Source organism: Anomaloglossus baeobatrachus, chromosome 2 (genome assembly GCF_048569485.1).
Source record: "Anomaloglossus baeobatrachus isolate aAnoBae1 chromosome 2, aAnoBae1.hap1, whole genome shotgun sequence".
Classification (NCBI taxonomy): domain Eukaryota; kingdom Metazoa; phylum Chordata; class Amphibia; order Anura; family Aromobatidae; genus Anomaloglossus; species Anomaloglossus baeobatrachus.
In genome coordinates this window covers 180615210-180687298 of record NC_134354.1, presented here as the reverse complement: position 1 = coordinate 180687298, position 72089 = coordinate 180615210, and the positions used below count along the sequence as shown (strand labels likewise).

The following is a 72089-nucleotide window of genomic DNA, read 5'->3' as shown; positions in this document are numbered from 1 at the left end:
CGTTCCACTGGGGCTGATGTGATGGTAGCCTGGATGGTGGGCCCTCCGTACGTAGGGCCAGGGCCCCAGGGGGTTAGGTGGAGTTAGTCACGGAAAGAAGGGTAGGCCACACGAGAGGTTACGGTTTAACTGGTTCTCTTTACTCACAGTAGATGGTAACTGGTACCCGGAGGAAGGCTGGTATTCACCTCTTGTTCCCTTAGTCCCAGTTGGTGACCTGGTGGCTTCTTTCCCCTGCACCTTTCTCAAGTTGGTGGGCCCCCGTGGCTTGGAGCATCTTGGGGTCCTCTCCTGTTTGTCTCTCAGTCTCTGGTCTGTACAGCGGCAGTGTGAACTCTGTAGGGTCGGTGTTCCGTTCTGATCCCCGGTTCTCCCGTTACTGCTGGTGCCCCCGGACCTCTAAGGTCAGTGAGGTCCTGGATGGTCCCCTCACTATGCAGATTTTTATCAGGTCTGTCTGGAGCGTTTGCCTGACCTAAGGCTCTGTGCCCCGTCGGAACTATGGTTCCGGGAGTACTTCGCCGTACTCCACCGGCAACTACACTCCTGGGCCCTCAGGTCACCGTCACACTCCAGCGTCAGAGCAGTTACGTCCGTCTCCTCTCACTTCCACTCCCTAACTCTAATTACTGTCTAACTGTTGTCCCATCCCACCTGGTCGTTGTCTAGTGGACTAGTTCAGCTCCACCCCTGGGTGGCCATTCTTTGGGTCCGTTTCTAGTCTGTGGGGATGGAGAAAACTGGGATTACAATGGGTTTTGCTGTTACCGGCACTGGTCTTCCAGGTCCCTGGGGGTAGGCCCTGCATCTTTGGATGGATGCAGAACCTTGTAGTGCCCTGATGGGTTCAGGGTCGTTACATAATCAATAAAAAAAAAACAATGTTTCCTATTTCACAGAAAAAATGTTACTATCTGTATCTTGATGTATTCAAAGACAAGATTTTCAAGAAAAGACCGAGGTGATAGAAATGAATCATATTCACTAAGAGGCATTCCTGTAGTTGAAAGTAGGTCAATAAAATCAAAGCACAGTGGCAGGAAACGTACAGCCCAGTTACTACCATAACGAAACGAAAAACACGCTCCTAAATGACGATAGTAAGTGTATACAGTTTACTCCATACAACTTGTTTTAGTGGGACATTAGAAATAATACAACAGACTTTTCTACAACTAACAAGCAAAAGTCTTCATTAAAAATATTCAAGCATTATGTATGTGCTGCTCCAGTGCAGACCTATGTATACTAAGTTGATTTTGCTGTTTCCAGCAGTCATGCATTACTTCAATCCCTTTGCTACTGTTGCTTGACCTACATGGTCTTTAACCTTGTTGGTGTGACTTCAAGGCCAAGGACGTACCTATTCATCTTTGGCCGTGTCTGTCTGCATTATTCCCTGCACATGTCTGCTGATCTAATCAGAAGACATATTCAGCTAATAGGCGCGGGTGGATCGGAGAGCCACCAGCTCCTATTAACTCCTTAGATTGCGCTGTTAAACTCTGACAGCGCGATCTAAGACGCGCCGGCAAAGATCGTACTGTTTCCCGTTTAAAGAAGTTGTCCAGTTACCAAAACTGATGTATTTTTTTCTCATAAATCTTGCTAATATGTGCCTCGCCACACATCTATTATGATATTTTAGCAATATTACCTTTTATTGTGCTCTAGCAGCACATCCTCATTGCTGGCTCCAGCTGTGATGGCATTAATCTTTCTCCAGACTTCCTGAGTTCAGTTCCTCCAACTTCTATAATCCTTTGCAGTAACCAGCAGTCTCTTACACCCATTCAGATCTCCATCAAAACTGCTCCCTCCCCTCCTTCCTGTGTGCACTGCCCAATCATGGTAATAGAGCTTGTTGTGCAGGTGACAGAGTGGAGAAAGTTGGTAACATGCTCTGCTCTGACATATGCTGTGCTGCATGTCACCAACTTGTCAGTCTCTAGCTGCATCTGGTCACCTGTACTGCTCGTGGGAGTACAGGATCACACTGCCCGGCACCGCACGCTCTCCTGACAGCTGAGCAGAGCGGGCGGCTGTACTGGATAGTGCGATCACATACTTGTACGACAGGGGGGGTTTAAGCTGAAGAAACCCTCCCTGTACTCCACACTGGCGCTCCGTACCTCACAAATCTGCCAGATGCTAAGCGCTACTGTCCACACCAGCGCCCCGTTCCTCAGAAATCTGCTGTCGAGAAGTAAGCCCTCTTCACCTCTCCACACTGGCGCCCCATACCATCCTCTGGATCCTCCCCTCGATGCTGGGCTGTGACGTGTGGTAATCACCGCCCACAGCCCAGTCAATCAATGTGAGTGGCGCTGGCATCCCCTGATGTAACGTCAACTTTCAATGCCCGGAAGTTGACGTGACATCAGCGGACACCAGTGGCCACAGCACCCAGGGGTCATGTGACTGGCACTGAGCGAGAAGGATAACGCCACTCAGTGCCAGAACTGGAAATAGAAGCCAATTAAGAAAACAACTGAAATGGTAAGTTACAATGATAGTGAAAAATAAAAAAAATTGGTGAACCACCCCTTTAATTGAAAACAACAGCTCAAGACACAAAAAATAAGCCATCACTGAGCCCCAGATCTCGAAAAATGAAAACGCTACGGATCTAGAAAAATGGCAGAAAAAAGCGCAATTCTTGTTTTTAGAAACATCTAAATTTTTTTCACCACTTAGATAAAACGAAAACTATACATGTTTGATATCTATAAACTCGTACTGACCTACAGAATCATATTTCCAGGTCAGTTTTACCAAATAGTGAACATGGTAAATTAAAAATGAATGGTGGCAGAATGATTGGCATCATTCAAAAGTACAACTTGTCTCACAGAAAACAAGCCCTCCTATGGCTATATTGCCGGAAAAATAAAAAAAAGTTATGGCTCTTGGAAGAAGGGGAGGAAAAAGCAAAAAACAGAAAATCGCCTGTGGGTAAAGGGGGTTCAACCAAATATTTAGACTAAAGCTAAAAAGCATCTTGGGCCACATGTTGTATGGCCAAAGTTCACCAGTTGTTGATAAATCCAGCGTAATACAAGTAACTTGGGTCCCATTGCAACCCCGAGGGTACAGACATTGCAAGAAGCAAAAATCAATAACAAGTTCCATAAGGATTACATATAGTGTGCCCTTAACAAAAAAGGAACAGAAAGCATACTCAAAATTAATAAAGAACTGGAGAAACAAGAGTATAATGTTTGAGGGAATAACTTTATTAGAGGATACTGTGGCAATTAAAAAACCCCTAGAGGTTGAAAAAATAGGGGGAAATACGACGAGATAGTAGTGAAAAGAGGACCCAAAAACAATGGTTATGAGCTGATAAAAAATGTATGAACACGTCCGATCAATACAGGGACAGAAAAATTACAATAAATTGCAGTAAATTGCACAAACCCCAAAGAATGATGGAAAGAGCGGACAAGAAATGAATAAATTACATATATAAAGTGCCTGTGTGCTACACAATATGTAAACAAGAACTGGATGTGCAAGCCAGAGCTAAAGTGCTCATAGTGCAAAGGTGCGCCTTAGAATAAAGGTGCACACACCAGCAATTAAACACAGTATCAAGACACAAAGACAGGCATCAAGAGTCAGCAAACCATGGATCCTGGGACCAGAGAAAGATACCCATTGCAAGAAGCAAGTTGCAAATCATCCAACTAAGTCTGAATTTTTGCAGCTTGCCTGTTGCGGTTGTATTGCCTTTGGGGTGCAATATGACCCTATTCATTTGAATTGTGCTGTGATGTAGCAGCGACACCTAACAAATTTTGGCCACTCAACATGAATTGTGGGCAAAGTCACAGTTTAGACCCAACTGAGCTTACAATTCTCCAAAATGTTTTGTATGCTGAAGCATTGAGAAACTTATGAAACTAAGAGGACTAGGCCAACCCCTGAAATACAGCCTCATTGTATTAAATCTCTTTCTTCAACCTTTATAGTAGGCACAATGCAGTCAGGTAGGTAACGTTCTCTTGGTATTTGCCAAACCCAGACTAGTCTATCAGGCTGCGAAATAGAAAAGCATGATTCAACGCGTATTATCGATCTGTTGTGCTTGGTGATGCACGCTTCTATTCAGCCATTGAAACCCATTCCAAAAAACAGACATAATGTAATAATAATACTCTCCAACTGTATGATGGATTTCCTGAATTTCCTATATAAATCCAATTTATTTTTTTAATATCTCCCAACAATATGTTGGAACTTGCACTTCAAACGAGCATGGTATAGGTGCAGGTAGATGGCGTTTCTACGAGACTGAGAACAATCTTGTTGACACTGGAAAATGATCTACTTTGTACATGACCTATATTTATTGATACTAAGGCATCAATTCAATAAGGGGATATACTGGAGTCAGGGGCATCTGATTCAGTAAGAGGTGCATGCCTCTTAATGAATCAGATATGTCTTAAAACTGGCATGCACCTCAAGACAAATCATATTTGAGTTACAAAATCTAGTCAGAAGATCCGGGTGAGTACCATAGCCGGACACAAGACTAGTCCAACTCCGCCCCAGGTCTTTTCAATAGCAAAAGGCCTGTAAATCACCTAGAAAACTGCTGGGAAGAATCGGCTGTGTGGGGAGATGGACTAGTCTTGTCTCTGGCTATCTCTGTGACCAGACCTTTTAACTATATTTTCTCTAAAATGATGGAGTGCTGAAGAGAAAAACATAGCTGATGGCAATCTTTTCGCCAGGCTCTGATTCATATTGCCCACAGTTTGGATGGTATAAATCAGATGATTGGTTCCCTAGAATCCACTAGACTGAATGGGGTTGTCCAGGAATGTATTTTTTTTTTTTTTTTACTTACAGCGATACAGAAAACAACAAATACTCGATCAAATCCCCTCCATATCCACTGCTGCCCTTACAACGACAAAGCTGAAGAGCACAGTAACAACTGGCTGAAGTAGACACATGAACTGATGAGCTGCAGTGGTCACGTGATGACTACGCTTAAATAAATACCGGGAGGACCGATGAAGTGTTAGTGCTGAATCACTGGAAGAAGTAACCTTGTATCATTTGCGCTTTACACTTCACAAATACTTGCTATTTAGTGTTGGTATATCACATATAAACCCTAAAAAAAAAAAAGTATATATATTATATATATTCATATATACAGTGCCTTGAGAAAGTATTCAGCCTCCTTGAATTTTTCAACCTTCTCCAACATTTCAGGCTTCAAACATAAAGATAGAAATTTTAATTTTATGGTGAAGAATCAACAACAAGTGGGACACAATTGTGAAGTTGAACAAAATGTATTGCTTATTATAAACTTTTTAACAAATAAATAACTGAAAAGTGGGGCATGCAATATTATTTGTCCCCTTTAAGTTAATACTTTGTAGCGCCACCTTTTCCTGCAATTACAGCTGCAAGTCGCTTGGGGTATGTCTCTACCAGTTTTGCACATCGAGAGACTGAAATTCTTGCCCATTCTTCCTTTGTAAACAGCTCGAGCTGAGTGAGGTTGGATGGAGAGCATTGGTGAATAGCAGTTTTCAGCTCTTTCCACAGATTCTCGATTGTATTCAGGTCTAGACTTTAACTTGGCCATTCTAACACCTGGATACGTTTATTTGTGAACCATTCCATTGTAGATTTTGCTTTATGTTTGGGATCATTGTCTTGTTGGAAGACAAATCTCCGTCCCAGTCTCAGGTCTTTGGCAGACTCCAACAGGTTTTCTTCAAGAATGGTCCTGTATTTGGCTCCACCCATCTTCCCATCAATTTTAACCATCTTCCCTGTCCCTGCTGAAGAAAAGCAGGCCCAAACCATGATGCTACCACCACCATGTTTGACAGTGGGGATGGTGTGTTCAGGGTGATGAGCTATGTTGCTTTTACGCCAAACATATCGTTTGGCATTGTGCCCAAATAGTTCAATTTTGGTTTCATCTGACCAGAGCACCTTCTTCCACATGTTTGGGGTGTCTCCCAGGTGGCTTGTGGCAAACTGTAAACAACACATTTTATGGATATCTTTGAGAAATGGCTTTCTCCTTGCCACTCTTCCATAAAGGCCAGATTTGTGCAGTGTACGACTGATTGTTGTCCTATGGACAGACTCTCCCAACTCAGCTGTAGATCTCTGCAGTTCATCCAAAGTGATCATGGGCCTCTTGGCTGCATCTCTGATCAGTCTTGTTCTTGTTTGAGATGAAAGTTTGGATGGTCGGCCGGTTCTTGGTAATTTGCGGTGGTATGATACTCCTTCCATTTCAATATGATCACTTGCACAGTGCTCCTTGGGATGTTTAAAGTTTTGGAAATCTTTTTGTAACCAAATCCGGCTTTAAACTTCTCCACAACAGTATCACGGACCTGCCTGTTGTGTTCCTTGGTCTTCATGATGCTATCTACGCTTTAAACAAAACACTGAGACAATCACTGAGCAGGTGCATTTATACGGAGATGTCATTACACACAGGTGGCTTATATTTATCATCATCAGTCATTTAGGACAACATTGGATCATTCAGAGATCCTCAATGAACTTCAGGAGTGAGTTTGGTGCACTGAAAGTAAAGAGGACGAATTTTCAGTTATTTACTTTTTTAAAAAGTTTAAAATAAGCAATAAATATCATTTAACTTCTCAATTGTGTCCCACTTGTTGTTGATTCTTCACCATTACATTAACATTTTTATATTTATGTTTGAAGCCTGAAATGTAGAAAAGGTTGAAAAGTTCAAGGCAGCCGACTACCTTCGCAAGGCACAAATTTATATATATATATATATATATTATATATATATATATATATATATATATATATATATATATATATATATATATATATATATATATATATATATATATATATATATATATATATATATATATATATATATATATATATATATATATATACACACACACACACATATATATATATTATATACAGTGCTGGCCAAAAGTATTGGCACCCCTGCCTGCAAATCTGTCAGATAATACTCAGTTTCTTCTTGAAAATGATTCCAATCACAAATTCTTTGGTATTATTATCTTCATTTATTTTGGTTGCAATGAAAAAACACAAAAGAGAATGAAACAAAAAGCGAATAATTGATCATTTCACACAAAACTCCAAAAATGAGCTAGACAAAAGTATTGGCACCCTTAGCCTAATACTTGGTTGCACAACCTTTAGCCAAAATAACTGCGAACAATCGCTTTCGGTAACCATCAATGAGTTTCTTACAATGCTCTGCTGGAATTTTAGACCATTCTTCTTTGGCAAACTACTCCAGGTCCCTGAGATTTGAAGGGTGCCTTCTCCAAACTGCCATTTTGAGATCTTTCCACAGGTGTTCTATGGGATTTAGGTCTGGACTCATTGCTGGCCACTTTAGTAGTCTCCAGTGCTTTCTATCAAACCATTTTCTAGTGCTTTTTGAAGTTTTGGGTCATTGTCCTGCTGGAAGACCCATGACCTCTGAGGGAGACCCAGCTTTCTCACACTGGGCCCTACATTATGCTGCAAAATTTGTTGGTAGTCTTCAGACTTCATAATGCCATGCACACAATCAAGCAGTCCAATGCCCGAGGCAGCAAAGCAACCCCAAAACATCATGAAACCTCTGCATTGTTTGACTGTAGGGACCGTGTTCTTTTCTTTGAATGCCTCTTTTTTTTTCCTGTTTTTCCAAAAAGCTCTACTTTTATCTCATATGACCATAGAACATTCTTCCAAAACGTTTTAGGCTTTCTCAGGTAAGTTTTGGCAAACTCCAGCCTGGCTTTTTTATGTCTCGAGGTAAGAAGTGGGGTCTTCCTGGGTATCCTACCATACAGTCCCTTTTCATTCAGACGCCGACGGATAGGACGGGTTGACACTGTTGTACCCTCGGACTGCAGGGCAGCTTGAACTTGTTTGGATGTTAGTCGAGGTTCTTCATCCACCATCCACACAATCTTGCGTTGAAATCTCTCGTCAATTTTTCTTTTCCTTCCACATCTAGGGAAGTCAGCCACAGTGCCATGGGCTTTAAACGTCTTGATGACACTGTGCAATGTTGACACAGGAACTTTCAGGTCTTTGGAGATGGACTTGTAGCCTTGAGATTGCTCATGCTTCCTCACAATTTGGATTCTCAAGTCCTCAGACAGTTCTTTGGTCTTCTTTCTTTTCTCCATGCTCAATGTGGTACACACAAGGACACAGGACAGAGGTTGAGTCAACTTTAATCCATGTCAACTGGCTGCAAGTGTGATTTAGTTATTGCCAACACCTGTTAGGTGCCACAGGTAAGTTACAGGTGCTGTTAATTACACAAATTGGAGAAGCATCACATGATTTTTCAAACAGTGCCAATACTTTTGTCCACCCCCTTTTTTATGTTTGGTGTGGAATTATATCCAATTTGGCTTTGACTAGTGTTGAGCGGACCCGAAATGTAAAAGAAGGGAATTTTGTTACTTACCGTAAATTCCTTTTCTTCTAGCTCTTATTGGGAGACCCAGACGATTGGGGTATAGCTACTGCCCTCTGGAGGCCACACAAAGCACTACATTAAAAGTGCAAGGCCCCTCCCCCTCTGGCTATACCCCCCCCGTGGTATCACGGGTTCTCCAGTTTTAGTGCCAAAGCAAGAAGGAGGAAGCCAATAACTGGTTTAAACAAATTAACTCCGAATAACATCGGAGAACTGAAAAACCGTTCAACATGAACAACATGTGTACCCGCAAACAACAAAAAAACATCCCGAAGGACAACAGGGCGGGTGCTGGGTCTCCCAATAAGAGCTAGAAGAAAAGGAATTTACGGTAAGTAACAAAATTCCCTTCTTCTTCAGCGCTCTATTGGGAGACCCAGACGATTGGGACGTCCAAAAGCTGTCCCTGGGTGGGTAAATAAATACCTCATGTTAGAGCTGCAAAACAGCCCTCCCCTACGGGGGTGTCACTGCCGCCTGCAGGACTCTTCTACCTAAGCTGGCATCCGCCGAAGCATAGGTATGCACCTGATAATGCTTGGTGAAAGTGTGCAGACTGGACCAGGTAGCCGCCTGGCACACCTGTTGAGCCGAAGCCTGGTGACGTAATGCCCAGGACGCACCCACGGCTCTGGTGGAGTGGGCTTTTAGCCCTGAAGGAACCGGAAGCCCCGCAGAACGGTAGGCCTCTAGAATTGGTTCTTTGATCCATCGAGCCAGGGTGGCTTTAGAAGCCTGCAACCCCTTGCGCGGACCAGCGACAAGGACGAAAAGTGCATCGGCACGGCGTATGGGCGCCGTGCGGGAAATGTAGATTCTGAGTGCTCTCACCAGATCTAGCAAACGTAAGGCCTTTTCATACCGGTGAACCGGATGAGGGCAAAAAGAAGGCAAGGAAATATCCTGATTAAGATGAAAAGAGGATACGACCTTAGGAAGAAACTCCGGAATGGGGCGCAGCACAACCTTGTCCTGGTGGAACACCAGGAAGGGAGCCTTAGATGACAGAGCTGCCAGCTCAGACACTCGCCGAAGCGATGTGATCGCAACAAGAAACGCCACTTTCTGCGACAGCCGAGAAAAGGAAACTTCCTTCAGAGGCTCGAAGGGCGGCTTCTGGAGAGCAACTAGTACCCTGTTCAGATCCCATGGATCTAACGGTCGCTTGTACGGGGGCACAATATGACAGACCCCCTGCAGGAACGTGCGCACCTTAGGAAGACGTGCTAGACGCTTCTGAAAAAACACGGATAGTGCCGAAACTTGCCCTTTAAGGGAGCTGAGCGACAAGCCCTTTTCTAACCCCGATTGCAGGAAGGAAAGAAACTTGGGCAATGCAAATGGCCAGGGAGACACTCCCTGAGCAGAGCACCAGGACAAGAAAATCTTCCACGTTCTGTGGTAGATCTTAGCCGAATTCGACTTTCTAGCTTGTCTCATTGTGGCAACGACTCCCTGAGATAATCCAGCAGATGCTAGGATCCAGGACTCAATGGCCACACAGTCAGGTTCAGGGCCGCAGAATTCTGATGGAAAAACGGCCCTTGGGACAGTAAGTCTGGTCGGTCTGGCAGTGACCACGGTCGACCGATCGTGAGATGCCACAGATCCGGATACCACGACCTCCTCGGCCAGTCTGGAGCGACGAGTATGACGCGGCTGCACTCGGATCTGATCTTGCGTAGCACTCTGGGCAAGAGCGCCAGAGGCGGAAACACGTATGGGAGCTGAAACTGCGACCAATCTTGAACCAAGGCGTCTGCCGCCAGAGCTCTTTGATCGCGCGACCTCGCCATGAATGCCGGGACCTTGTTGTTGTGCCGGGATGCCATTAGGTCGACGTCCGGCACTCCCCAGCGGCGACAGATTTCCTGAAACACGTCCGGGTGAAGGGACCATTCCCCTGCGTCCATGCCCTGGCGACTGAGGAAGTCTGCTTCCCAGTTTTCTACGCCTGGGATGTGAACCGCGGATATGGTGGATGCTCTGTCCTCCACCCACATTAGAATGCGCCGGACTTCTTGGAAGGCTTGCCGACTGCGCGTCCCTCCTTGGTGGTTGATGTATGCCACCGCTGTGGAGTTGTCCGATTGGATTCGGATCTGCTTTCCTTCCAGCCACTGTTGGAAGGCCAGTAGAGCAAGATACACTGCTCTGATCTCCAGAACATTGATCTGAAGGGTGGACTCCTGCGGAGTCCACGTCCCCTGAGCCCTGTGGTGGAGAAATACTGCTCCCCACCCTGACAGACTCGCATCTGTCGTGACTACTGCCCAGGATGGGGGCAGGAAGGATCTTCCCTGAGACAATGAGGTGGGAAGGAGCCACCATTGTAGAGAGTCTTTGGCCGTCTGGGAAAGCGAGACTTTCCTGTCCAGGGACGTTGACTTCCCGTCCCATTGGCGGAGAATGTCCCATTGAAGTGGACGCAGATGAAACTGCGCAAAGGGAACTGCTTCCATGGCTGCCACCATCTTCCCTAGGAAATGCATGAGGCGCCGCAAGGGATGCAACTGGCCCTGCAGAAGAGATTGCACCCCTGTCTGTAGTGACCGCTGCTTGTCCAGCGGAAGCTTCACTATCGCTGCTAGAGTATGAAACTCCATGCCAAGATACGTTAGTGACTGAGTCGGTGATAGGATCGACTTTGGAAAGTTGATGATCCATCCGAAAGACTGTAGAGTCTCCAGTGTAGCATTCAGGCTGTGCTGACATGCCTCCTGAGAGGGAGCTTTGACCAATAAGTCGTCTAGGTAAGGGATCACCGAGTGTCCCTGAGAGTGCAAGACTGCTACCACCGCCGCCATGACCTTGGTGAAGACCCGTGGGGCTGTCGCCAGACCAAATGGAAGAGCTACGAACTGAAAATGGTCGTCTCCTATCACAAAACGTAGAAAACGTTGATGTTCTGTAGCAATTGGCACGTGGAGATAAGCATCTTTGATGTCTATTGAGGCAAGGAAGTCTCCTCTGGACATTGAGGCAATGACAGAGCGGAGGGTTTCCATCCGGAACCTCCTGGCGTGCACATGTTTGTTGAGCCGTTTTAGGTCCAGAACAGGACGGAACGAGCCGTCCTTTTTTGGAACCACAAAGAGATTGGAGTAAAACCCTTGCCCTTGTTCCTGAGGAGGGACTGGGATAACCACTCCTTCCGCTTTTAGGGAATCCACCGCCTGCAGCAGAGCATCTGCTCGGTCTGGACGTGGGGAGGTTCTGAAGAACCGAGCTGGAGGACGAGAATTGAACTCGATTCTGTACCCGCGAGACAAAATGTCCGTCACCCACCGGTCTTTGACCTGTGACATCCAAATGCCGGAAAAGCGGGAGAGCCTGCCCCCGACCGGCGATGCGGAGGGGGGGGGCTGGAAGTCATGAGGTAGCCGCTTTGGAAGCGGTACCTCCATTTGCTTTCTTGGGGCGTGTGTGAGTCCGCCACGAATCTGAGTTTCTTTGCGTCCTCTGAGTCCCTTTGGACGAGGTAAATGGTGTCTTGCCCGAACCTCGAAAGGACTGAAACCTCTGCTGCCACTTTTTCTGCTGAGGTTTGGATGTTCTGGGTTGTGGTAAAGAGGAGTCTTTACCCTTGGACTGCTTAATGATGTCAGCCAATGGCTCGCCAAACAGTCTATCTCTAGACAAAGGCAAACTGGTTAAACATTTTTTGGAACCAGCATCTGCTTTCCAGTCCTTTAACCACAAGGCTCTGCGCAAAACTACCGAATTGGCGGACGCCATTGAGGTGCGACTGGTAGATTCTAGGACCGCATTGATAGCGTAAGACGCAAACGCCGACATCTGCGTGGTAAGGTGCGCCACTTGCGGCACTGCTGGATGCATGATAGCATCCACTTTTGCTAAGCCAGCTGAAATAGCCTGGAGTGCCCATACGGCTGCGAATGCCGGAGCAAACGACGCGCCGATAGCTTCATAGACAGATTTTAACCAAAGGTCCATCTGTCTGTCATTGGCATCTTTAAGTGAAGCGCCATCCTCCACTGCAACTATGGATCTAGCTGCAAGTTTGGAAATCGGGGGGTCTACCTTTGGACACTGTGTCCAGCGCTTGACCACCTCAGGGGGGAAAGGGAAACGCGTATCTTTAGATCGTTTAGAGAAACGCCTTTTTGGGTGAGCGTCGTGCTTCTGGATTGATTCTCTGAAGTCAGAGTGATCTAACAAAGCACTCAATTTACGCTTGGGATAAAGGAAACAAAACTTTTCCTGCTCCGCAGCCGCCTCTTCTGCTGAAGGGGCTGGGGGAGAAATATCCAACAGCCTATTGATGGCTGAGATAAGGTCGTTTACCATGGCATCCCCATCCGGGGTATCCAGGTTGAGAGGGGTTCCAGGAGTGGATTCCTGATCACTCTCATCAGACACATCACAGGGAGACTGATTGCGCTGAGACCCTGAGCAGTGTGAAGACGTCGAGGGTCTTTCCCAGCGAGCTCGCTTAGGGTGGCTGGGGCCATCATCTGAGTCATAATCCTCGGCCTGTGAAGCCGGGGACCCCCCTGTGGGCTGGATACATTCCAAGTAAGGGGGACCTGAGGACAGAGGCCTCGCCGTGCCCAGGGACTGAGCCCCATGCATAGATTGCAAGGTTTCAAGGATTTTTGCCATAGATACAGACATGTTATCTGCAAAAACTGCAAAGTCCGTCCCTGTCACCGGGGCAGAACTTACAAGCGTCTCAGCCTGGGTCGCTACCTCTCCCGACTCCGGCTGGCGAAGCAGCACCGGGTCGGAGCATTGCACACAATGGGGGTCATCGGAGCCTGCTGGTAGATTAGCCCCACATGCAGCACACGCAGTATACACAGCCCTTTTTGCCTTGGCCGCCTTGCGTTTTGAGGATGACATGTTGCTGCTTCCACAGAGCGATCTGGGATATGCAGCCAGAAGCGCACCTCACAGTGCAAGAAATACAATATCTATATATCTGTACCCAGTACACTAATACACAGTGAGGCACTAGAGGGACCAGCACAGAAAAATCGCTTACCGCCCGCTTAAAAAGCGGGTGTGTGGTCGCCAGATAGCCCCTAGTCCAGGTCTCCCAGAGCCTTGCGTCCTTCCTCCAGCCAGGCATGCATGTAATGGCTGCCGGCGTCTCGAGAGAGGAAGGGGGGCGGGCCCTGGGCGTTCCTGGCCAAGAGCGGGAAGCCTGCTTCCCTCTGTGCCAAGTGAGAGGGCTGGAGCATGTAAAACAGGCTCCAGCCCTCGTCGCTGCTAGCGAACAGCGTCTCTCCCCTACCCTGAATGACAGGGTGGGGGCGGGAACGAAACGGAGCTGCCGGCGTCCTAGGCCCAAAAAGCCGGGGACTAAATTTATAACCGCCGCCGCCGTAAAAGCGCGGACGGCGGATCCCCGGCGCACCACAAGTCACAGCAGCGCCGCACGGTCCAGAGGGGGTCGGCGCTGCGTTCCCAAACACAAACAATCCCCCAGTAATCTGTAGGGACACCAACTCCACGTTGCGGTCCCCGGCGCACTACAACACCCAGCCAGCCCGGAGTGTGTCTGTGCCTGCCGGGGACACAGAGTACCTGTATGATGCAGGGCCTGTCCCTGATCGTACTCCTGCTCCGTCTCCATCAGGTTCTAATGGGTCTGTGGATGGAGCCCGGCATCAGAGCTGAGAGGCCGGCAGGATCCCACTTCCACAGAGCCCTACCAGGGGATGTGGAAGGAAAACAGCATGTCAGGCTCCAGCCCTGTACCAGCAATAGGTACCTCAACCTTACAACACCATCCAGGGGTGAGAAGGGAGCATGCTGGGGACACTATATGTGTCCTCTTTTCTTCCATCCGAAACAGTCAGCAGCTACTGCTGACTAAAATCTGTGGAGCTATGCATGGAATGTCTGACCTCCTTCGCACACAAAGCTAAAACTGGAGAACCCGTGATACCACGGGGGGGGTATAGCCAGAGGGGGAGGGGCCTTGCACTTTTAATGTAGTGCTTTGTGTGGCCTCCAGAGGGCAGTAGCTATACCCCAATCGTCTGGGTCTCCCAATAGAGCGCTGAAGAAATCCGGATCCGCGCGGTTTCAGCGTCCGATCCGGGTCCGACCCGGACGCGGGAATCCGGCTGCACGATCCGGATCCGGGATATTTTTTTTTCCTCTCTCTCGCGCTCTCTCTCCCCGGATCCGCTCCCCATTCACATACATGGGTCCGAATTCCAGATCGGATCCGGACTTCTTTTACAACCCACGACGGATCCGCCGCGGACCCCGATTATTAGAAGTCCGCTCAACTCTATTTATGACAATTTTTTTTTTTTTCATTGAAGACAAATTCATTGAAGATAATAATACCAAAGAATTTGTGATTGCAATCATTTTCAAGAAGAAACTGATTATCTGATAGAATTACAGGGGTGCCAATACGTTTGGCCAGCACTGTATATATATATACATTATATGTATGTATATACATATAATGTATATATATATATATATACAGATAGATATATATATATATATATATATATATATATATATATATATATATATATCTATCTATCTATCTATCTGTATATATATATACACACACACACACACACGAAAGCGCATCAGCTATCATTTATGCTTTTTTAAGATAATATCAATGCACTGCTATGACTTGTGAAGATATGCTCACATGACAGGACGCTGTTACAGCATATCTGATCTAGTATGTGCATTTTCCTCATAGGATGTGTGATAGGCGATTGAAAGACTTCGGATATGGCCTTTAATGATCATTATATGCTAAAGGAAGCAGAAACATTGTTTAATGTACCTTGTAAACAGGATGCAGTAAATGCGGTTTTAGGCTCAAAAGAGCCAGCTTTATTCAGAGCTATTTTCTTCACAGCAAAGATAACTTCACATATAAATTCACATAGAGCTCATCACTTATATGGCTTCAGAAGGAATAGAAAAAAAAATAAAAGAAATTTAACAATAAGAAAAATCACAAATACCTTTAATTAGTGAATCACACTTGGTTTTGTCCAATTAGGTTACCCCTATAACATATTAAAAAGGCTGCTGTCTTCCTAAACTGAAACAAATTTGGCCTAGAATGTTAATAATATTGATACCTGTGAACATTTGCAATAGGAAGCTCCAACATCTCCAATCATGTGTAGGAAGTACAGATGAGCAGACCCGTTGAAGTTCGGTTAGGCGGGTTCAGCCATACTTTAAAGTTCTCTTCGGGACCTGGACTTGATCTGAACCCCACTAGAAATTACCGATTGGGCGGAGAGCCGAACTGCCCACATACAGCCAGTCATAAACAGATCACTTCCAGGGGAAGAGTACGTGGGGTTTTTCCACTTTGTTATTTTTTTTTGTGCACACTACATCCGATAACCCTGATTTTACCCCCATTCAAACACTGCAAGTGGCTCGCACTGGGCTGAGTACCAAGCGTACCCCAGCACAGTGATACTTGCTCGAGTGGTCAGCATGCGTAAAGCACCCGAATGGCTAACTCAAACACTGATTTTTTTTTAAAGTCTGCGTTCGGTATGAGCACCGAACTTTACTGTTCGGGTTTGCTCATCTCTAGTAGGAAAACGTGCTCCCGATGGATAGCCTGATTTAATACTTGAGATATCAAAGGTGCTGAGGAAAAAAAAATGTTGTTCACATTGTTTTCCACCCTGTCTATCTGATCAAATACTGGAGATACCAGAGGTGCAGAGGTAAAGTGAAGCTGCTCACACTGCTCTCCAGCCTGTCTATCTGATCTAATACTAAAGATGCAGGGATGCTGAGGTAAGATGACGCCATTCTTACTGCTGTTCATCCTGATTTAAAACTGGAGACACCAGAGGTGTTGAGGTAAGAGAAGACTGCTTACACTGCTGTCAACCTTGTCTCTCTGAGCTAGTACTGCAGATACCAGGGATGCTGAGTTGAGAAGAGGCTGCTCACACTGCTGGTCATTCTGTCCATCTCATCTAATACTGGATATACCAAGGATGCCGAGGGGAGAAGAGGCCGCTCATACTGCTGTCCACATTGTCTTTCTGTATGCTGAGCAGATGGCTGGTGCAACCTGGAGAAAACCTATATCGCAATCTTTCTCCAGGTTACAGCAGCCGAACTTCCAACTGCTAATGCTCACGTGTCTGCCCTAATAACATTCAAGGACAGATTTCTGTCAGTGTAACAATATGGGACCATCTTATAGTGATTAAAGGCCCCGTCACACACAACGAGATCGTTGCTGAGTCACAGTTTCTGTGATGCAGCAACAATCTCGCCAGCGATCTCATTATGTGTGACACCTACCAGTGATCAGGCCCCTGCTGTGAGATCGCTAGTCGTTGCTGAATGGTCCAAACCATTTTCTTCAAAGGCGATGTCCTGCTGGGCAGGACGCATCGCTGTTTTTGACACCTACCAACGACCTCCTAACATGGTCCCAACGCCCGCCGAGATCGTTATAAAGGTCGTTGATCATTACTGTGTGACATCTCACCAGCGACCTCCCAGCGACTTACCAGTGATCCTTATCAGGTCGTATCGTTGTCGCGATCGCTGGTAAGTCGTTGTGTGTGACTGGGCCTTAAAGGCCCCGTTACATGCTACGATTTATCTGACAATCTCATGAGCAACGTGACACGCCCAGATCGTAGTTACGATTTTCCTAGATCGCACATAGGTCGTTTATTAGCGGTCACACGTAACGATAGCACAAGCGACGCAAAATCATTCAGCGATATATTGTTTGACCAAGGCGGTCGTGTGGATGTTGTTCGTCGTTTGCAGGGTGTCACACGTACCAATATGTCTGCTGCAATCCAAACGACGAACAATATTTTGAAAATGAACGACGTGTTAGCGATCAGCGATTTTCAACCTATTTGCGATCGTTCGGAGTCACACATAGGTGTCACAAGCAACGACGTCGCTAACGATGCCGGTGTGCGTCACGGAAACCGTGACCCCGCCGACATATCATCAGATAAATCGTAACGTTTAACGCCGGCTTTACTCTCTATAAATTAAACAAGAATAATTTCCTGAAGGTATTAGGAATTTATTGTGACGGTTTAATTTTACCTCAGTGACATGAGATCTGGATGTACATACAATGGCCTTGTGAGTGTAGAGATCATTTAAGTATGGTAAGCTGGAGATAGGATGATACTACCGTGTTTCCCCGAAAATAAAACGCTGTCTTACATTATTTTTTACCCTGAAAAATGCGCTAGGGCTTATTTTCGGGGTAGGGCTTTTTCAAGGGGAAACACGGGTTGGAAGTAAGTTTAACCCCCCCAAAAAAGGCAGACCCCCTTCCCCCAGGAGAATCATACTTACCAGACAACGGACGTCTGCGTCACTCCCAGGTCCTCCTGTAATCCTCGGCAGGCACTCCCAGCAGGTATGCTCCACAGCAGTCTTCCCTTGATTCTGGCCAGCATTCACACACACACACACACATATCAGATTGCACACACACGCACAATCACACATCAGATCGCAAACACGCACAACCTCCGGTGATACCCATTGCTCTCGGCTGGCAGAAAACAATGGGACTGGTGCAGTAGAGAAGGAGAAACTGCAGGGGAAGGCATGGTCCTCCATGCGTTCTACCGCAGGTTCATGCGCTCCACTGCACTGCGTCTCAAGTTCCCTCGTGGCTGGAAGCAATAGGCATCACCAGATGTTGTGTATGTGCGATCTGATGTGTGATTGCGTGTGTGCTATCTAAGGTGTGTGTGCGTTCCACCACAGATCCTCCCGTTCGGGGTCGGGCGAGTATGTTTGCAGGGTCTTCTTTTTTTCTCTTGTGGGTGTCTGCTTTCTATAATGAAGTGTCCTGCAGTATTCTTTAAATTTTTAGCTGCATGGGCACTTTATTATTGAACCTCAACTAGGGCTTATTTTGGGGGTAGGGCTTACATTTAAGTCTTACTCTGAAAAGGCCGAAAACTCTGCTATGGCTCATTTTCGTGGCAGGGCTTATTTTCTGGGAAACACGGTACCTATCAGAGAAGGTGTTTGAAGCTGGATGTGACAGTGCTACGAGAATACTGAATGGGGGTATAGTGTGCACCCCTGGATCTTGGTATACTGCCTCGGGATGATTTCTGTGGCAACACTCCGGCTGTCAAAATACTGGTACTTGGGGCTCTGGATGTCACTACTGTGATGGGTGTGGGAGCTAGATGTGGCTTGCGACCCCATCTGAGAGGTGAATGTGGCTCTCAAGGTCAGAAAAGTTGAAGACCACTGTGCAAGAGTATAGGGGCTTGTGGATACAACAGATGTATCTATTCACTGTTTTGTTGTGGTTTATAGCTAAAAGTTAGGCTATGTGCGCACGTTGCGTAAATACATGCAGTTACGCTGCGTTTTGTAGCGCAGCGTAACTGCATGCGTCCTGCGTCCCCTGCACAGTCTATGGAGATTGTGCAGGGGCCGTGCGCACATGGAGTTTTAGAGCGCAGCGCTTCGGCTACTGCCGAAGCGCTGCGTAAAAAGAAGTGACATGTCACTCCTTCCGTGCGCTTTGCCGGCAGCTCCTGCTCTGTCTATGGGAGGAGCTGCAGGCAGAGCGCATGGAATCGGCTTCACTACGGACATTTCTGCAGCGATTTAAAGCGCACATGTGCTCTTCAGATCGCTGCAGAAATTTCTGCAGTGAACTGTACGCAACGTGCGCACATAGCCTTAGTGCTATATTTTCTCTTTCTTTTTGCTGTTTTGAACACCTTAGGCTAATTTCAGACAATTGTATTTTTAGCGTCTGCACAAAACCACACACTGACCACGAATCGCAACATGCACTAGAGACAGTGTTCATTTCAATGGCAGACAGTTCCTGCACACGTGGGGTGTTGCAGGGTGGTAATCGTGAGCGAGGGATTGACTCCGGATGCACCAGCATGCTACATGGAAAAGCTAGCCCTGGCTGGGTTTGTGGACTTTTATTGTGTAGTCTGTGCACCTGTGCAGTCCGCATACTGCCGCTGACGTCACCTGGCCAGGACCCAATGACGACTCATACTTACAAGAAACCAACAGTTTGTTTCAAAGAATAACTTTACTTAACGCACTGCATTTTGGATACAATCTTCTCAACAAATACGCAGGTCTCTCTCTCTGTTGGTCGGTCTCTCCCTCCCCCTCATACTCACCGATCACCGACACGGCGCTGCAGTTGTCACACTGCTCCGGCGGCTTCTCCTGCTTCTGAAAGTGCCGACCGCTCATTAGGCCATCTCTTACTCACTGCTTCCCCCACCCACCGTCGCCTATGATTGGTTACATTCAGACGAGCTCCCCATGCTGAGTGACAGCTGTCATACTGCAACCAATCACAGCCGTCGGTGGACAGGTCTATATCATGTAGTAAAATAAATAATTATAAAAAAAAACAAAACGACGTGCGCCCCTCCAATTGATACCCAGCCAAGATAAAGCCACACAGCTGGGGGCTGGTATTCTCACACTGGGGAGGCCTATTGTTTTTAGGCTTCCCCCCAGCTTAAAAATATCAGCCAGCAGCCGCCCGGAATTGTCGCATCCATTAGATGCGACAGTCCCAGGACCTTACCAGCTCTTCCCGAATTGCCCTAGTGCGTTGGCAATCGGGGTAATAAGGAGTTAATGACAGCCCATTTCTGCCTCTAAAGGGGGCTTTACACGCAACGATATCGCTAACGATATGTCGTCAGGATCACGGAATTCGTGACGCACATCCGGCGTCGTTAGCGACGTCGTTGCGTGTAACACCTATGAGCGAGTGTTAACGATAGAAATACTCACCTAATCATTGATCGTTGACACGTCGTTCATTTCCCAAAAATCGTTGCTGGTGCTGGACGCAGGTTGTTCGTCGTTCCTGAGGCAGCACACATCACTTCACTACGTGTGACACCCCGGGATCGACGAACAACAACGTACCTGTGTCCTGTCGGCAACAAGGTGGGCGTGTCGTTAATGCGGCTGGTCTCCGCCCCTCCGCTTCTATTGGCGGCCCGCTGTGTGACATCGCACGAATCTCCCCCTTAAAAAAGAGGATGTTTGCCGCCCACAGCGACGTCGCTAGGAAGGTATGTGTGACGGGTCCTAGCAATATTGTGCGTCACGGGCAGCGATTTACCCGTGACACACAAATGACGGGGGGCGGGTGCTTTCGCTAGCGATGTCGCTTGTGTGTAAAGCAGCCTTAAGTCCTAGGTTAATCATGGCAGAACTCTATGAGACACTCCTCATGATTAACCTGTAAGTGAAAGTAAATAAAGACATATACCCAAAAAATCCTTTATTTGAAATAAGATACATTAAAAAAAAAACCTCTTTCACCACTTTATTAATCCCCAAACACCCTTGCAGGTTTGACGTAATCCACATGAGGTCCCACGACGTTTTCAGCACTGCTACATCGGAAGCTGACTGCGTGCGGTCATAGAGCACGACCGCTAGCTGTGAGCTCCACGGAGCAACTGAAGTGAGTCGCGCTATCAGCGGTGACGTCACTCAGGTTATCACGGCCACAGTTGGAGTCCTCCCCCTGAGACAGCAAGTTGTCCGAGTGACTGAAGTGAGCCGCGCGATCAGCGGTGCCCTCACTCAGGTAACTTGCGGTCTTAGGTGGAGGACTCCAGCTGTGGCCGTGAGTAACCTGAGTGACGACACCGCTGATCGCGCAGCTCACTTCGTTCACTCAGGTGATTTGCTATCACAGAGGAGTCCTTCACCTGTGACTGCAAATCAGGCCGCGAGACAGAGCCGCACGATAACAATGAACTCGGGTGAAGCTCTGCCGTCACTGTTGCGGACCCCGCACTACTGCCTGTGTCCTGGCACTGATCTCAGATGTTCATCCGAGTTCATGACAGCACACAGAGATAGAGCAGTGCGATGAGAATGAAGTCGGGTGAAGTTCATCTGAGTCTATTCTCATCGCACGGCTGTCTGCTGTCAGCGAGCAGTCATGGTCTATGGTGCTTGCTGTTACAGAACAGGAATGTAGCAGAGCAGAATCGCCTGGGACCGCAGTCAAAAATGCATCCATAACGATAACGCATGTAAAACGCATGCCAATCGCATCCAAAACGCATGTATTTTGGATGCATTTTTTTTTTTTGTCAAACGCAGTGTTTACAGTTCTCAAAGTCTGCAGGAGTGTGTATTTTTTTGTCAAATAAAGAACATAGTGTGCGGACATAGCCTTACACACAGACCCAGCATAGCAAATTTGAAGACATGACAGGTCTGAGTGTCACAACATTCTTCTGATTGCAATTTTTCTGTGGTAACACAGTAAAAAAGGTAAATCCCAATATCTAAAAAAAAATAAGGAAGATCTAGAGGACTTCTAGTACAGCAGGCAAATCTTCTACAACACCTTACTGACACCATTAGGGGGAGCTCTGTGCGTATCTATTTTCAATTTCTTTTATGACTTATATGGCGAGTTTCCCCTTGCAGGCTTAGCTGTACACGGTGTATTCCAGGTAGTATGTTACTGGCACTATTGGTAAAGGTGCTGTTCAGTACTTTATATTGATGACATCCTTAGAATAGGTGATCAATATCTGATAGAAACCCGGCACCCCGGCTGTTCTTGGTCGGTGCAGGCTTGATGTGTTCAGTTGCGGAGGGAAGCAAACAGCTCCTGCAACTGTAATGGACGCAGCAGGGTACAACAGATTTGCCTCTATTCAATGGGTGCGAAGTACGAGTGACGCTATTTAAATGGCAGAGCACATCTTGCAGTTGGAGGCACCAAGGACAGCTGGACGGTGCACTCCCTCCAACATGATATTGATGACCTAAAAATGTTGCTTTGTTCTAAGCACCACTCCACCATTCGTACCTTTTAGGGGCTGCAGAAAGTCCCTGCATTGGCCAAAACATAGCTTTTTTTACATTTCTCCTCGATGTATGCTGGGACCAATAAAGTTTTTTGCCCGAATAGAGAAGATGTTTCGGTGCCTCGGATACTTACTTACCATGCCCAATGAAGAGACCTGAGTAGTCTCGAAAGCTTGCTATTATTACCATCTTTTCAGTTAGCCATTACAAGGTATCAACCACTGAGGACTTCAGTTCTTTTAAACAATTTTTTATCTCTACTGGCTAACACGGTACAAAGATATATTTTACCTGTATCGGATACTTACATGATTGAATATTGATGACCTATTCTAAAGGATAGGCGATTAATATAGAGTACTGGACAATCTCTTTAAGGCCTCTGCCACACATCCGTGCCTCCGGCACGTGTTTGGCATTTTTTACACGTACCGGCGGCACGGAGACATGTACAGCAATGCTACCCTATGGTAGCAGGCACACACACGTAAAACCACACGGAACGTGTGTCCGTGTGCGTTTGTACGTGTGTGCGATTTTCAAAGCGCTGACATGTCAGTGTTTTCTCCGGCAGCACGGGTGTTACACGGCCCGCACCCGTACCACACGGGTGTAGTGTGGATGCGGTCCCGTGTGACACGCGCCGGAGTAAACACACATGTCAGGGAAAAAAATAAAAAACATTAACTCACCTTCTCCAGCCCTCCTGTCTCTGCCGCTGCTGCCTCTTGCTGCCGACCGCCGCTCATTAATCTCATAGAATATTCACTTCACTGCCTGGCAGCAGCAGCAGCGGGGAGACGGGAGGGCTGGAGACCGAGGATCAGCACCACGGACAGCAGCGCGGACAGCAGGGAGGACCAGGTGAGTATAATAATTACTGATTCTACGTGTGCTATCGCGGATAGCACACGTAGAACACACGTGTCACGCACGTACCAGAGACACGTACTTACCTGCACGCAACACGCAGGGAAAATACGTGTCTCTCGGCACGTGCGTGAAATTCACGTGAGTGTGGCAGAGGCCTTATTGAAAGTGATCTATTCACACAGTTCATGAGCAGCTACCAGGACCAGATTATAGGGCTAAGGCTGCTTTCACAATACATTTTTTTAACATGCGTCCTGAACGTTTTGTTTAATGCAAAAACGGTTCCAGTGCAAATGCTTTTTCATTTCAATGCATTTACAATGGACTCGCATAAACATGCGTTCACATGCGTTATAATCAGGATCCAGCGACTTGCAGTTTTTTAACATTTTTCAAAAACGCTACTTGTAGAGTTTTTTGAGCTGTGTCCAAATACTGCAAGTCGCTGGATCCTGACTAAACAGCATGCAAACGCATGTGAACGGTGGAATACTGATAGACAGGATTCTGTTTGGTCAGAAACCAGCCTGGCGTGATCACAGTCTCACTCTCTGCAGTCTCACTCTCTGCAGTCTCACTCTCTGCTCTCTGCAGTCTCACTCTCTGCAGTCTCACTCTCTGCTCTCTGCAGTCTCACTCTCTGCAGTCTCACTCTCTGCTCTCTTCAGTCTCACTCTCTGCTCTCTGCAGTCTCACTCTCTCACTCTCTGCAGTCTCACTCTCTGCAGTCTCACTCTCTGCAGTCTCACTCTCTGCAGTCTCACTCTCTGCAGTCTCACTCTCTGCAGTCTCACTCTCTGCAGTCTCACTCTCTGCAGTCTCACTCTCTGCTCTCTGCAGTCTCACTCTCTGCTCTCTGCAGTCTCACTCTCTGCAGTCATACTCTCTGCAGTCTCACTCTCTGCAGTCTCACTCTCTGCAGTCTCACTCTCTGCAGTCTCACTCTCTGCAGTCTCACTCTCTGCAGTCTCACTCTCTGCAGTCTCACTCTCTGCTCTCTGCAGTCTCACTCTCAGCAGTCTCACTCTCTTCAGTCTCACTCTCTTCAGTCTCACTCTCTTCAGTCTCACTCTCTTCAGTCTCACTCTGTTCAGTCTCACTCTCTTCAGTCTCACTCTCTGCTCTCTCTTCTCTCTTTTGCCCCAGCTGCGTCTGAATTTCCAGTCTGTCACGTTCAGTTCCCCTCACTCCCGATCGCATGACTCCAATGCCTGCCCATAAACTGCATGTTACAGGACCCTGTAAAATAACACATGCGTTTCTCTTTGCAAAAACAGGATCCGCTTTTGCAGCAAAAAAACGTTCATGAGGCATGTTAAAAAAACATAGTGTGAAAGCAGCCTAACTGAAATGGTCAACCAAGGCAGCTTGTGGGTGGTGCTAGTTTACATGTAGCATTTTTTTTTCATATGGAAGAAGTCGCAGCATATTGCTAAACTCTGTTGACTCTATTCACATTTTTTATTGCAGATCTTCCCCATTAAGATCAAAATGGTTTAGCACCAAAGCACACAAAGTGTGTGCACACGTTAAAGGAAACCTGTCACCAGATTTGGCGACTAAAGGTGCGGTCACCACCAGTGGGCTCCTATATACAGCATTCTAACATGCTGTATATAAGAGCCCAGGCCGCTGTGTAGAACGTAAAAAAACACTTTATAATACTCGCCTAAGGGGCGGTGCGGTACAGACTGGTCGGATGGGTGTCTCCATTTTCTGGTACCGGCTAGTGATGTGTCGGTCGTGAACAATGCAACACAAAGATCCGGCTCCCTGCTGTGACCGACAGAGATGGATCACCAGTGAGAGCCATTAAAATATCTAAACAGCTCTTTTTGCCGCTGAAACCACGCCCACTCACTGCTAAACTCTGCCTACTCAACAATCTAATTGGTCACTTGTAAGGGGGTGTGGTTTAGCCACAGGTCGGCAGGGTTTTGGCTGCATTACTATAATCTTAAATATGTGTTCACCTGGGGTGAACACATATTTAATAACCAGCTAAGAACGATCTGAAAGATCCGGCTCTTTTTGGTGAGCGGAGCCATGAGAACCGGATCACCAAAAAGAGCCGGACTGCCCATCACTAGTACCGCCGCCTCCTCTTTTGGTCATCTTTGTCCTCCTTTTTCTAAAGCCTGGGTGCAAGACGTGTCCTACATCATGCACATGAGCCGGTATTGAGGTTCCACGCATGCGCGTTACAATACTTTGACCTGCCCTGCTTAGAGCAGATCAAAGTGCACCTGTGTAGGACCCCAGTGTCGGCTTGTGTGCATGACGTAGGATGCATCTTAAACCTAAGCTTCAGAAGGAGGACAAAGATGGCCTAAAGAGGAGGCGCCGGTACCGGAGAACGGAGACACCCATTTGACCGGTCTGTACTGCAACGTTCCTTAGGTATTAGTGATGGGCAGTCCGGCTTTTTTTGGTGATCCGGTTCCCATGGCTCCGCTCACCAAAAAGAGCTGGATCTTTCAGATCGTTCTTGGCTCCTTATTAAATGTGTTCACCCCAGGTGAACACATATTTAAGATTATCGAAACGCCACAAAAACCCTGCCCACCCGTGGCTAAACCCTGCCCACTTACAAGTGACCAATTAAATTGTTGATTACGCGGAGTTTAGCTGCGGGTGGGGTTTCAGCGGCGAAAAGAGCCATTTAGAGATTTTAGTGGCTCTCACTGGTGATCCAGCTCCGGTCGGGCACAGCAGGGAGCCGGATCTTTGTGTTGGATCGTTCACGACCGACACATCACTAGTGAGTATTATGAAGTGATTTTTACGTTCCACACAGCGGTCTGGGCTCTTCCATGTTAGAATTCTGTATATAAGAGCCAACGGGTGGTGGCTGCAGTTTATAGGCCCCAAATCTGGTGACAGGTTCCCTTTAAGTATTTGGTGCGGAAATATCTGCACCATTTCTGCATCTCTTCTGCAGGAAAAACGCAGTAGCACAAAAATGTTTCAGTGCATTTTGATACAGATTTTTCCCATTCATTAGGAGTGAAATCTGCAGCAAAAACCCTGAAAGAACGGACATGCTACATAATGAAATCTGCACCAAATCTCCAAGGACAAGCGAAGACGCCTTCAGGATTCTCCTTCACTTTACCGGCATCAGGAGACAAATCCGCAGTGTGCACAGGCCCCAGGACATGCGTCACACACCACATTATTTATTTCCCTAAACTGAATTTGCTGTGTGAATATACTCGCAGGTGGATTGTATCTGCTGACAATTAACCCTGTCAGTTTACCACACGATTTTGGACAGCCCTACAATTAAGGGTTAATGAGGCCCGACACTGAGGACGGTTTCCTGGAGATAACCTTATACCACGGACATTAACAAAGGCCTCGTTTCGTCAGCCGGGCCGTATACCCGCCAGGATAAGCGCTCCTCTTCCGCAGCGCACGGCCGCGTCTCCCCGGCTGTATATCACCAGTCAGTTGCCATGGGGCTGAGACAGGAGGAGTGAGAAGGCGGGAACGCGACTCCGGGGATGCGAGAATCAATTATCACCTCAGCGATCCAGACAGAAGCTGCGCTACCCACGTGACCCCGCCTCAGCCGCCTCTCCTGTTGTGAGGGAAGCCGAGGCCGCGGGGATAAAGGGAGGCCGCTGATTGGGCGCTAGCACAGGCTGGGCGGAGTAATAGCACACTGTTATTGGCTGGCATGGTGCCGTGCAGTGACGATAATCCTGCTGCTATTGGCTGGCGCCGGAGGAGCGGCAGTGGGGTGATGCCGGCGCGCCTATTAATAGTCTGTGCAGCCAGCGAGGCGTGCATGAGTCGTGAGAACAGCGTGTCAGCGGGGACGGAGCTGCGTGCTCTCTGCTGGCGCGTTCACAGGCTCGGCTCTCATTACTCCTATTTCCGGATCGCAGCTGCGCTGTATATTCCTGGCTCCCAGTTTATACATCATGATTCACTTCCCTGCCCCAAATGAGCGGGGACCTAATGAGCCTTTCTCTGGGCGGGGGGGGTTGTGCTGCCCAATAATGCATCGCAGAAGGGATGAGGATCGCGCGATGCTGCAGAGTAACAGTCCGAGTGTCACTGGGGTCACTTGTGCCTCATGGTCGGATATATGCTGGGACTGTGGGGGAGGGGAGACAATAATATAGGGGCCTCTTCCACTCTGACACCCATATACCCTAATATTGCATGGAGTGCTGTCAGTAGTCTCTGACTGCGACAGAAGCTGCGTGAATCCTCTGGGATCCTCGGCTCGGCATATTATTGGCTAGGCTGTGGAGACATCATGGATCAGGGTGCAAAGTCATCATCTCATGTCCCTGCATGCATGACTGCATGTGGCATGGGGTTATCTTGATGTAAACAATCCCTTATAGGGAATTTGTTACCAGGTTTTTGCTCTCCCATCTGAGAGCAGCATAATGTAGAGACAGAGATCCTGATTCCAGCAATGTGTCACTTACTGAGCTGTTTCCTGTCATTATGATAAAATCATTGTTCTCTCTGCTGCAGATCTAGCAGTTATACAGACCTCATGAATATGCTGGACTAGCTGGCAGCACGCCAAGTAGTCCTCTAATGATAATCTACTGCTGATTAATCAGTGATTTTATCAAACCTACACTAAGGAGCCCAGTAAGTGACACATCACAGGACTCAGGTTCTCTGACCCTACATTATGCTGCTCTCAGATTAGTTACAGCAAAGATGGGCTGCAGTGTGTATATCACCCAGGCCAAAAACTAATACTCTACCAGGATATCCTGCTAGATAGAGTATTAGTTTTTGGCCTGGGCGATGTACACACTGCAGCCCATCTTTGCTGTAAGTAATACTTAATTTTCGGAGGATATTTCCCTCTTTTTCTTGCTATTTATATTTAGTGTAGGGACCTACAAGCATGAGGCCCTGTGACGAGGGTTGTAGGCAGGGCCGGCTCCAGGTTTTTGTGGGCCCCGGGCGGAAGAGTCCCAGTGGGCCCCATCCACACACAGACACCGATACGAACATGTACATATACATATTTAAAGACAAACTCACAAAAATACATATAAACAGACAAATCTATACAGTCATATACACTTACAGACAGACACACACACACACACACAAGTCTGCTGCATACAGACAGACACACACACACACAAGTCTGCTACATACAGACACACACACACAAGTCTGCTGCATACAGACAGACACACACACACACACACAAGTCTGCTACATACAGACACACACACAACTCTGCTACATACAAACACACACACACAACTCTGCTACATACAGACAAACACACACACACAACTCTGCTACATACAGACAAACACACACACACAACTCTGCTACATACAGACAAACACACACACACACACAACTCTGCTACATACAGACACACACAACTCTGCTACATACAGACAAACGCATACAACTCTGCTACATTCAGACAAACGCACACAACTCTGCTACATTCAGACAAACGCACACAACTCTGCTACATTCAGACAAACGCACACAACTCTGCTACATTCAGACAAACGCACACAACTCTGCTACATACAGACAAACGCACACAACTCTGCTACATACAGACAAACGCACACAACTCTGCTACATACAGACAAACACACACAACTCTGCTACATACAGACAAACACACACAACTCTGCTACATACAGACAAACACACACAACTCTGCTACATACAGACAAACACATACAACTCTGCTACATACAGACAAACACATACAACTCTGCTACATACAGACAAACACATACAACTCTGCTACATACAGACAAACACATACAACTCTGCTACATACAGACAAACACATACAACTCTGCTACATTCAGACAAACACATACAACTCTGCTACATTCAGACAAACACATACAACTCTGCTACATACAGACAAACACATACAACTCTGCTACATACAGACAAACACATACAACTCTGCTACATTCAGACAAACACATACAACTCTGCTACATTCAGACAAACACATACAACTCTGCTACATACAGACAAACACATACAACTCTGCTACATACAGACAAACACATACAACTCTGCTACATTCAGACAAACACATACAACTCTGCTACATACAGATATGAAATGTCAGGTTTATTTAAAAAAAAAAAAAAGCTGGCAAACACACATAGGTACAATATAAATCAAAATAAAAGGAAAAAAAAACAATGGCAATGCACTTCTGGCCTCCAAGAGTAGCTCTTCTAACCTGGGCTTCTTGTACTCCAATGAACCGGTCCCGGACGGTTTGGACCTGCTTCCGTACTGTACTGCGTCTGCCGTGACTGAGTCGGCCGGTCGTCAGTGACAACAAGGTCCTGAACGAGGCGCTGCCGGTGTGCGTTCCACTGTGGTAGCAGGAAGTGCATCTGTGTGTGTGCTGCTGCTGCTGATGACGACAATCATTCTTTGAAGGCCCGCCCACTGTGCTGTCGTAAGAGGAAACGACGTACGGGGGCGTTCTGACAGCAGCAGGAATGAGACGCACGGCTCCAATACATTCCACTCGTATCAAAGAGGTGAGAGGAGGTGGTCCCATCCCAGCATGCGTTACGCACTAGTAATCAAGTAGGGGAGGAGGGAGGAGAGATGTGCCCCCCCCCCACCCGTCTTGCGTTCCACAGTGGAACGCAAATAGCAGGCAGTACGAAGGCCGACAGGGAAAATGAACGGCGCGACGTACTGCAGGTGTCCTAGATAGCGTGAGTGGGCCCCCCTGTCAGTCCAGGGCCCCGGCACTTGCCCGGGTATGCCGCGTGGTGACGCCGGCCCTGGTTGTAGGCTTACGTTTTATGGCCATAAATGCCAACTAAAACCTCATTTTTTTGTACAGGATACATCCAGGCCCCTTTCTTTTGGGCCTTGCATTGTAGAGTCTGTCCCTGCATGATACACAGGTGGGGTACGGCTTGGCAGCCCGCCTGATCTAATAGTGTGCGCGCCACTTAATAGGCTGCGGGTTTGTGACTGTGTTATCTGCATGTGTGAACAGCGCTCTATGCAAGCCACTAGTGTGCAGTTTTATCATCTACCAGTCGCCCCCTCCATTCCATGGCGGTGTGTGTGTGATTTGCTCCTCCTGCACCTGTGATGCCTCCATTTAGTGGGGGTTTAGCTGTATCCTGGTAGAGCACTAGTTTTTGGCCTGGGCGATGTACACACTGCAGCCCATCTTTGCTATAAGTAATACTTAATTTTTGGAGGATATTTTCCTCTTTTTGTTGCTATTTTTATGCTCTCAGATTAGGTGGCAAAAACCTGGTGACAGATTCCCTTTAATGGTACATGATTGTCTTAAAAACATTTGTCCAGGCATAGGTATTCGTGACCTGTAGAGGATCGGTCCTCAGAGCTAATTCCTGGTACTCCAACTGATTAGGCTGCTTTCACACTATGTTTTTTTTACATGCGTCCTGAACGTTTTTTTAACGCAAAAATTGATCCAGTGCAAACGCGTCAACATGCATTTGCGTGTGTTATAGTGAGGATCCAGCGACTAGCAGTTTTTCAACATTTTTCAAAACGCTACTTGTAGCGTTTTTGAGCTGCGTCCAAATACTGCAAGTCGCTGGATCCTGACTATACTGCATGCAAACGCATGTGAACGCTGGCATGCTGATAGACAGGATCCTGCTTGCTCTACTGAGCATGCCCAGAAACCAGCCTCGGGTGATCAGTCCCTCTCTCCCCCTCCCTCTCTGTCTCTCTCCCCCTCCCTCTCTCCCCCTCCCTCTCCTCTCTCTCTCCCCCGCCTGAGAGTTGCGGACACTCGTAACCAAGGTAAATATCGGGTAACCAAGCAAAGCGCTTCTTTTAGTTACCCGATGTTTACGTTGGTTACGTGTGCAGGGAGCCCGGCTCCTAGCAGCTGCGGAGGTTTGTAACCAAGGTAAATATCGGGTATCCAAGCAAGTTACCCGATGTTTACTTTGGGTACGAGCCTCCGCAGCCGTCAGATGCCAGCTCCCAGTCTATCACGTTCAGTTGCACTGACTCCCGATCACATGACTCCAATGCCCGCCCATAAACTTAAAGTGACAGGATCCTGCAAAATAACACATGCGTTTGCATGCGTTTTTTTGCTGTAACAGCAGGATCTGCTTTTACAGCAAAAAAACGTTCATGACGCATGTTAAAAAAACGTAGTGTGAAAGCAGCCTTAGGCCCGTTTCACACGTCAGTGAAAAACACAGATGTTCTTCACTGACGTGTAAAACACGCCTATGTCCCACGGCACACATGGGTTGTCTAAGTGCAATCCGGGCTCCGTTCTCCGTGGCCCGTGATTGCACTTAGAAATCAACTCACCTGCGCCCGCTCCCGCTCTCCATGGTGCTGATCACTCCCGCGGTGCAGCATCCGGCCGGCGCTGACCCCCGCAGCAGCTGCTTCCGGGTCGGCTGTGTCGTGCATAATGAAAATGCGCGACAGTAATGAGCCGGCTCAGAAGCAGCAGGGAGAATGGGCTGCAGAGGACATCGCTGGAGCCGGGTGAGTTAAAATGCTTTTCATTTTAGAAGCACGTTTTTTTCTGGCACGTGTTTCACGGACCACACCACTGGGTGGTCCGTGGGACATCAGTGATGCCAGAAAAAAATGGACATGTCTCCGTGCGGCAATCACGGACACGCGGGTACGCTGCACGGAGACACGTGCAGTGAAAAATCACTGACGTGTGAGCAGACCCATTCATTATAATGAGTCTGCGTATGTCAGTGATTCTGGTACGTTTAAAAAAAACCACAAACGTACCAGAATCACTGACGTGTGAAAGGGGCCTTAGATGTATTTTACAGATGTGCTCGGCAGCTTCTCTCTAAGTGTAGTGGCCATTGCCGGCTACTGCAGCACGGCTATTCTGACTGTAAGCCGTGCTGCAGTAACCAGGCAAAAAACAGCTGATCAGTGGGGGTGCGAAATGTCGAACCCCCACTAATCTGCTATTGACCTATCCTGTAATGACACGTGCACACGTTAAGTATTTGGCGAGAGTTTTATATCAGTATTTGTAGCCAAAACCAGGAGTGAGTACAAAATGTAGAAGTGGTGACATGTTTCTATTATACTTTTCCTCTGACTGTTCCACTCCTGGTTTTGGCTTAGGCTAAGTTCACACTTGCGTTGTTTTGCATCAGTCAAATCAGTTGTGTGACTGATGCAATGGATGCGTTGCGGATAGTGGCACAACTGATGTGACTGATGCTGCAAAAAAAGACGTTTTTTTTTTTACTGTTTTATCGGTGGCCGGCTATTGTGAATGATCAGCTGATCATCCGGCAGCCTGCTTTTGTGAACGATCAGTTGATCGTTCCGGCCGCTGGAACTGAATTTACAATAGATCATGGTTGTTTATCGTGCGCATGCTTACAGTAAAAAAACGATCCGCCGCACACAAAAAACGTTACATTCAGCGTTGCTCCCGCCTGATGGTCAGTCAGTAAACGACTGATCCGTCACGCAGTGGATGCAACACAGGGCCATCAGTCACAATCCGTCGCTAATAGAAGTCTATGGGGAAAAAACGGCTTCCTGCAAAATCAGGATACCGTAATTCCTCAAGGCGACAGATTGTGACTGATGCAAAACAACGGAAGTGTGAACATAGCCTTAGAGATACTGAGGTAAAAAACTGACCACATACTGACCACATACTGAACGTGTGAATGTGGCCTAAGGCTGTTTTCTGACAATTGTAGCCCCTACCCCCAGTAAAAAAAAGCAGTATGACAGCAACATGACTGCAGACTGTGCTGCATTAGTGAAATTGGCTTAGAACGGCCTCAGATATCAGACTAACGATTTAATTACTGACTGCGATATTTATATATGAGGCTGATGATTTAGAGTCAGGAGACCCTCGGCCGGTACTAACATTGCAGTGTTTACGCCGCTTGTGAAAATCTGATGTGTGAAATTGGCCTGAGCCTGGTTTGCCATAGAGCTGCTGACAGCCATGCCCATCTTTGACTATAAATGAGTTTATGAATTACGATAACGCTGAAGTGATACCCGCAGGTTTGTGCACTTATTTGTCCCTGGAGGTGCGATTTGCCGCCTGCCACGTGTGGTAATGCAGCATGTGAACGCAGCCGTAGAATTATTTTCACAAAGCGAGAAGTTGAAAGCTGGATGTCCTGAGCATTTTAGGTTTGCATATTGCACTGGCATATGAAAGCAAATTCACATACAACTTGTGACCTTTACCAAAAATGTAATTTAGATGGGGTTTTTGCAATCATTGAGTACAATGTCACATTGCAACGCCATGATCTTTGTCATTTGGCTTAAATTGCAGTGAAGCCCTAGCCTAAAGGTAGAAGACGGCTGGTATAAAAGCTGTCTCAGAAGAATGCGAACGTAGAAATACCCCAACTGCGGGGAGCAAAAAGAACAGATATAACAAGAACATTCCACGTACTACGTGGTACAATGATATGTGCCCTAGTCTGTAACTGCCATGTTACCTGCATTTCTGTAACTATTTTCCACCACAAGTATCACTTCTGTATAAACTCGTAGCACATGGCGGGAGAAGTAATGTCACATATATAGACAGACTGCGGAGGGGAAGACAACAATGGTACTGACTGGGTGCAGCTCCTGGTGTAATATTCAGCGTATGCATTGAGATCTGTCAGGTATCATGGTGAGACGTACGTAAGAGGGTCCTTTCTACAGAAATCTAGTACACAGACATGCTTTTTATCATAAACAGTATCCCAAAACAAATCTAATTTTTTAATGGAAATGTATCTACTTAGTAATATACATGCAGCACATGTTGTGGGAAGAATCAGTGTTGTCAGTAAAGGATTTGCTGACAGTATCTGGAAAAATATGACCAGAAACTGACCTTTCCCATAGTGTCACTCTCCTCTATGTAGATCAGGATGCTCCATGCAATTTAGATTAATGTTTAATTTTAACTTCCCCTTAGACAAGAAAGTAAAACATTAGCTTGTAATATTTGCCTTTTTCCACCTAGGGTATGTGCTATCAAGAAGAAAATGTGCTAGGACAGAGAGGAGAACGACATACAGATAGATAGGCAGATGGATGGATAGAGGGATAAATAGATAATTGATAGACATATAGATAGATAATGGATAGATAGAGGAATAGATAGATAAATAGATAATTGATAGGCAGACAGATGGATAGATAATTGATAGAGGAATAGATACATGGATAGATAGATAGATAGATAGATAGATAGATAATTGATAGGCAGACAGATGGATAGACAGATGGATAGACAGATGGATAGACAGATGGATAGACAGATGGATAGACAGATGGATAGACAGATGGATAGACAGAGGGATAGACAGAGGGATAGACAGAGGGATAGACAGAGGGATAGACAGAGGGATAGACAGAGGGATAGACAGAGGGATAGACAGAGGGATAGACAGAGGGATAGACAGAGGGATAGACAGAGGGATAGACAGAGGGATAGACAGAGGGATAGATAGAGGGATAGATAGACGGATAGATAGACAGATAGATAGACAGATAGATAGACAGATAGATAGACAGATAGATAATGGATGGATAGAGGGATAGATAGATGGATAGATAGATGGATAGATAGATAATTGATAGACAGACAGAGGATTAGATAGACAGATAGATAATGGATGGCTATAGGGATAGATAGATAGATAGAGGGATATATGGATGGATAGATAGAGGGATGGATGGATAGATAGATAATTGATAGATAGACAGATAGAGGGATAGATAGATAAATAGATAATTGATAGGCAGACAGATGGATAGATAATTGATAGAGGAATAGATACATGGATAGATAGATAGATAGATAATTGATAGGCAGACAGATGGATAGACAGATGGATAGACAGATGGATAGACAGATGGATAGACAGATGGATAGACAGATGGATAGATAGATAGATAGATAGAGGGATAGATAGACAGATAGATAATGGATGGATATAGGGATAGATAGAGGGATAGATAGATGGATAGATAGATAATTGATAGACAGACAGAGGATTAGATAGACAGATAGATAATGGATGGCTATAGGGATAGATAGATGGATAGATAGAGGGATATATGGATGGATAGATAGAGGGATGGATGGATAGATAGATAATTGATAGATAGACAGATAGATAGAGGGATAGATAGATGATAGATAGATCGAGGGATAGATAGATAGAACTATTCTTCCCTTCAAACCTGAAGACATCAGGACAGAACCTGGAGGACCCCAGTGTAAATCAGTGGTGGCGTTTGTGTCTATCATATGATTTATCCAGCACTGTTTGTCAAAGACAAAAAAAAATCAATGGTCGTCTTGTCCATTTTGCAGATGAAACATTGCTGTTTTTAATTAGGTATTAAAAAAAATTAAATGTAGTATTTGTTGGCACTTCAAACATGCTCCGCAGTACTTTGGGTGCTTTGTTGTCTATACAGTGGTCGTTTCATTGGCATTGATCTCCTGCACACATCTATGATGCAGACGAGGGAAGAAGACGCTGTAACATCTGAAATTTGTGGATTTCACTTGTCTACAAACTAATTGTTTTGACTAAATGTATCCCAATGGTTCCATATGCATTAGATAGCTGTCCACCAAATAGTCATTCGTCAGCAATCACTCCTGACATTAAGGCTATGTGCGCAGACTGCGTTTTTTTGACGCTGCGTTTTTGTGCGTTTTTGGCCGCTAAAAACGCACAAAAACGCACCTGCGTCGAAAAAACGCGGCAAAAACGCACGTGTTTTGCTGCGATTTGGTGCGTTTTTTTGCTGCGTTTTGCTGCGTTTTTGCTCACTGCGTCCTTATGCGTTTTTTATCAGTGAACAAAAAAAAAAAGGTCTGATGTCATTTCCTTCTTCAATGTGTTCTTCATTCTCCACTAGTGTATACAGAAGAGCAGACAGCTGCAGAACTACAAGGCTCAGCATACTCCATCCAATAGTAGAAAGAGAAATCACCAGCACTTGAATCCAGGCATATAATGGTGGTTATGCCCTGTTACAGGGCATAACCACCATTATATGGATTTTTAATGACAAGAAAATAAAGAATTTTTTCATTTTAAGTAAATTTGCCTGGATTCAAGTGCTGGTGATTTCTCTTTCTACCATTGCTACAAGGACTGGCTACTCCTTTCTTCTCCGTGCACCATCCATGGCTTCTGGGCTGTTTCCAGATTAGGTGAGCCGGAAAATCTCTATTACTTCCATCCAATAGTGTATGCAGGAGAGCAGACAGCAGCTGCAGAACTACAAGGCTCAGCATGCTCCATCCAGGACTGTATGCTTGAGGGAGAGTCAGGGGGAGCAGACCTACAAGGCTCAGCATCCTCCATCCAATAGTGTATGCAGGAGAGCAGACAGCAGCTGTCGAACTACAAGGCTCAGCATCCTCCTTCCAGGACTGTATGCAGGATTTCTTTGCCCCCCCAAACAAAAAAAATGACGTGGGCTTCGCCATATTTTTGTATGCTAGCCGGGTACAGCAGGCAGGTACGGGCTGCCCCCAACCCCCAGCTGCCTATTTGTACCCGGCTGGGAACCAAAAATATAGGGAAGCCCTTTTTTTTTTAAAATTATTTCATGAATTTCATGAAATAATTAAAAAAAAAAAATTACGTGAGCTTCGCCCAATTTTTGAGTCCAGCCGGGTACAACTAGGCAGCTGGGGATTGGAATCCACAGTGCAGGGTGCCCATGCTTTCTGGGCACCCCCACTGTGAATTGCAGTCCCGCAGCCACCCCAGAAAATGGCGCTTTCATAGAAGCGCCATCTTCTGGCGCTGTATCCAACTCTTCCAGCTGCCCTGAAGCCGGGTGGCTAGCTGGGTAATAATGGAGTTAGGGCTAGCTGTATATTATCAGCTAGCCCTAAGCCCGAAAGTCATGGTGTCACGCCAATATTAGACATGGCCACCATGAATTTCTAGTAAAGATAAAAAAAAAAACACAACACAGAAAAATATTTTTATTAGAAATAAAACACAACACAATTAGTGACTCCATCTTTATTGAAATAAAGAACCCCCCCTCCGCAGTAATCCTGGGTCAGGGTCCCGCGCCGTCCAATCCGGATCCAATATCATCTGATCGGTTTGCTGGAAGGCATACCGATCAGATAATGTGTCAGGATCAAGTGCCTGAATCCCATCACACATCAGCTGATTGTATAAAAGCCGATTATACAATCAGCTGATGCATCGGTGCAAAAAAAAATAAAAAAAATAATACTCACTTATGTGCTGATTACCGGCAGCTCCTGCAGCGATGGGGCGGGAGTCTGATCCCGTCCGATCGCTGCAGCAGCTGCCGGTAATCAGGGATGAAGTCTCCTGACGCATCCGCTGATACCGGCCGGGCGCCCGCGTCACCGCGATACTTACGATCACCTGATGCATCAGGTGACTGCATCAGGTGATCCATCGCCAGGTCCTGCATCCATCGGAGGTTTCCCGGCCGTCTGCACACAGCCGGAGCGGCGATACCGTGAGAGGAGATGGGAGCGGGCATGGCACCGGGAGTCTGCAGACAGGTGAGTATAACTTTTTTTTTTTTTTTCTACTGTTAACTTTTGTTTTCACAGCCGCTTCCACCTCCTGCCTGTACATGGCGCCGCACGGCAGCATACATGCACAGGACGGGAGATGGAAGCGACGGTGACGGTACCGGGAGGATTCACGCTTCTGTATATACTGACAGAAGGAATCCTCTTCCTGTACACGTCACTTTACTACCCACCTCCTGCGTTTATAGCTGCGTTTTTGGTCTTCAAAACGCACCAAAACGCAGCTATTTGCGTTTCTCATTGCGTCTTTCAACATCCCATTGAACTCAATGGATGAAAAGCGCAGTGAAAAACGCGGGAATAATTGACATGCTGCGTTTTTGTGGCACCACAAAAACGCAGCTGAAAAAAAACAGATGTGTGCGGACAGCAAAAATTAAAACTCATAGACTTTGCTGGGGAAGCAAAGTCCTGCAGTTTTGAGGCCAAAAACGCACCCGAAAAACGCGCAAAAACGCCGCGAAAAACGCACTGTGCGCACATAGCCTTAGCATGAATTTGGTTTGGTTGAGAGTTCATGTTTTTAAGGGGGACAGTGGAGACAATTGCTGTTTAATGGTTCTAGCAGTGGCTTATCTTCTGAAGAACAAAAGAATTGTGTGTTAAAATTCTAACTGCCTGACCCTTATCTTCCCTGACATTTGCAGAAGAGTTGAGAGACCCCCATACTCATCAGAATGTCGGTCAATCATATTGTTATTGGCAGGTTCAGCTGACTTTAATGCATCTGGGGGCGCCCACCGAGGAGTTCACAGCCCTGGAGGCGGGAAAACCAGGCAGATGAGTTTTAGAGTTGAAAGAGTGAGGAGTAAACAGTGGAGTTGTAGTGAGAGAAGGAAAGAGTGACAGAGAAAAGTGACAGCAAGAAGCCTGAAGTTGGTCCGGGTGTGTGCCCCGGACTGAGACAGCAAGGTTGGCAGACGGCGGTGACCGTCTGCAGGAGAGATTGCTCGGAGGTTGCCGAAAGGACCGTGGACGGGTGGTGACCCGGCGGTACCGGAGCGGTATACGAAGAACAGTCAGCACCAGGGCAGGGGCCTTTCGGATCCCGGCAAGGCTAGGAGTCGCCATAATTTGCCAAATCCGTCAGTGAAGGGGACGACTGTCTCCCAACAACCAAGTCCCGATTGACCGTTGGGCTGGCATAGATTGCAGGCAGGGTGAGGGGATCGGCCGGCTGGCATAGCTTGCAGGCAGGGTGAGGGGATCGGCCGGCTGACATAGCTTGCAGGCAGGGTGAGGGGATCAGCCGGCTGGCATAGATTGCAGGCAGGGTGAGGGGATCGGCCGGCTGGCATAGATTGCAGGCAGGGTGAGGGGATCAGCCGGCTGGCATAGATTGCAGGCAGGGTGAGGGGATCTGCCGGCTGACATAGATTGCAGGCAGGGTGAGGGGATCAGCCGGCTGGCATAGATTGCAGGCAGGGTGAGGGGATCTGCCGGCTGACATAGATTGCAGGCAGGGTGAGGGGATCAGCTGGCTGGCATAGATTGCAGGCAGGGTGAGGGGATCAGCCGGCTGGCATAGATTGCAGGCAGGGTGAGGGGATCGGCCGGCTGGCATAGATTGCAGGCAGGGTGAGGGGATCGGCCGGCTGGCATAGATTGCAGGCAGGGTGAGGGGATCGGCCGGCTGGCATAGATTGCAGGCAGGGTGAGGGGATCAGCCGGCTGGCATAGATTGCAGGCAGGGTGAGGGGATCGGCCGGCTGGCATAGATTGCAGGCAGGGTGAGGGGATCAGCCGGCTGGCATAGATTGCAGGCAGGGTGAGGGGATCTGCCGGCTGACATAGATTGCAGGCAGGGTGAGGGGATCAGCCGGCTGGCATAGATTGCAGGCAGGGTGAGGGGATCTGCCGGCTGACATAGATTGCAGGCAGGGTGAGGGGATCAGCTGGCTGGCATAGATTGCAGGCAGGGTGAGGGGATCGGCCGGCTGGCATAGATTGCAGGCAGGGTGAGGGGATCGGCCGGCTGGCATAGATTGCAGGCAGGGTGAGGGGATCGGCCGGCTGGCATAGATTGCAGGCAGGGTGAGGGGATCAGCCGGCTGGCATAGATTGCAGGCAGGGTGAGGGGATCGGCCGGCTGACATAGATTGCAGGCAGGGTGAGGGGATCAGCCGGCTGGCATAGATTGCAGGCAGGGTGAGGGGATCGGCCGGCTGGCATAGATTGCAGGCAGGGTGAGGGGATCAGCCGGCTGGCATAGCTTGCAGGCAGGGTGAGGGGATCGGCCGGCTGGCATAGATTGCAGGCAGGGTGAGGGGATCTGCCGGCTGACATAGATTGCAGGCAGGGTGAGGGGATCAGCCGGCTGGCATAGATTGCAGGCAGGGTGAGGGGATCGGCCGGCTGGCATAGATTGCAGGCAGGGTGAGGGGATCAGCCGGCTGGCATAGCTTGCAGGCAGGGTGAGGGGATCGGCCGGCTGGCATAGATTGCAGGCAGGGTGAGGGGATCTGCCGGCTGGCATAGCTTGCAGGCAGGGTGAGGGGATCGGCCGGCTGGCATAGATTGCAGGCAGGGTGAGGGGATCAGCCGGCTGACATAGATTGCAGGCAGGGTGAGGGGATCGGCCGGCTGGCATAGATTGCAGGCAGGGTGAGGGGATCTGCCGGCTGGCATAGATTGCAGGCAGGGTGAGGGGATCTGCCGGCTGGCATAGATTGCAGGCAGGGTGAGGGGATCAGCCGGCTGACATAGATTGCAGGCAGGGTGCGGGGATCGGCCGTCTGGCATAGATTGCAGGCAGGGTGAGGGGATCGGCCGGCTGGCATAGATTGCAGGCAGGGTGAGGGGATCTGCCGGCTGGCATAGATTGCAGGCAGGGTGAGGGGATCGGCCGGCTGGCATAGATTGCAGGCAGGGTGAGGGGATCGGCCGGCTGGCATAGATTGCAGGCAGGGTGAGGGGATCGGCCGGCTGACATAGATTGCAGGCAGGGTGAGGGGATCGGCCGGCTGGCATAGATTGCAGGCAGGGTGAGGGGATCGGCCGGCTGGCATAGATTGCAGGCAGGGTGAGGGGATCGGCCGTCTGCCCCTGCATAGTGGGGCTTGCAGCCTGTGCTGTAAGGCGCTGCCTGGAGCGGAGGATGATGCAAGCATGTGGCTTTGCAGCCGGTCTCCTTACTGGGCGGCCGGCTGTGAGGTGAGGAGCCGGGGAGGAGCCTGTGCTGGAGTCAGTGTTACCCCCGGTCATTCTGAGCTGTGAACCGGCTTCATCCTGCTGTACTGCAGGGGGCTGGCACTTGGAGCTACACCTTTCTCTCAGGGTATATATATTGTGCTGGGCACAGAAAGGGAGCTGTTGCTTATAGAGAAGAATAAGGAGTGGCCACTAGCACACTGACACTGGGAGGGAAGAGTCTTTACATAAGCCGGTGCCTCTGCTCTGGGTGTGATTAGTCTCCTTCCCCAGCAGATGAGCTCTGCACCTGCCTGTGACAGCTTCAGCATCTCCACAAGAGCGGATTGTAGAGTCTCCGGAGGAGATCATTTCTGCTGCCAGGATCCATCAGCAGCCACTGCCACAATGATGCAAATATCTGACTCCTACAACCAGAAGCACTCCTTGTTCAATGCCATGAACAGGTTCATTGGAGCTGTGAACAATATGGACCAGACTGTCATGGTGCCCAGTCTGCTGAGGGACTTGCCTCTAGACATGGAGGAGATGAAGGAAGAAGTCACTAACAGCATTGGAGCTGCTAATTATTTCACCAGGAGGGACATGCACGGCTACTACATCCTGCTAAAATCTATCAGGAATGACATTGAATGGGGGATCCTGCAAGGAGATGATAGGAAAAAGGACAAAGTGTCTCATGTGGACACCAATAGACTGGAGGAGTCTGATGGAGAAGAAGATCTGGAGAAGCTCTTCCACTTCCACCTCACTGGACTGCACACAGTGCTCAGCAAACTCACCAGGAAAGCCAACATCCTCACCAACAGATACAAGGAGGAGATAGGATTTGGCAGCTGGGGACATTGACTATAGCATTTTTTACTGTTCTAATTACTAGTATCCTATTTTTATTATTTTATGTTGGGTTTGGTTTACTTTTCATAATTTGTGTTTTCTATCTGAATACTGTGGAGGAAGCTGGGAGTAAGGGATCACATTTAGTGTAACTTCTTATTTTAGGGGTTTTCGGTAATGCTCATGATATGAGTAAGGTTTCCTGTGATACACCTCTGTGTGTGTCAGAAGATGCAATGACTAAGAAGGCATCTACCGCAGCCCCAATTAACCCTCTCTTCGCACCCGACTAGAAAGAAAAATGTAATTTTCCGGATTCTTTGGTAATTTCCTACAGTTGTGATGCCTCTAGGCATTATGATGCATGGACCCTGTTGCGTTAGTGTATTCATGTGCAGAAATCTAATTCGGGTCACCAGGGGTTAATGTATCAATGATTGGACACCTGATTATAAGGTGAAGTGATACAAGGGTATTGTGCTCCTTGCCCTTGCTTGGTAGAAGAGCCGGGGACGTGCCATGGGTAGAGGGGTGGGGTGCAGTGGGAGAAATTCTCCTACAGATTGCATCAGCCTTTCATGATTTTGCACTATTTTTTTTAAAGGAAGTAATTTGTAAATGTGTTTCGCTTATTTTGCACTGTACCAGTAATATTTATGCTGGAGCACAGGATGAGAGGTGCAAGGCAAGAACACCACTGTAATTACCATGGGCTCATGTATCAGTCATCAGTATAATCTGCAGGGCAAGACAATGGATTCTATGTTGCAAATATCTTATTTGGAAGGTGGGTTCCAGAAGAAGTGAGACTAACCTCCCAAATAAAATATCAAAACCATAAATATTGACAGATCCTTCTGGCAGATTGACACATGAGCCTCAATATGTCCTTGGATACACGTCTTTGTCTTTTGCGTCCCTCGTCGTTTTGCTCGTTGTATTAGATGGTGAGGTACAAGCAGCCAACTGAGGCTGTTGTTAAGCCAATGACATATGGACTGTTCATCATTACTTACATGTTGGAACTAATGATACATCGTTGATATGTTCAGATAGAATGTGGAACGGTTCCGTGTCATACGCACAGTAACAAAAAAAAAGCCTTTTTTTTATTTTGTCAAATATTCTATTTTAATAAATAACACAATGTGTTCATACATTCCATGGATATGCTTTTTATTTATGTCGTTATGAATGTATCATGATATATACTGTATGTTCACGAGCGCGTGCAATAAAACTACATCAATCACAGAAGACCCTAGCTATGATCTGCTAACATGGGGACATGGCGTGATGTTGTTGCCATGCAGGCTTGTCTTCTTGTGGAATGGGGATTGGTGGGTGACACTCCCTCCATACTGAACACAAGAACGACCAGAACATTCCATTAGAAGTCACTGCAGAAACCAAGGAAAGTCGGCATGTAATACATATGGCACAATAAATGTTCATTTTTAGGATTAAGCTATATCTTAAAAATCAACATGTATAAATACACAAGATAAATGCAATTAGTTATTAATCCATGCTCTTGGAATTTGTGGGCTTGATGATCACATCAATCTATATTTATCCATATCATATTTCATACCAACTATTGTAATGTGTGTTCTAGAATTATAATGAGCTCATACAATGGCCCTCATGAGTGTCAGTTGAACTAAATGGATATCCATTGATTTTAACTGTTGCCACGCAATGCTTTGTTTCCCAGCGCTGCAGGGAAAACAAGCAATTACATTGTGCGGTTCCATCACTATCGCAGATAACTGCCATGGCGCCAAGCAGTATGGACCCAACCACCCCCCTTCTTCAGAGATGAACTGCACAGTTGAATTTAATGGACATATACACTATATATATATATGTATATATGTGTGTGTGTGTATATATATATATACATATGTATATATGTATGCATAAACATTTACATATATATACAGTATGTCACAGAAGTGAATACACTCCTCACATTTTTGTACATATTTTATATATATCTTTATATGGGATAACACTGAAGATATGACACCCTAATACAATGTAACGTAGTCAGTGTACAGCTTGTATAAATTAAGCATGTAAATGTTGTGTGCCCTCTATATAACTCAACACACAGCCATTAATGTCAAAACCACTGGCAATAAAAGTGAGGAAACCCCTAAGAGATAATGGCCAAATTGTGCACTAAGGGTCAATATTTTGCCTGCCTACCATTACTTTCAAGCACAACCTGAAGGCTATGTGCGCACGTGCGCGTATTGCATGCAGTTACGCTGCGATCTGAACCGCAGCGTAACTGCATGCGTCCTGCGTCCCCTGCACAATCTATGAAGATTATGCATGAGACGTGCGCACGTGGCGTATTAGAACGCAGTGATTCAGCTGCTGCCCGAAGCGTGCATTCTAAGAAGTGATGTCACTTCTTTCGTGCGCTTTGCATGCTGTCTATAGGGAGAGGCAGCATGCAGAGCGCACGAATTCAGCAGGCACCAGGCGACTCAGAACGGAGCTTTTCAGCTGCGCTCTGAAGCGGACCTTTTGTGTGCGGTGCAGAGCGCACATGTGCACACATACCCTTACTCTCTTGTGCATGGAGTTCGCTAGAGCTTCACAGGTTGCCACTGGAATGATCTTCCACTCCTCCATGACGACATTATGATGCTGGTGGAGTTCTTGCGCTCCTCCACCCTCCATATGGGATGGCCACAGATGCTCAATACAAAATCCTAAGCAATGTTGTCAGCTCACCTCCTCTGATTCTCTGGTGTCCTAGTAGCAGCCTGAACTCCGTTTGGCAACCGTATGAAGACAAGCAAGAAAATAGATTCGACGCTTGTAAGGAACACATCTTGAAGTAGCTCATATAAAATATCCAAATTTATTTAGAAAAGTTCAAATAAAAATACAGGACAGTCATGACTACCCCCTTGACCATCTAGTCCTACAAGGGGGTAGTCATGACTGTACTATATTTTTATTTGAACTTTTCTAAATAAATTTGGATATTTTATATGAGCTACTTCAAGATGGTTCCTTACAAGCGCCGGATCTATTTTCTTACAGATGCTCAAAAGGGTTTCAGTCCGAAGACGTGCTTGGCCAGTTCAGCACCTTTACCCTCACTTTCTTTAGCAAGGCAGTGGTGGTCTTCGAAGTGTTCCTGGGGTCATTATTATGGTGGAATGTTGCCCTGCGGCCTAGTTTCCGAAGGAGGGGATCATGCACTGCTTCAGTATGTCACAGTACATGGTGGCATTCATGGTCACTTTAATGAACTGTAGCTCCCCACAGCCGACAACACACATACTGTCTATATATATACCTCAGTGATACCTCGGTTGTCGTTGATAATCCGTCTGAATACAATCAATGAAAAACGAAACCAATGAAAACCGAGGCAATTATTTCCATAGGAATCAATGTAAAGCAAATTCATTTGTTTTAGACACTCTAAAATAGAGACCAAAAACACTTTTAAAGAGAATAAAGATAGTGTTTAATACTAAAACAATAAGAAATTAATATTAAATGAATATAAAATATTAATATAAAGAATAAATACATTTTATCTTACATACATTTTGAAACTGATGAGCGGGTGATACACAACGCTACACAGAGCAGGAGAAAGCATGGATCACCCTTTGTTGTCACAAAATTAGCAGCATAGTCGCGTGGGCATGCCGACAAAAACAAATGAAAACCGAGGCAACAACGAAAACCGAGGAAAATTTTTAGTGGAAAAAAATCAACGAAAACCGAAACCAACGATAACCGACGTCAACAAACATCGAGGTACCACTGTATATATATATATATATATATATATATATATATATATATATATATATATATATATATATTAGTCTATTCCTCTACCTATATTTTGATACAAGTGAATTAAGGCTCTACATTTTTCACTTATTAGATGACAATCAGGGTTTTTTTCACATTTTTAGCAAGTGTGAGTAAAGTACAATAGGTTTCAGGATGTGTCGAGGAGATATCTATCAGACAATGCATATTAGTGAGAGTAGGTGTTTCCTAGAAATACCTGTTGTACTGCATTGCCTGTATAATAATTCTGTCACACCAGTTGTAATGTACCAAATTGAATGAAAGTTTTTAATGACTCATCCACTTAAAACTAGATTGGCATAATTGATACTGAAAAGGCTTAGCCGTTACATAAAACAAAGCTAGAGCGTTAAGTTCCTTATATAACAGGTCATCTTTGCTATTTCTAGAACAATTTTCTAAGTGCAATTGCCACTTAAAGTGGTTTACCAACCACAGCAGAGGTCCCTTTTATATAATATAATCTGTGCTGGCACTCTCTATTTTATTCTGTGGCAGACTAGGGTATAATGGATTTTTAGGGTACTTGGTCATAAAAATGTACACAGCATGTTTTCTCAATTTGCGCTTAAAATAATTTATTGATATTAACAGTTTCTTAGAATAAAAGGCAGTGCAAAATATAAAAAAAGCATATTCACAAATGTTTCAAAATACATCCATGTAAGGCTTTATTCACTGGTTCAATTAGAATTTGCTAAAACAAACAAGATTTTAGGGTGTATAAAAAGAGAGATTAGATCCCGTGATCCCAACGTATTGTTACCCCTCTATAAATCACTTGTAAGGCCACATCTGGAATATGGGATCCAATTTTGGACTGCACATTTTAAAAAAGACATTCAGAAGTTAGAGTCAGTTCAAAGGTGGGTAACTAGACTATTACAAGGAATGGAAGGCCTCCGATATGATGACAGGTTGAAAAAGTTAGATATGTTTAGATTAAAAAAAAGATGTCTCAGAGGAGATCCCATTTATATGTATAAATACATGTGTGGTCAATATAAAGGACTGGCACATGACATTCCTTCAAAAGACAATACTAAGGACCAGGGGGTATTCACTTCGAGTGGAAGAAAAGCGATTCCAACAGCTAAATAGGAAAGGGTTCTTTACAGTTAGAGCAGTCAGACTGTGGAATGCTCTACCACAAGAGGTAGTAATGGCAGATACTATAACAGCTTTTAAAAAAGGGCTGGATGATTTCCTCAGTACACAACATTGTTGGTTATAAGTCACTTAGTGACAAAATGTAGAGTTCATGGACGAAGGTTGAACTGGATGGACCTAGGTCTTTTTTCAACTTATGTAACTATGTGATCCATATTGACATACAGAAAACACATAGACCAATTCATCAAAGCAATTTTGCCAGAATTTTGTTGTAAATTGCTTCGAAAAGTCATAAAATGTTGGCGCAACTTAGAGCTGCGCAAAAATGTTATGTTTTTTGTCATTTTTCACACGAGTTTCTCCCGCTATGAAAAAATGGGTGAAGCGGAAGTGTGGCGCCACAGGACAGATGTAAGATTTTTGGCAGGGGCGGACACAGGTAAGGGGGCCCATTTCTACCTCCAAACCATGCGGAAATGTGCATTTTGATGAGCACTTGTGTTTAAAAGGGCCCATATATTGTTCTTGCACAGAAACAATGATTTTTGTCGTGGCAGTTATCAGACGCTTCTGATCCATGAAGAGGCATGCTCCACTTCATGAATCAAGAGCGTCTGACTCCACTACGCCTCCGCGTCAAGGACGGCAAGAAAATTGCCGGTCTTGATGAATTGAGGACAAAAGGTGTTTGCTGTATCTAAATACAAGTTTTTGTTGCAATAATTACAGTGCAGCCCATGCACAGAATGTGAAGGTGACCTGGTTTTTGTAGCATATAGTAAACCACTCCACAACTACCTAACATTAAACATTTCCTTTGCGCCGCAAAGCATTCAACTGAAGTAAAGCGATGACAACAGCGGTGGCCCCGTGTACATGCCGAGATCATTGAGGGATCTGTGCCTGCAGTCTGCAAGGAGAAAGTAAGAGGACACCCCAGGAACGGAGGACAGGTGAGAATAATGTTTTGTGTGTGTGTGTGTGTGTGTATGTGAACAATGGCATAATAGGGGACAAGAAAAGGATCAGTAGGAGGACATTACTAACAGATGGGCACAAGGATAGGCACATTACTACAGGAGACAAGGGTGGGGCACAAGGATGGGCACATTACTACAGGTCACAAGGTTAGGGCATATTACTACAGGGCACAAGGATAGGTACATTTCTAGAGGGCACAAGGATGGGACACATTACTACAAGGAACAAGGTAGGGGCATATTACTACAGGGCACAAGGATGGCACACATTACTAAAGGCTATAAGGATGGTGCCCATTACCACAGGGCACAAGGATGGGGAAAATTACTACAGGGGACAAGTAAAATATATCTTTGTACCGTGTTAGCCAGTAGAGATAAAAAAATTGTTTAAAAGAACAGAGAGTTCTCAGTGGTTGATACCTTTTAATGGCTAACTGAAAAGATGGTAATAATTGCAAGCTTTCGAGACTACTCAGGTCTCTTCATCAGGCATGGTATAACACAAAATATTTTGTGTTATACCATGCCTGATGAAGAGACCTGAGTAGTCTCGAAAGCTTGCAATTATTACCATCTTTTCAGTTAGCCATTAAAAGGTATCAACCACTGAGAACTCTCTGTTCTTTTAAACAATTTTTTTACAGGGGACAAGGGGATGGGGCACTACTGCAGGGCACAAGGATGGGGCACATTATTACAGGGCACAAGGATGGGGTACATTACTAATGGGGACAAGGATGAGGCACATTACTACAGGATTGAGACACAGATAGGCACATTACTGCAATGCACAAGAATGGGCACATTACATTTTATTGGTATCTATTTTTAGTTTTGAAATTTTCCGGTAGCTGCTGCATTTCCCACTTTAGACTTATACTCGAGTCAATAAATTTTCCCAGTTTTTTGTGGTAAAATTAGGGGTCTCTGCTTATACTCGGGTCGACTTATACTCGAGTGTATTCGGTTCTTCAACAAACTTGTTGTGAAGATCCGACTTTGGCATGCCGTTATTGAACACATCACACTCTAATTTAACATTCATATTATATTATCAGCTAATACTAAAGGCATAGCATATTTTTGACAGTCACAATCCTGTGATACTAGATCATTTTCCTCAATAAAAAAAAATACAGTGTAATATTTTTGACTCACTTATTTGATTTGGTTCTCATTATCTACTTTTCAGTTTTGTGGAAAAATCTGATGTAGTTTTCGGTCAAATTTATGCTGCATTATTATCGAAAACTCTGAAGAGGTCACTATTAGGGATGATCGAATACCTCAAATATTCGGCTTTGCGAATATTTGCTGAATAGGTCGCCGCTATACGAGTATTCGCAAATATTCGATGCGCAATGTAAGTTTATGGGAAACCCGAATAACAACTATTCGGAACTATTCAGGCTTCCCATAGACTTACATTGCGCATTGAATATTCGCATAGCGGCGACCTATTCGTCGGATATTCGTGAAGCCGAATATTTGAGGTATTCGATCATCCCTAGTCACTAACGTTCAAGCGCAGCTGGAAACAGTTTTAAGTGCAAGTTCAAAAAACGTGCCTAGGGTGCTTTTTTATGATCGCATGTAATGCACAGAAGTGAACAGAGGCGGGAGAGGACTGGGGAAGTATCACGTAAGCATCAATTGTTTTGTTATATTATAGCATTTCTTTCACTTGGCCAATTTTCACCCCTCTGTAAGTTTGAGCATGAGAGAACATGCAAAGTCTACCTGCTTGAAGCAAATGCTGAACAAGAACATACTGTTTGTATGAAGCATTTCCATGCAGGTGAAACTGCAGAAAACACAGAAATTCTTCTACTTTATGTGACATACCATAATAAAATGGATATAGTTACACAAATTAACAGAACTTTCTAGGCAGGTGGCCACATGTCAGAAATGCAGAATTTAATTGAAGTATTTTCCAATCAACACAATAAATGCTAATTAACACAATGAATATTCTAAGATGTGAGTATGTTGAAGCTAATGGGACTAAGCCATCTTAGGGCTCATTTACATGTCAGTTTTTGATGTAGTAGTGCTATCCGTCTTTTTCACAGATAGCACTTGCACCTATGACAGTCTATGGGACTTCTCAGACTTTTTCCTCAGACTGAGTGGTCTTTGGAAAAATCGCTGAGGCATGACCGATGTTGATCCGAGTGTTGGATCAAGTCTAATGGGGGCTTTACACGCAACGACATCTTTAATGAGATGTCGTTGGGGTCACGGAATTTGTGACGCACATCCGGCCTCGTTAGCGACGTCGTTGCATGTGAAACGTTCGAATGACCGCTAATGATCAAAATTACTCACCTAATCGTTGATTGTTGACACGTCGTCCATTTCCCAAATATCGTTGCTGTTGCAGGACGCAGGTTGTTTGTCGTTCCTGAGGCAGCACACATCGCTACGTGTGACACCCCAGGAACGAGGAACAACACCGTACCTGCGTCCTCTGGCAACGAGGTGGGCGTCACTTTCTTTCGGCTGCTCTCCGCCCCTCCACATCAATTGGACGGCTGCCGTGTGACGTTGCTGTGACGCCGCACGAACCGCCCCCTTAGAAAGAAGGCGGTTCGCCGGCCACTGCGACGCCGCTAGGCAGGTAAGTACGTGTGACGGGTTCTAGCGATGTTGTGCGCCATGGGCAGCGATTTGCCCGTGACGCACAACGACGGGGGCGGGTGCTTTCATGAGCAACATCGCTAGTGATGTCGCTGCGTGTAAAGCAGCCTTATGTGTCAAACAAATTTGACAGCATTCGGCGGCTATCCGAGTACTGTCCATTTTTCACTCACTGAGGCATCGCTCTCATGTCAGTATTTAAGCTCAAACGTGATAAAATGGTACTGGTGCCAATCAGTGTGTCATCCATGTGTTCATTTTTACCATTAGGGTTTTATCAGTGTTTTTCAAGGATGTATATATAAATGACAAAGCTTCTCCTATACTTTGCAATGTTAACAACGTACAGAATATGGATTGTGTACTGATGCCGTCCAATGTGCTGTACGTGTTATCCTTGGACCTATAGACTATTATTGGCTCTTGACATCCATGCTGCCAGAAAAAAAACAGTCGTGTGAATAGCATCGTAAATTATAATGAGTACATGTTATATCCATGAAAAAAACCTAACGGATACGGCACGTATGTGCAACGTGGAAATCTGAATGAGGTCTAATAAATAAGAGAAGGTGGTGAAACTTTTTATTCTTCTCATCAGCAAAAAAAACTGATGAAACTGTGACCAAAGTCTGATGAAAATCTGAGGACACTGATGAAATTTTTTTTCTTTTCATCAGCAAAAAAACTGACGAAAGTTTGACCAAACTCTGAAAATCTGAGGACACTGATGGAATCTGATGAAACTTGGTGTGTTTTCCTTGTACATCAAAAAATTGACATCTATGTCCAACTCTGAGTGTCTTTTGGGAGGGAAGTAAAATATATCTTTGTACCGTGTTAGCCAGTAGAGATAAAAAAAATTGTTTAAAAGAACTGAGAGTCCTCAGTGGTTGATACCTTTTAATGGCTAACTGAAAAGATGGAAATAATTGCAAGCTTTCGAGACTACTCAGGTCTCTTCATCAGGCATGGTATAACACAAAATCTGAAGAGTCACATATTTTGGGAGGGAGTAATTAAAGTGTCTAAGAAATCACAGGAGTGTCCTTCCCCGGAGGCAATGATGCTATACATGTTCCCCATGACCAAATCTATATATAAGAAGTCTCTGGGGAGACACCTTCTCCGAGCTGCCAAAGCAGCAATCCCGCGACATTTTACATCAATAGATCCTCCTACCCTGGAAGAATGGTTTGCTGACAGCTCAGTGATCCACCTTAAGGAAACACTGATCACTCATTCCCAAAAAGAAACAAACTTTGTGGCAACCAAATGGTTTCACTGGGAGGACTTTCTCTCTTTCCTCTCTACCGACATATCCTCAAATAACCAGAGACTGATCCCATGTGCTTATACTTCTTTTTCTTTCTTTCTTTTTTTCTCTTTCTTTCTTTCTTTTTTTCTCTTTCTTTCTTTCTTTCTTCCTTCCTTCCTTTCTTTCTGTCTTTCTTTCTTTCTTCCTTCCTTTCTTTCTTTCTTTCTTTCTTTCTTTCTTCTCCCTCACTTCCTCTTACCTTGCTTTTATAGGTTGTTTTAGATTCTATCATAGAACTCATTATGTTATTATTTTGCTTAATTGTTCTTATTTACTTGTTAAAACTCAATAAAACATTCCGTGTACTTGGAAAAAAGTTTTTTAAAAAAAACCCCTGACATCTGAATGAGGCATAAAGGCTTATTCAGACTTCAGTTTTTTTATGTTGAAGAAAAACCAACCAAGTTTCATCAGTGATTTTCATCATTTTTTTTCATTGATGAGAAAATAAAAGAAAGTTTCTCCAGCTTCACATATCAGTTACTGAAAAACAAAATGCTCACAGATGGCATCTGAATGCTGTCTGATTTTTTCACTTTACCCATAGCTTTACAATGCTGATTTTGATCCGACATGTGAATCAACATCAGATATGACTTCTTTATTTTCCATGACGACTCGGTCTGAGGAAAAAAAAATGGTTGAGACATAACTCTCTACTTTACTGCTACAGCCACAGGTGAATATACCATTTTGAAAGTACTAATAGGTCTATGGAAGTCCCATGCATTTCACTGAAGGTGTTAGTAAAGATGCCTAGCCTTCTATCTCCTAAAAAATTTAAGTCTTTTAGAAGATAGACGTGGAAGACGATGGAGAAAACGGAAAACGACCATTCGAATGGATGGAAGAATAGCCAGAATGATAAAGGCTCAGCCAATGATCAACTCCAGGATGATCAAAGATAGTCTCAAGTTACCTGTGAGTACTACGACAGTTAGGGCTAAGCCCCACGGCGAGAAAATCGGTGCGAGTGGAGTGCGATAAAACATCGCATTCCACTCTGACCAATTATAGCCTGTGTGTCAGCACACATAAGCGATTATTTTCTCAGCCCTAATTGGACCGAGAAAACAATCGCAGCATGCTGCGATTGTAATGCGAGACTCATTTCTCTCGCACCCATTCAAGTGAATGGGGCGAGAGAAAAATCACACTTCACTCGCGGTACACCGGTGTACCGCGCGTGCACAGCGAGAATCGCAATAGCCGGCTACGGAGGAGAGAGGGAGAGAAATCCCTCCCTCCCCTTCTCAGTGCCAGCCTGCCCCTCCGCAGTGCTGGCCTGCCCCTCCTGAGAGCCGGCCCGCCCCCCGCAGCTGAGGTCCGCTCGCACAGTCGGACCACAGTCGCAGGGATACTAGCATGACACTCGGCTCCTGCTGTGCTGCCAGCGTGAGCCGAGTGTCATGCGAGCATCGCACTAGTGCCCCGTGTGGCCCCAGCCTTAGAAGATGGCTATGTGAAGCTAATATATTAGCAAGAAGTCCTCGCAAAGTCCCACTGTTAAAAAAAGGCATATACTGAAACGGATACAATTTGCCAAAGAACACATCAACTGGTCTAAAGAGAAATGGAGAAACATTTTGTGGACCGATGAATGCAAAATTGTTCTTTTTGGGTCCAAGGGCTGCAGACAGTTCATCAGACGACCCCCAAACTCTGAATTCAAGCCGCAGTACACTCTGAAGACCGTGAAGAATGGTAAAGCAAGCATCATGGGTAGGTTTCTCTTACTATGGTGCCGAGCCTATTTAATGCATACCAGGGATCATGGGCCAGTTTGCATATATCAAAATACTTGAAGTGGTCATGTTGCCTTACGCTGAAGAAGAAATGCCCTTGAAATGGGTGCTTCAACAAGACAAGAACCCTAAACACACCAGTAAATGAGCAAAATCTTGGTTCCAGTCCAACAAAATTGAAGTTATGGAGTGGCCAGCCCAATCCCCGGACTTTAATGCAATAGAACACTTGTGGGGTGACATAAAAAATGCCGTTTCTGAGGCAAAGCCAACAAATGCAAATAAATTGTGGGATGTAGTCAAAGAATTCTGGGCTGGAATAACAGGTGACAGGTGCCAGAAGTTGGTTGACTCTCTGCAACATAGGGGTACTTTACACATTGCAACATCGCTACCGTTATATCGTCGGGGTCACGATTGTTGTGACGCACATCCGGCGCCGGTAGCGACATCGCAACGTGTAAATCCTAGGAGCGACGATGAACGAGCGCAAAACAGTCAAAAATCGCTGATCTGTGTCACATCGTTCATTTTCATAATGTCACTCCAGCTGCAGGTACGATGTTGTTTGTCATTCCTGCAGCTCCACACATCACTGTGTGTAAACCCGCAGGGACGACAAACATCTCCTCACCTGCCTCCACCAACAATGCGGAATGAAGGAGGTGGGTGGGATGTTACGTCCCGCTCATCTCCGCCCCTCCGCTTCTATTGGCCGGCTGCTTAGTGACGTCGCGGTGATGACGAACGCACCTCCCCCTTGAAGGAAATGTTGTTCGGCGGTCACAGCGACGTCGCCGACCAGGTATGTGCGTGTGACGCTGCCTTAGCGATAATGTTCGCTACGGCAGCAATCACCAGATATCACATGTGCGACGGGGGCGGGTACTATCGCGCTGGACATCGCTAGCCGATGCTAGCGATGTCGCAACGTGTAAAGCCCGCCATAGATGTGAAGCAGTTTTAAAAAAAAACTGTGGTTATACAACTTAATATTAGCTTAGTGATTCACAGGAATGCTAAATCCTAAATAAAAAGAGGACAGATTTTGAGTATGTAAAGACAAATGTATACACTGCTATTTTTTGGAAGAGCCCAGTGTTCATTTTTGGATATTTCAGTAAAGTAGTTAAAAATTATGTAAATCTGCATGTTTTGATATAGAAAACAGTGTGCAATCTTCTCAATGCATGGAAATAAAAACTATTACAGTGGAACCTTGGTTTATGAGTAACTTGGTGTGCGAGTATTTCGCTATACGAGCAAAGCTTGCTGTAAATTTGTAACTCGATTTCCGAGCAATCTTTGCTGTACGAGCAAATCGTCACCGCACACACTTCTGGTTCCATATGTTCACCGCGCTCTGGCCCGCTCTTGCAGTCTGCACAAATACACACAAACACACATTATTCTCACCATACCCTCCGTTCTCTCGGCAGCCTCCTGGTTCTTGTAGTTAGCAGGTATGTGTATCCGGTAACCATTGCGACGATGCAGGAGCTTCCGCTGTCAGCGCTTCCCAAAGGCAGCGCGCTGACCAATCAACGGCAAGCGCCTCATGCCTTTGACATCAGCGTGCTGGCCAATCAGAGGCAAACGGTTCCTGCATATGACATTGACGCTAACAGCGGAAGCTCTTGCATCGTCGTGATGGTGATTCTCGCTCATCACTACTTATAACCCACAATGCCATTTATTCTGAGAAAAGCATCCAGACTTTTTTTAAATTCTCTTCTTGGTATCTGCCATTACTATCGCTTGCTGTTGGGCATTCCACTGCTTGACTGCCCTTACTGTAAAGAACCCTTTCCTATTTAGCTGTCAGATTCACCTTTCCTCCACATGTAATGAATGCTCCCTGGTCCTTTGCAAGGTTTTTGGTAGTAATAAGTCATATACCAGTCCTTTCAGCGCTGCAGACACTAACTGAGCTCAGTAGCTCTGCCTATGTAGATGGCACGAGCTGCTCAGAGCTGACCTAGACGCTGCAGATAATACCTGACACTGAGAGCAGCTGTGGCAGAGACTCAGCAATACATCCTGGCAATGTAAGTAAGGCTGTGTCCGCACTTTGCGTTTCCACCTGCGTTTTAGGTGCTTTTTAGGTCCGTTTTGAGCTGCAGCGTTTTCATGCTAAAAAGCATGCGTTTTGCTTTTCCATAATAGTCTATGGAAAATGATGATTTTCTGTCCCCACTTTGCGTTTCAAAACGCTGCATTTAATTTGCATATTTTGTGGCAAAAACCATGCGTTCAAAGAAGCAGCATGTCAATTGTTTTTGCCACTTCTGCTGCGTTTTGATAACATTGAGGTCAATGAGAAGTATCAAAACGCAAGCAAAATCAAAATTCCAGCGTTTTACCTGCTTTATCGGTGCAGAAAACATGCGTTTTGGACTAACTAAACGTATGCTTTTTTTTTACATCAAAATAAAGATTTGATATGTCCCTTTACACACACACATAGTTCAACAATTAAATTAATGACAAATATTAATTTATTGCTATTTTACCGCTAAATAGTAAAAAACCGCAATAATTATATGAAACATAACTATTTTCTTTATTTTTTCATAAATTATACTTGTGGCATTTTTTTCTGTTTTTTCATTATGTTTGAATGTTTAAACTTTATTTAGCAGTGTCTATCAAAACGCTATTGAAAAGCATGTAAAAAGCGCTAAAAACACACCTAAAACGCGGTAAATACGCATGCGTTTTTGCGCTATTTTATGGTCAAAAGCAACTTTGGGCAAAATCAATTACTGCAAGAGGGTGCGTTTGGAACTACAAGTAGGAAGACGCAAAGTGTGGACACAGCCTAAAGCTCAGCTTGTTTTTTCTACTAATGGAGCTTTTCTAAGGCTATGTGCGCACAGTGCGTTTTTCGCGGCGTTTTTGCGCGTTTTTCGGGTGCGTTTTTGGCCTCAAAACTGCATGACTTTGCTTCCCCAGCAAAGTCTATGAGTTTTCAATTTTGCTGTCCGCACACAACTGTTTTTTTAAGCTGCGTTTTTGAGCTTGAAAAAAAAATGGACATGTCAATTCTTTCCTGCGTTTTTCTGCGTTTTTCCCCCATGCAATGCATTGGAAAAACGCAGCAAAACGCAGAGATCAAAAACGCAGCAAATCGCGGTAAAAACGCATGCTTTTATTGATGCGTTTTTTGACGCGGGTGCGTTTTTGTGCGTTTTTAGCGGCCAAAAACGCACAAAAACGCAGCGTCAAAAAAACACAGTGTGCGAACTTAGCCTAAAAGGGACAACCCCTTCAAGCCTGGAAAAAGGTAAAATCGTCTATTGAAAAATGTAAGTGCACTTTCCATAGTTAATGTCCCCCTGGCCACAAGGCTATGTCTGCTGCAGAGGCTCCTACTGGCCACAAGGCTATGTCTGCTGCAGAGGCTCCTACTGGCCACAAGGCTATGTCTGCTGCAGAGGCTCCTACTGGCCACAAGGCTTTGTCTGCTGCAGAGGCTCCTACTGGCCACAAGGCTATGTCTGCTGCAGAGGCTCCTACTGGCCACAAGGCTATGTCTGCTGCAGAGGCTCCTACTGGCCACAAGGCTATGTCTGCTGCAGAGGCTCCTACTGGCCACAAGGCTATGTCTGCTGCAGAGGCTCTTTTTAGTACCCATGCTATATTTTGAGGAGAATTTGAAAGTTGAAATCAGTACAATTCGAGCATATGTCACTAAGAAAGCTTGTACGGTAATAAACTGAAATGGAAATATTTGGTAAAATCCGTACGAGTCAAACAGATTTATATTTCTATGTATATAAACGAGTATCACACACACCACCAAGCCCACAATATCTTATTTATCAGTGCATCTGCATTAGATTTATGCCCAGAAGTCACGGCCAGTATCTTGGTGTTCAGCCTGTTTTTTATTAGTGAATGACGCAATGTGAGCTTCTTATAGCAGGAAAATATGTAACCAGTGATACAAATGGTTTGGAAGCTGACAGGCTCTCCATGTGAATTATTGCCAGCATTTGTCTATCTATCTCTGTCTGTAAGACCTTGATATATTCTGGACTGCAGCATGCTATAAAGATGGCTGTCAGGTGCGAATTGAGTGTTTTATTGTTTCTGGTGCAGATGTGACAGATGTGCAGCTTGTAAAGGCTTTTAACACTAAACCTCTTTTTAAAGGAAATGTTCACTACCTTGACTTTCACATAGGAGAAAATAGGCACTTACAAATGTTTTATGAACATTAATCTATTATATTAAATATACAGGTTCTACTGGTGAAAGTTCAGAAGAGTGTATTCGGAAGTAAGAAATTATTCATTGTTGTTACTATGAACTCGTCTGTATCTACTTTTTATGGGAGGTAAGAAGATTAATCACTGGGGCACTACCTTCAGACGGGCAGATATCTTTCCTGGGGTTCCCTCTCAGACTGGCCGATATCTTCTCTGAGGCACCATCTTTGACTGGCATATACTGTACTGTATCTTCTTTGGTAAACAGTGTCTGATTGGGAAAAATCTTCACTTGGGCACCATCTCTGACTGGCATACATATTATCTGGGAAACTTTGCCTGACTGGCAAATATTTCCACTGTGGCTCCTTATCTGATTGGCAGATATATATATACTGTATATATATATATATATATATATATATATATATATATATACTGTATATATATATATATTTATCTGTCAAAATTGTTGGTACCCCTCGTTTAATGAAAGAAAAAGCCACAATCGTCACAGAAATAACTTGGATCTGATAAAAGTAATAAATAAAAAATCTATGCAAATGAAAGTCATACATTGCTGCTTTTCTGCTTTCATAGAATTTAAAAAATAAATAAAAATAAATAAATAAATAAAACTCATGAAATAGGCCTGGACAGAAATGATGGTCCCTGAACTTAATATTTTGTTGCACAACCTTTTGAGGCAATCACTGCAATCAAACGGTTCCTATAACTGTCAATGAGACTTCTGCTCCTCTCAACAGGTATTTTGGCCACTCCTCAAGAGCAAACTGCTCCAGTTGTCTCGTATTTGAAAGTTGCCTTTTCCAGACGGCATGTTTCAGCTCTTTCCAAAGATACTCAATAAGATTTAGGTCAAGGCTCATAGAAGGCCACTTCAGAATAGTTCAATGTTTTCCTCTTAGGGCGCTTTCACACATCCGGCTTTTCTCCGGTTTGACGGATGCGGCGCACGCCAGTACAGTGTATACAGTACACTGTCAGCGCAACAAGCGCCGGTCACATGCTGTCATGTGACCGGAGCATGTGACCCGGAAGTTGCGGCGCTGCCACTGTACTGTATCATACTGTACTGCCGTGCGCCGCATCCGTCAAACCAGCAAAAAGCCGGGTGTGTGAGAGTGCCCTTAGCCATTCTTGGGTGCTTTTAGCTGTGTGTTTTGTGTCATTATCCTGTTACAAGACCCATGACCTGCGACTGAGAACAAGCTTTCTGACACTGGGCAGCAAATTTCTCTCTAGAATCCCATGATAGTCTTGAGATTTCATTGTACCCTGCACAGATTCAAGACACCCTGTGCCAGATGCAGCAAAGCAGCCCCAGAACATAACAAAGCCTCCTCCATGTTTTACAGTAGGGACAGTGCTCTTTTCTTGATATGTTTCATTTTTCCATCTGTGAACATAGAGCTGATGTGCCTTGCCAAAAAGTTCCATTTTTGTCTCATCTGTCCATAGGACACATAGGACATTCTCCCAGACGTTTTGTGGCTTGTCAACATGTAGTTTGGCAAGTTCCAGTCTGACTTTTTTATGATTTTTTTTCAACAATGGTGTCCACCTTGGTCGTCTCCCATGAAGTTCCTTTTGGCTCAAACAATGACGGATGGTGGGATCTGACAATGATGTTCCTTGAGCTTGAAGTGACCTTTAATCTCTTTAGAAGTTTTTCTTGGCTCTTTTGTTACCATTAGTATTATCCGTCTCTTTGATTTGTCATCAATTTTCCTCCTTCCTTTAATTTTTTAATAATATATGCAACTGTAGTCACAGTCTTATAATTTTTACCTTTAACATGCTGGTCTATAATTTGCTTTCTAATCTCCTAAGACAACTCTTTCCTTTGCTTCCTCTGGTTCATGTTGAGTGTGGTACACACCATGTCACCAAACAGCACAGTGAGTATCTGTCGCCCTATATACAGGTCCACTGACTGATTACAAAATTGTAGACACCTGTTATGCTAATTAGTGGACACAACTTGATTTAACATTTTGTCACATTATTTTCAGGGGTACCAACATTACTGTCCAGGCCTATTTCATGAGTTTTATATTTTTAAAAAGTCTGTGGCAGCATGGTTTAAAAGCAATGTCTGACTTTCATTTGTTCACTTTCAAAGATTCTTTATTTATTATTACTTTTGTCAGACTCAAGTTATTTCTGTGACCGTTGTGGGTTTTTCTTTCATTAAACGAGGGGTACCAACAATTTTGACCACGTGTGTATGGTCAAAATTGTTTGTACCCCTGGTATATATATACAGTATATGTATGTGTGAATGTATATTTTTGTGCATGTATCTACCAAACCATAATGCCAGACTGACTAATCAGCTGAAGAACACAATACCTAATAACGAAACAAAACAACGATAGATAAGTCAATAGATAAGATAATAAAAGGTATACTCTTTATTAGTCCAAAAACTTGGTGTATATCGGACATACAATAATACAAACAGGTGCACATATATATGCTACAATACATGAAGGATATAAATATATATATATATATATATATATATATATATATACATACACAGTACAGACACACCTTCTCATTCAATGAGTTCTTTACTTTCATGACTCTGAAAATTGTAGATTCACATTGAAGGCATCAAAACTATGAATTAACACATGTGGAATGAAATACTTAACAAAAAAGTGTAAAACAACTGAAAATATGTCTTATATTCTAGGTTCTTCAAAGTAGTCACCTTTTACTCTGATTACTGCTTTGCACACTCTTGGCATTCTCTTGATGAGCTTCAAGAGGTAGTCACCGGAAATGGTTTTCACTTCACAGGTGTGCCCTGTCAGGTTTAATAAGTGGGATTTCTTGCCTTTTAAATGGGGTTAGGACCATCAGTTGTGTTGTGCAGAAGTCTGGTGGATACACAGCTGATAGTCCTACTGAATAGACTGTTAGAATTTGTATCATGGCAAGAAAAAAGCAGCTAAGAAAAACGAGTGGCCATCATTACTTTAAGAAATGAAGGTCAGTCAGTCCGAAAAATTGGGAAAACTTTGAAAGTGTCCCCAAGTGCAGTGGCAAAACCCATCAAACGCTACAAAGAAACTGGCTCACATGAGGACCGCCCCAGGAAAGGAAGACCAAGAGTAACCTTTGCTGCGAAGGATAAGTTTATCCAAGTCACCAGCCTCAGAAATCGCAGGTAAATAGCAGCTCAGATTAGAGACCAGAGATCAATGCCACACAGAGTTCTAGCAGCAGATACATCTCTAGAACAACTGTTAAGAGGAGACTTTGTGCAGCAGGCCTTCATGGTAAAATAGCTGCTAGGAAACCACTGCTAGGGACAGGCAACAAGCAGAAGAGACTTGTTTGGGCTAAAGAACACAAGGAATGGACATTAGACCAGTGGAAATCTGTGCTTTGGTTTGATGAGTACAAATTTGAGATCTCTGGATCCAACCACCGTGTCTTTGTGCAACACAGAAAAGATGAATGGATGGACTCTACATGCCTGGTTCCCACCGTGAAACATGGAGGAGGTGTGATGGTGTGGGGGTGCATTGCTGGTGATACTGTTGGGTATTTATTCAAAATTGAAGGCATGCTGAACCAGCATGGCTACCACAGCATCTTGCAGCGGCATGCTATTCCATTCAGTTTGCGTTTAGTTGGACCATCATTTATTTTTCAACAGGACAATGACCCCAAACACACCTCCAGGCTGTGTAAGGGCTATTTGACTAAGAAGGAGAGTGATGGGGTGCTACGCCAGATGACTTGGCCTCCACAGTCACCAGACCTGAACCCAATCGAGATGGTTTGGGGTGAGCTGGACTGCAGAGTGAAGGCAAAAGGGCCAATAAGTGCTAAGCATCTCTGGCAACTCCTTCAAGACTGTTTGGAAAACCATTTCCAGTGACTACCTCTTGAAGCTCATCAAGAGAATGCCAAGAGTGTGCAAAGCAGTAATCAAAGCAAAAGGTGGTTACTTTGAAGAACCTAGAATATAAGACATATTTTCAGTTGTTTCACACTTTTTTGTTAAGTATTTCATTCCACATGTGTTACTTCATAGTTTTGATGCTTCAATGTAAATCTACAATTTTCAGTCATGAAAATAAAAAAACTCTTTAAATGAGAAGGTGGTCTATACTTTTCGTCTGTACTGTGTATGTATGTATGTATGTGTATATATATATATATATATATATATATATATATATATAATATATATGACACACACACACACAAAGTTAGGGATATTTGGCTTTAGGGTGAAATTTTAGGATGATCCTAACATGCACTTTAACCTTTTCAGGTGAACTTAACGTGACCTTCTATAATTTTTAATGCACATGTCATAGTTAGATGGTTACATTGGTTGAAAAAAGACATAGGTCAATCAAGTTCAATATTTCTCCACCAATTACACATTTTCAGTTATTAGTAAATTATCTATAACCCATAATGTTGTGTGTAGTGACGAAATCATCCAATCTTTTTTTAAAAGCTGTTATAGTGTCTGCCGGAATCGCTTTTCTTCCACCAATATGAGTGCCCCCTGGTCCTTAGTATGGTGTTTGGAAGGAATAAGTCATGTGCTGGTCCTTTGTATTGAGCACACATGTATTTATACGTAAAAATGAGATCTCCTGTGAGATACATTTTCCCCATCCTTGTCCCATTGTGGTATATCTGACCCTCATCCTGATACATATGGCCTTCATCCTGGTGTATATATCCCCGTCCAGGTAAAGATGCCCCTCACCTAGGTCCATGCTGGTATACAGTGGAGTGAAAAAGTGTTTGCCCCCTTCCTGATTTCTTATTCTTTTGCATGTTTGTCACTTCTTCACACAGGGCCCTGTAAATTTGGATATATTTTTCTCTTAATAATAAAGACCTTCATTTATAAACTGAATTTTGTTTTTACTTGTGTTTTCTTCGTCTCATATTTAAATTTATTTGGTGATCTGAAACATTTAAGTGTGACAAACATGCAAAAAAATAAGAAATCAGGAAGGGGGGCAAACACTTTTTCACACCACTGTATATGATCCCCATCCTGGGCCCATTCCGGTATATATGTTCCTCATCCATGTATACGTGATCCGCATCCTAGTATATGTGTCCCCCATCATGCTGCACACATTAAAAAAAAAAGATACTCACGATCCATCTGCTTCCCCTGTGCATGGTGTCCTCTTCTGATGATGGCAAGTGACTTCAGCGTGTAAGCGGCACAGTGCACGACATTGCTACCATGCGGCCCCAGTTACATATGGAAGTCAGCTGCTAGAATATTCACTACTGTCCATACCCAGGATTATTGGCATGAGGAGCAGTGAATATTCATTCTCTTTAATAAGGGACACATGTGATCTCCCAAGTGCTGCAGAAAGCCGACAGCTGGGTGATCACTTGTGCACACTACTAAAGAGAATGAATATTCACTACTCCCCAAGCTCATAATCCTGCCCACCTTTTGGCGCTGGCTTCAGTGCAGAGAGTGAGCGGGATTATGGGCATGAGGAGCTGTGAATATTCATCTTCTTTATTAGTGGGCACACATGTTTGCCCCAGCATCAGCTCCTATCTCCTCTGACCGGCTCCTTTGCTTCTGCCACTCTCCCCACAGCCAGATACAACCGACTATAATATGCACCCCCCACTTTCCTTCAAAACTTGTTTGAGAAAACGTGCGTCTTATAGCCTGCAAAATTTGGTATATAGTGAAAACATGACACATACTTGTAAAATTGCAGGTACTCACTTGGGATGCACATTTTGGAATTGCCTTAATTAGGGGATAACAAAAGCAATGCCAAAATATGCGTTACATATACTAGTCTATGGGTGTCTGAAAATCAGCACATCAGTGTGTAATCCATATGTGGTCAATGATTAATGTAACAGTTAGGAGAAGCTTTATATTTTTTTATTTAAATCTCTCCATCAGTGACAATCACAGACCAAACATTGATGATAAAAACTGAAATGGAAAAAACAATGATGAGACTCGGATCCAAAACTCTGATAAATAATGATCTGATTGTTTACGCACAAGAAAAATCACAGACATCTGAATAAGACCTTGAGGTTCAATTAAGGGGCTATATCCCCAAAAAGGCTATGGGGACGATTCAAAGTGTTTTTGCCAGAAAACTGGCATAAAACACAGTGGAAAGTTAGAAAATGTTGGCGCAACTCGAAAAACGTTTGCGTGTTTTGGTGTTTTCATGCCAGTTTGGAGCAGCTCTGCCGAAATACGTGGAGCTTAGGAGAAAGCGGGAAGGGTCGTCGCTATACCTGCCCATGAAATTCAACAAAAATGACAGCGTTTCTTACACAAGACATGTGCTACAGTCTCTGAATGCAGTAGAGTTTGTGTGGGCACAAGGAGGCTCACACATCAGAGAAGATGCGCCAAATTCATTAAGTTGTATGCACTTCTTAATGAATTGTCCCTTACGTGCTTATTATATACGGTACTGTCAGTGTGGCCTCACAGATTCCATTTACAGTTGTCACTAGGGATTTTACTGGGTCTATTATTGCCACTTTCAATAACAAATTAAATGAGAAAATTAGATAATGAGAAAGGAGCAGTGATAAAGCATTTTGCCTTTTGTTGAGCTATTCAAGGTCTATGAGACTGATGGAGATAGCTAAGAACACAATAATGGGGGTCGAGTCCCCTGTTTCCCGATACTGGATGGTCTTCTGATGCTTTTCTGAAATAGTGCTTCACCAGTCCATGGGTTGTGTTCATTATTGCGTATAAAATAAATGTGCAAGATCTTCAATACTACACATTTTTTGAGAGCTGTGGCATGGGTTTTTTTTTATATATATAATAAGCCCTGTTTTTTTTAACCCCAGGAACTATTGAGAACTTGAATTAGGATTTCTTCCATAACTATATTCCTTAATCCCAAATCTAGATTATTATATACCATTCGGTGGTTGCATTGTCTTTGTATCATTATATACTTATTGCACTAAGCCTGCTTTACATGTTACGATTCTGCATACGATATCGTATGCGATCGTAACCGCCCCCATCGTATGTGCGGCACGTTCAATTTTGTTGAATGTGCCGCACAAACGATTAACCCCCGCCACACGTACTTACGCGTCCATACGACCTCGATGTGGGCGGGGAACATCCACTTCCTGGAGTGGGAGGGACGTTCGTCGTCACATCGACGTCACGCGGCAGCCGGCCCACCTCCTTCCTTCCCCATTGCTGGCTGGGAGCCGCAGGACGCTGGTAAGATCTGTTCATCATTCCTGGGGTGTCACTCACTGCGATGTGTGCTACCCCGGGTACGATGAACAACCTGACGTTCAATTCATGAGGAATGAACGACGTACGTGCGATGAACGTTTTGCCGTTCATTCGCAATCGCACGTAGCTGTTACACACTACAATGTACCTTACGATGCCGGATGTGTGTCACTTACGACGTGACCCCGCCGACACATCGTAAGATATATTGTAGTGTGTAAAGCGGGCTTAATATACCGTACTCTAAAGTGCTTTTTTAAATATGTGATAGACTATTTCTAAATATAATGAAGTGTAAGCATTAATATAGCTAACTTTAGAACTTTATGAATGTGTCTTTATATAGTATCGCACACGAGGGTTGGGTGTGAAAGGTTTATTTGAGGAGTGGCAGAAGATAAAGGGAGATCTGAGTAATCTGTAAAACTGAATTCTTAAGCGTGTGGGTTGGAAAATATGGGTGGATTATGAATGTAGTTCTGGCTCTGTTTCCAATGTACTGCATACATTATGTTGGCAGTAATTCTGGTCCTGCCTCTGTGTCAGTTTGCTCAGAGAAAACTATGAGAATTAGAGATGAGTGAGTCAGAAATAGTGAGGTTATCTCATATGTCATTATATATAGAAACTAGAATTAGCCATGCTACACTACATTATGATGTATTTCACAATTATACTCAGAAGGAAACAACCTCTTAAAAGGGTATTAAAGGGAATTGGATTTTGCTGCCCCATCTGACAGCAGCATGATATCAGGCAGATATGCTGATTCCAGCTATGTGTCACTTTCTGGGCTGCTTGCTGCAGTTTTGATAAAATCATTCTTTTATCCACTGCAGATCATCGAGTTCTCTGAACACTGAGATCGATATACCTCACCGACAGCACTGACAGCTTTCTGTACACTGTGCATAGACAGAAAGCTGCCAGTCAGTGGTGGTGGTGGAGTTATTAAAAGGGTTGTCACTACTTGGAAAACCCCTTGTCAATTAGAGGCTTAACTCTCTTTGTCAGAACCCTATCCCAAGACGCCCCTATCCGGGTTGACAAATCCCAGCTGACATTAGCCCCATATATACAGTATTACCTTGATTGCCACAGCAGCAAGGCAATCGGGATGAGCTGGGTAAAGCGCCACAATTGGTGCATGCAATGGATGTGCCAATTCTGAGGCGGCTGCGGTTCCACCTGCGACCTCTCTAGAAATTCCTCACCATGGTCCTGGGGATGGTGCACACCTGCTTTCCGTGTTTGCCATTCCATTCTGGCCGTGTCAGTGAGGTTGGACCATGGACTCCTCAGTCTTGGGTTTTGATTTTGCTCCTCTTTTTTGCTTTTGTTTGTATCATGTGTTCTTGCCCAGTACTTGAGCCGTATGGCTGACTCTGGCATTTTCAGTTACTGTTGTCAGTACCATGATCTGCCTGGCCTTTCTGCTCTTTTAGCTTCAGACAGTTTTTTGGGCCTAGTTGAGGGGGCGTAAGGAGGGGGGGGCAAAGACATACTCTCTGCCCCTTTCTACCCAGCTATCCTTCTGTTAACCATTTGTGCCCACCTTGGCTCCCAGTTTCTAGGGTCTGTGCACAATGCTTGGGTCTCCTGGCTGCATGCACTTGATGTGTTCCCAGCCTACCGTTGAGGAGAACCAGGTGATGGCTGATGTGTTGTCATCATTGGTAAGCCAAAACCAGAAGTGGAACAATCAAAGGATAAGTATAATAGGAACACATGTGCCAATTGTGCATTTTTCTACCCACTCCTGGTTTTGGCATACAAGTGCTGAGGTAAAACGCTCACCGAATACTCAACGTGTGAACGTATACTTAGGCGGGCTTTACACGTTGCGACATCGCTACCGATATATCGTTGGGGTCACATCGTTAGTGTTACACATCCGGCGCCGGTAGCGACATCGCAATGTATATATCCTAGGTGCGATGATGATCGAGCGCAAAAGCGTAAAAAATCGCTTATCTGTGTCATGTCATTCATTTCCATAATGTCGTTACTGCAGCGCAGCAGATACAATGTTGTTTGTCGTTCCTGCAGCAACACACATCGCTGTGTGTGAAACCGCAGGAACGACAAACATCTCCTTACCTGCGTCCAACGGCTATGCGGAAGGAAGAAGGTGGGCGGGATGTTATGTCCCACTCATCTCCGCCCCTCCGCTTCTATAGGCCAGCCGCTTAGTAACGTCGCTGTGACGTCGAACGCACTTCCCCCTTGAAGGAGAAATTGTTCGACAGTCACAGCGACGTAACCGCGTTGATCTCCCTAAGGTCACCAATGCTTGCTTAAGTAGTCTTTTACTAGGCATTGCCCCCACTAGCCAGATTCCTACTCCACACTGATGAGGGACAAATACCCCGTAACGGCTGTCTGTGGATGGATACCATGTTTGGTATAGGTGGTCTCCTTGACTGGAGACTGCCCTTCCCGTGGTTGTTCCTTCCCGGTTACCTGGCTAGTTTCCTGGCAGCGTTGAGAAACACGTGATGGTGTCTCCGCGGCTTTCTTATTTACAGCGACGTAACCGACCAGGTATGTGCGTGTGAAGCTGCCATAGCGATAATATTCGCTACAGCAGCAAGCAGCAGATATCGCATGTACGATGGGGGCGGGTGCTATCGCGCTCGACATCGCTAGCAATTGCTAGTGATGTCGCAATGTGTAAACCCCGCCTTAAGCGGGCTTTACACGCTACGATATCGTTAATGAATTATCGTCGGCATCACGTTGTTTGTGACGCACATCCGGCGTCATTAACGATATCGCAGTGTGTGACACTTATGTGCGACCTACAACGATCGCAAAAATGGCAAAAATCGTTTGCCACAGAGAGGTCGTCCTAAAACAAAAAATCGTTTTCTTCTAATTAGCGATGTTGTTCGTCGTTCCTGCGGCAGCACACATCGCTGTGTGTGACACCGCAGGAGCGAGGAACATCTCCGTACCTGCTTCCACCGGCTATGCGGAAAGAAGGAGGTGGGCGGGATGTTTACGTCCCACTCATCTCCGCCCCTCCGCTTCTATTGGACGGCTGCCGTGTGACTTCGCTGTGACGCCGCACGACCCGCCCCCTTAGAAAGGAGGCGGATCGTCGGCCAGAGCGACGTCGCAGGACAGGTAAATCCGTGCGACGGGGGTGCGTGATTTTGTGTGCGACGGGCAGCGATATGCCCGTGTTGCACAAACGATGGGGGCGGGTACGCACACTAGCAATATTGGTACCGATATTGCAGCGTGTAAAGCCCGCTTTAGTGTGTATACCCCCATTGTAGCATATGGAAACATTCAGGGGATCAGATATGTTCCTTTTTAGACTACAGCTCAGTTGCCTTGCTGCATGCAAACAATTAGAAATCTTGAAATCAGGGTACGTGACCACGATAAGTCTTACTCGAGGTTTTGAAGCTGCTTGCTTTTGCTGAATCAAAAGAGCAGAGTTTTACTGTACAAGGAAGGTGAATGGGATTAATAGCAATCTCATGTTCACTGTGTTTTTTGACTTAAACTGACCTGCAGTGCGGTTTTCCAAGCTGCAGCATATCATTTTCTATTGCAGGTACACTGAGTCATTTGTGCGGAATTTCCCCATAGACTTGCATTAGATGCTGAAGTTGCACAGGTAAAAAAAACTCACCAAAAGAAAACATCAGGTATCGATTGTAACGCCCATAACAGTGTCTCTGCACTGTCCTGCCTCTCTCATCTTCCTGGCCTTATTGCTCTATCCCTGGACTCATTTGCTGTTCCCCGGGGCCTGCGCACACAGCACAGGCTTCCTGGAAGTGTCCTTAGACAGCATGTGTGCATGCGTGACACGCCCCTTTTCCTAAAGGACCAGTACGCCCTAACCCGGAAGAACTTCTCAGCCTATTACTCAGAGACATCAGGTATTTAATGCACTCTCCTCTTTAGAGAGGTACCTGGGCAACGTGTCCCTAACATTGCTAGTTCTCAGGTCACTTTGTGCTTCCGCTGTTGTTATTGTGCTCATGCTCTTCTGTTTTTCAGTACAAGACGACTCTTCTACAATACCGTGGCTTCTATGATACCGGCCACTGCTGCTGCAACTACCCATCTCAGCTGCTGTTGCCGCATCTACCTTTCTCGGCTGAACCTACAACACCTGCTGCCACTTCTACTATCAGACTATTTATGTATATACCCGTGGCGCCAGCTACCGGTGCACTGTGATCCCCTGGGGCTGATCTTTTCGGCTACCTACTACCTCCAGTGGCTTTAGTGAAGACTCGATAGCTGTTCAGGTATGCTCCTCAAGGTTAGTGATCGGTGCCTTTGGACCAATGGATCTACTTACCCCTTGCTTGCCCAGCGAGCATTACATCAATAAAATTAATTGAAGCTCAAGCAGCACAACAAACAGAAAGTTTCTCAATGCTAAGCGTTCAATGTCTTAATACAAACAAGCACATATACAGACACACAAAAAAATATATATAGCTAGATAGATGATAGAAATACATTAGGTAGAATAGATATCCTACAGCTATATAATGTCACAAACCCCCTACATATCACTCTACGTAGTGGTAATGCTCCTCACATTACCACTTATCCATCTGAGGTCTCGCAGAGTGCAGCATCAGCCTGGAATGGCTGCTGCTCAAAGTCTATGGAGCCTTGATCTAGATCTTTAATCTAGGTAATCAAGAAATGTCATGGGACTAGGTTGGACCTGTGTACTTTGCTTTCTAAAAAATTGGTGAACTAGCGAAAGTCTCTTGTTTTTATTTCTCTCTTTTTATGTCTTTTAGATTTCCATTTGTGGACTACGTCAGAATCCCTGGACTATGGCAGATCTGTATGAATTTGTTATTTTAGAAAATGTTGAACCAGGGAAGTGTGGGGGAGTTTTTTCAAGTAAAATATTTTGTGTGTTTTTTTCTTTTTACTTATTGGGTTAGTATTAGTAACACCAGGGCTTCATGCCAGCTGGTACTACATAGCTGACATCAACCCCAAACACCATTACCCCAATTCCCAACCCACGCAGGCAATCAGGAAAAGCAGAGGCGAAGTGCCAGACTTGAAGAATGTAATATGATGGGGCAACTGCAGGCTGCTATTTTTAGGCTGGGAAGGGCACAACCTTCCCAGCCTGTTAACATTAGCCCCCAACTATCTGCTTTAACATTGCTGGTTACCAAAAATAGAGGGGAACCCTGCATCATTTTTAAGTTTTTTATTAGGATAAAATTGACTAAACAACCTTTAGGGAAATATGAAAGGCACTAAAAAGTGCAAAGGTATATTATGTAGGGGATTGTGACATTATATATCTGCAGGACATCTATTTATTCTATCTATTAGATGTTTCTACCACCTATCTAACAATATCTTTATTAATATTCTGTTGTCTCTGTATATGTGCGTTTGTGTGTATTGGGAGGTGGGTGGTGAAGGTATACATGATTTTATATCGCTACCGTATGATCTGTAATAATAAACGTATTTCTTTGCTTTGAACAACTTCCTCTTTGCTCTGCTGCTTGAGTTGCAACTAACTTTATTGAGACAAAACGTATGCGTGAAAAATGTAGGTAAAAAAAATGCACACAAAAACGGAAGCAAAAAATGCAAGTAAACTAAAGTGCGAATTGTGCAGGAAATCTGCAGCGACAAAACCTCAACAAACACTGATCATGGGAACGTAGCCTTACAACTATGTACTAACAATGTGCAGCGCTGTCAAAACCATTCCCTGTCATGTCATGAGTCTTTTTCGACTAAGTATTAATTGTTACGAAATAAGATACATTAGTGGCTAAACATTACTGAACAAGAAAGTGCTTTGTAATGCGTCATGAACATGGCTAATTATCTAATGGAGACAGACAGGCAAATTGCAAAATGTCTACAAAGACATCAAAGAATCAATACAACAATCAATATTAGAAAGGTTTCCTATTACACAATTTCCTTCTTAGTCTTTAATGAAGTCATCATTAGCTTGTCACCTGTGTGAATTCAGATGTATAGGTTTGTCTTTTGGATATATACAATGCTCCTCTTTTTGCATGAGCAGTTGTCACTGGTGGAAGATTAAATTAATGGGGTATTCTGAATGAGCCCAAGTGGCAGGCGGGGAATAGAAAAAAATATTGACGTTGCTCCACAACATCCGGAGGGTACGTCTTGCGACCACTGTATCCAGTTGGTGGCCACTGATCATCCGCAGCGTTCAGATGTCATCCAAGACAGCTTCATGCCATAATGCCATAAACCATGTCTACAGATAACGTTGGTATGATTATGTGTTATGGACAATTTTAGAGCAGTATCTCAATTCTATGTATAGAATACATTGCAGATTTCACTGTGGCAAAATATTTATTAATATCAATAGGCACGGGCTATGTGGTGACGTGTGATTCGTAACACTGAGATTGCAGTATCGCTGTTGTTTTTTTTTTTTTGCAGAACCCAAGCTTAGCATCCATTTTGTTCACGTTTTATCTGCTCTACAACATTTGTTGCATAAATCATAGTCAGGGGTGGATTAAAAATAGCCAGTGTCCCAGAAAGTTTGGAAAGCATTGCCCACCAGCGCCATGTATCATGGGACATGTCACATAATCCCCTTGATAGATTGTGATAGGTCATGTAATTAACATACAGGTGCACAGCTGCAGACATAAGACTAAAGACAGATGTGCACAATTTTTTCCCCCCTTATGTATAGCTCTATACATAATAGAGCATGGTGGGCAATTCATTTTCCCAAGGGGCCATATGAGAGATTATGACTGTTGGGGAGGGCTGAACCAAAAGGCTAAAATTAATTCTGCTCAATATTAATATTAAGGTATTAATTATAATTATTTTATATTATTATTCATTGTATCCCTTAATAGTGAGCACAATTAAGTAAGCTGACATCCCCCTCTACACAGTATGAGTCCCCACATAATCTCCTATACCCAGTGTCAACCCACACATAGCCCACCTACACACAGCATGAGCCCCCACACAGCTCTCCTATATACAGCGTGAACCCCCACATAGCATCTTATATATAGCGTGAGCCCACCCACAGGCCTCCTATATACAGAGTGAGCCCCCACACAGTCCTCCTATATACAGCTGGAGA

General features: G+C 45.1%; 1 protein-coding gene and 1 long non-coding RNA gene across 4 annotated transcripts; both read left to right on the top strand.

The window, feature by feature from the left end:
• The first annotated feature begins 29279 nt into the window (after window positions 1-29279).
• On the top strand, window positions 29280-70468 carry LOC142288387 (uncharacterized). Of its 3 annotated transcripts, XR_012749171.1 has the most exons (4): window positions 29280-29748; window positions 57709-57803; window positions 68990-69257; window positions 69754-70468. It is a non-coding gene; the product is annotated as an uncharacterized LOC142288387 (long non-coding RNA). The 3 variants fall into 3 exon arrangements; XR_012749175.1 differs by lacking the exon at window positions 57709-57803 and having other exon boundaries at window positions 68990-69243; XR_012749168.1 differs by lacking the exon at window positions 57709-57803.
• MID1IP1 (MID1 interacting protein 1) lies at window positions 41042-42962 on the top strand. The gene has a single exon (XM_075333509.1). The coding sequence runs from the start codon at window positions 41238-41240 to the stop codon at window positions 41808-41810; it is 573 nt and encodes a 190-aa protein (XP_075189624.1). The 5' UTR covers window positions 41042-41237; the 3' UTR covers window positions 41811-42962.
• Window positions 70469-72089: the final 1621 nt, after the last annotated feature.

Bases quoted from the DNA above. Each gene is read 5' to 3' on its own strand.
- MID1IP1 (XM_075333509.1), top strand. From the start codon at position 41,238: ATGAGCTCTGCACCTGCCTGTGACAGCTTCAGCATCTCCACAAGAGCG.